Raw genomic sequence first — 72,089 nt, 5'->3', positions numbered from 1 at the left:
ATTCTTGTGCAACATCAAGGAAATTGAGAAGAACCGCTTCACGGCATACATTGTTAAAATCGCTATGTACGCAAGTTTTGTTCGTTCGGAACGTCTTAGTTACGTGTCAGTAAGTGAGTTTAGTCGAAAATTCTTGCACGACATTAAGGAAATTGAGGATATACGTTTTTCTGCGCACAAAGCTGAGATCGCTATGTACGCAGGTTTTGTTCGTTCGAAACGTCTTAGTTACGTGTCAGTTAGTGAGATTTGTCTAAAATTCTTGTGCAACATCAAGGAAATTGAGAAGAACCGCTTCACGGTATACATTGTCGAAATCGCTATGTACGCAAGTTTTGGTCGTTCGGAACGTCTTAGTTACGGGTCAGTAACTGAGTTTAGTTGAAAATTCTTACACGACATTAAGGAAATTGAGGATATAAGTTATTCTGCGCACAAAGCTGAGATCGCTATGTACGCAAGTTTTGTTCGTTCAAAACGTCTTAGTTACGTGTAAGTAAGTGAGTTTAGTCGAAAATTCTTACACGACATTAAGGAAATTGAGGATATAAGTTATTCTGCGCACAAAGCTGAGATCGCTATGTACGCAAGTTTTGTTCGTTCGGAACGTCTTAGTTACGTGTCAGTAAGCGAGTTCAGTCGAAAATTCTTGCACGACATTAAGGAAATTGAGGAAATACGTTTTTCTGAGCACAAAGCTGAGATCGCTATGTACGCAAGTTTTGTTCGTTCGGAACGTCTTAGTTACGTGTCAGTAAGTGAGATTTGTCTAAAATTCTTGTGCAACATCAAGGAAATTGAGAAGGACCGCTTCACGGTATACATTGTCGAAATCGCTATGTACGCAAGTTTTGGTCGTTTGGAACGTCTTAGTTACGTGTCAGTAAATGAGTTTATTCGAAAATTCTTGCACGACATTAAGGAAATTGAGGATATACGTTTTTCTGCGCAAAAAGCTGAGATCGCTATGTACGCAAGTTTTGTTCGTTCGGAACGTCTTAGTTACGTGTCAGTAAGCGAGTTCAGTCGAAAATTCTTGCACGACATTAAGGAAATTGAGGATATACGTTTTTCTGCGCACGAAGCTGAGATCGCTATGTACGCAAGTTTTGTTCGTTCGAAACGTCTTAGTTACGTGTCAGTAAGTGAGACTTGTCTTAAATTCTTGTGCAACATCAAAGAAATTGAGAAGAACCGCTTCACGGCATACATTGTTAAAATCGCTATGTGTGACGTCTTTGCCGCACGTCAAATTTTATTTAAATAATATATTTATTGTTAATACACCCATAGGAGGTGAAAGAAATTAGAATCCGGAGAAAATTATTCGTTCAAGGCAAAGTTCTAACTTGTAAAATAGTATTCATACTCGAGAGTCACCCCGTATATAGCCAACGCTCGAACGCGCCAGCGGGTGACGCAAAAATAACTATCATACGAATAAACCATAAGAATAACTAATAATTTATATTTGCATTGCACAATCAGACAGTCGATTCAAACGCTTTAAAAATTGTAATAAATATTATATATATATATGTATATATATATATATATAAGTATACAAAAGATCTTTTAATAAAGCATTAAATTCAATTAGAAGATACAAGCGAAAGGTGCACAATGCAAATGTAACGTTATTACGCTTTAATATAATAATTTTAAGTACACAAACATATATATATATATTCGTTTAACTTTATATTCATATAGCTTTTAAAAACTTTATATTCGCATATGCGCGTACACATATTCTACGTAGCATAAGACTTTATTATGAACCATATAGGTAGCAATAAGGAATTAGGCATATAAGAATATTCATTATAAAATATTTTATTCGCTACAGTATTATAAGAGTTTTATAAGAGCCTTATACTGTACATGGTATGCGGACTAGCCGTCGATCGATATTCTTATCCGCCCGCTCGATAAGATTAGGCCGGACAAACAAGTTGGAATGTTGCGAGGGAACGATATAGCTGTCCTTCTCGCACAGAGATCCCTACCAGCGGCTCTTCCACTTGCCATTGCTCCTGCCCATGGGTCTCCCACCAGCATCAGGAAGTCTTAGGCGAAGCATAGGAAGAATATCCCACCATCTACAAGAGGCGATCCCACTGCAGCATCTCTCCCACCAACACCTGAAGACCGGAGGAGCTCAGTGCAAGTCCGACTTCCAGCATTACTATTCGCGACAGCAAACTGTTAACACGTTACTACTTTTGAGCTCTGAATACCTTTGTCAAGCGTCAGTAATCCGGCGTTACGCGTCGTCAAACTTCTGTACAAGTCTTTAAGACTCTTAGATATACTCTGAAACGGAGTTTACCAGCCGCTAGCATAGCGACTGTAATAATAATACAATTTAACGTTGAATATAAAATAAAGTGTTATATACTACTACTTTCGACTCTACAATTATTACTACGTTCCGGCTACCTATTAATCCAACATCAGCCTACATTATTATAATTAAGAAGAACATATATAAATATTCAATCTCGAGGGATCGTCGCAGGAGGATTTTTTTTTATCAACTTCGAATATCGAGACGTGACATATTAAAAAATTTGGTGGCAGCGGTGGGATAGCAGAAGCTAACTTGTCATTTTTTTGTGTTAATAATCATATTTTATTTCAGAAAGTGAATTGTGCGCGATATAACGTTCGATTTGAGTCTCGGTTAATATTTTTTAGATTTTTCTTAAATCTTTCGTGAGTTGCAGTGTCGCTATTATTTTATTCAAGTACTAAATAACGATTCGTGTTTGATTTTAATAACGTTGCTAGAATTCAGTGATTGTTCTCGACTGCGTGTGCTTTGAATTGCATTAAAACGGCATAGTGACATTCTGACGCTGCGAGTTTAGAGCGAATATTAGTTCGCTCCTTGCTGCGAAAGGATTTTTGAACGATACCTGGTTCTGCGATAACGGCTTCGAGCTGGTCCACCCCGCTCGTCGTTATAACCGGAGTTTTCTCTTTGGTGAGGCTTCCCCGCACATTGAGAATAGCGAACGTAGCGTAGACACCAGTGTGTAGCTTATTAATTTCAGTGCCGAAACACGCAGTGGAGATAGAAATCAATTAATTACATTCGTATTTTTAATTTCCGAGTGCGTGCGCTTGTCCTTCGACGTGTGCGGAATCTGAGTGAATTAGAAGCGACGGCTCTGGGGCGGATAAACCGCTCGTTGTTGCTTTTGATTTTCTGTGCGTTCAGTAGACGTAAGGGAGTTGGTGAGGTGACCCCGCACCCTCTCGCTTTTCGTTCTCTCTTCTTGGTGAGGCGACCCCGCACATTTAGAGCTGAACGAAGGGGCGGATATTGAAATGCCTGTCAGTTAGAGATGCCAAGGACACGCCGTGCCGGTCGGAAATATCAGCTTCGACGATTAGTAGCACAATATTATCGAGCCCTCGAAAATAATTCGTTCGAATCAAACAATATTCAAAATAATTCTGTATCCGAGCCAATACTTGAAGTAAATGATTACAAATTGATTCCGATTACGGTCGAGCAATCTCCGTTACCATATTCGGAAATCCCGGAGAACGACCCGCGTCGTGAATTTTACGAAAGGACTCAAATTCAAAGCGTTAGCGCCAGCAGCGAATAAAGAAACATATATACCATTATTGTTTCATATTATACTATTTTTGTGTGTTTTATTATACCCTACCCTATAATTGCATTATCTTATTTTCAGATATTTTAAAATATTTCTATCTTGCTTTATTTTATTATATGTATTTATACATTTGCTTTTGATATATTATTACTAAAATTATTACAATCTTTTTTATTATTATTTTTTATATATTGCTTAATCTTGTATACTACAATATTCTTATTTTCTATTATTACTAAATTATACCATATTTTATAGGGTTGGAGGATTAAGCCTATTTCATACGTATATTATTTAATCCTCAAATCACCCTGTGTACTAACCTATATTCTTACAGGATTAAGGAACCATAGCATTTATATGCTATTCAAACGTATGTATTATAGCAAGTTCATATTATTAAATATTATCTTCACAATTGTTATTCAAAGAACAACATAAATTAATAAACGTTTTAAAATTACTAACGTTTTCGGAAATACACGCGAAATAGGAGACCGTCTCCGATTTTAATGAAATTCTGGCACTAGGCGTTTCGGAAGAAGATAAGATTTTGGCCGCCATCTTGTTTTTTCATATACGTGAGATTTTTGGATCGAAATTGCTCTAGATAAATTTTAAACACCCAAAATAAGGTCCATGTAAAATTTCAGATAAATCCAAGTGATCAAAAAATCCGCCATTTTCTTTTTAACGCGTAACCGTAAAGGGTCAAGAGTGAGCTCCTTCGACGCAGGAAAGCCCACTAACCATTAGTGCAGAATTTCAGTCCGATTGGAAAAAACATACGCGTTCTAGAACGAAAAGAAAAATAAAATTTTCCGCCATCTTGTTTTTAACGCGCCATCGGAGAGAGACGCGGTTGATTTCGTTTTACTCAGCTAAAAGAGGGGAATATATGAGATAATTCTCATCCCTCTAATTTCAAAATTTAACTCAAAATAAAATTTATAAACTTTTATTTTTGGACATAGAACTTTGAAATTTTATATGTACAAAATAGAGACTTCCGTGTATGTCCTCGCTGAATTATAAAAGGATTGCCCCATTGTACATCGCTATAGTTGCTGCGTCAACCAACAAAATATAATTCCCCGAGTTATGGCCCAATTTACACGATCGCACGGTACAGTAAGCGTTGACCCGGAAGTCGAAAAGAAACAAAAATATATAGAAGACCGTGAAAAACCCTCGCATTCCAAAATGTCGCTTAAAGAGCGAGAAGAAACAACCAAACGCCCCAATGAATCAAGAGACGCAAATTCATTATTCAACGTCCTTTCGCAAATACAATCAGAGCTATCGCAGTTACGAAAATTACCTGAGCAAGTTAATAACTTAGAACAAAGGGTGAGTGAAGCATCCCGCGCCGCATCCGCGTACGACGAATGCGCCGACAATTTAGTTCCCGAAGACGCACCACCCGTGACAATGCCAGCTCTGAAAATAAAAGACGTAGTCGCAAACATTCCCCCGTTTAACGGTTATAGAATTTCTATTTTCCAATTCGCTCGAGCATGTGAACGAGCACGAGACTTATTATCCCCAGTGCAAGAACCGCAATTAATGCAGTTCATTATGAACAAAATTGAAGGCGACGCGTATCAAGTAGTTGAGGGAAATATATATATGCGCGTCGTAGATCTTCTGGATAAATTAAAAACTATTTTTGCCCCAAATAAATCAGTTGCACAATATCGCGGAGAATTGGCCAACGCGTATAAATTGCCAATAAAACAAAATGACCCAGCGCCGGTCATTGAACCCATAAATGAAATCAAAGAAGAAGCAATTATCGGAATCGCGAATTTAGAAACAAAGACTTGTCAACCTAGAGTCGCCATCACCTGTACAAATTTCAAAGGATATTGCTTTTTCATGGTAGACTCAGGGTCTTCTGTAAATCTTGTGAAAATGGGAATCTTGAAAAACACTACAATAAATACACAAGATAGGCTGAAATTAAAAGGAATTTCGAGTAAACCAATTACAACATTGGGATCAGCCACTTTCAAAATTATGGGAAAAAGTGCCAAATTCTACATCGTTAAAGACGATTTTGGGATACCCGCCGACGGCATAATAGGCGCAAATTTCCTAAAGAGTAATAATGCCGTCGTCGACTATCAACATGAATGTTTAGCATTTGGAAACATTCAGGTACCATTCTACAAGAGCAAAGACATCGTGGTACCTTCACGCTCTATTGTTGACGTCACATTCAACATTACGAATCCGGAAAAAGAGGAAGGCTATATTCCACGGAATGAGCCAGTTAAAGGGTTATTCCTAGGTGAAGCGCTCGTCAAGAACTCCCGAGGGAAAGGCCATATTAAGGCTTACAACTTGACAGAGTACAATTACACCATTGAGGTATACCCGATGCCTCTTGAGGATTATTTCGTACCAAGTGACTTCAAGGAGCACCTTAAATTAAATTCTAACTCCATGAGCAATGAAGAGCTCGCCAACAATGGGAAATCTTCATCTACTAAATCCATGAGCAATGAAGAGCTCGCCAATAATGGGAAATCTTCATCTACTAAATCCAGGAGCCAAAAGGAGCTCTCCGAAAACGGGAAATCCTCAGATCTTAATACTCTTCTGGTGCCGCAACACCAGGAAGATGCTTCTACACAAGATGCAACGCCTGCATCTTCGTGCCTCAAGGATCCTATTAGCACGCCTTTAGATCTTGAGGGTTCTTCTATTTTCAGTGACACGCTTCCAGTGTCTACAAGCCTCAAGAATTCTGCCGACTCACGTACAGGGTCGACGGATCTAGAGGACCTTCTAAATCCGAGCGATACGTTCGCTATATCCCCAGACTCGAGGGTCTGTCCCGAAATTTTGAGTACATCTAACCGCGTACAACAACTTCAAGCTCTTATAAACATCGAACATTTGAACGACGAAGAAGCAGACCATGTAAGAGACATACTTGAAGAATACGTAGATTGTTTTCATCTACCCGGTGAAAGTCTTGGATGTACAACTTCTGTTAAGCATACCATCCCAACCACGGACAACTTGCCTATCTATGTGAAACAATATAGGTATCCACCGGTCCATAAAGAAGAAATTGATAAACAAGTAGCAAAATTGCTAAAAGATGAAATAATTGTGCCATCAGCATCTCCTTATAATGCCCCTTTATGGATTGTTCCGAAGAAGTCCGCGGCAGACGGACAAAGGAAATGGAGGATGGTCATCGATTTCAGGAAATTAAACGAGAAGACAGTTGGAGACGCGTATCCATTGCCTAATATTGCAGAGATATTAGACCAATTGGGCAGCGCTAAATATTTTTCTATTTTCGATCTCGCCCAAGGATTTCATCAAATACCTATGGCTGCTGAAGATCAAGGAAAGACAGCGTTTTCCACACCTTATGGCCACTACGAATATCAAAGGATGCCATTTGGATTAAGGAATGCACCAGCGACGTTCCAACGTTTGATGGACAATGTATTGACGGGCCTGCAAGGAAACGAACTCTTTGTTTACCTGGATGACATTGTCGTGTATGCAAGATCTTTAGAGGAACACAAGATAAAAATTAAAGAATTGATGCGCCGGTTAGAAAGGGCAAATTTACAGTTGCAACCGAACAAATGTCAGTTCCTGAGGCACGAAGTGGCTTATTTAGGTCACGTAATTGGAAACGACGGAGTAAGACCGGACCCGAATAAGATTAGTGCCGTAAAACATTTCCCAACCCCAAAGAATCATAAAAATATAAAACAATTTTTAGGACTAGTAGGGTATTATCGCCGATTCATTAGAGACTTTTCAAAAATTGCAAAACCATTGACAGATTTATTAAAGAAAGATAAACCTTTTATATGGACATCTTTACAAGAGGAAACTTTTAAAAAGCTAATAAACGAATTACTAAAGGAACCCGTTTTACAATATCCAGATTTTACAAAACCATTTTTATTAACTACTGACGCCAGCGGATACGCTATAGGAGGCGTATTAAGTCAAGAACAGGCAGGGAAGGACTTACCTATCTCATATATTTCCAGAACATTAAATGAGGCAGAAGGGAGATATTCCACCATAGAAAAGGAGTGCTTAGCCGTAGTCTACTGCACCACATACTTTAGGCATTACCTGTACGGTAGGAAATTCACAATCCTCACGGACCACAAGCCTTTAGTTTGGCTGCATTCAGTTAAGGATCCCAGCTCCCGATTGTGGAAATGGAGGTTGAAACTCTCAGAGTATGATTATGAAATACAATACAAAACTGGGAAAACTAACGTGGTAGCAGACGCACTCTCCAGAAATCCGCAACCTCCTGACGCTTCTTTAATTCCCTTAATGGAATTTGACGATGATTCCAACGACTCCCTGTTCTCGTATCAAACAGCGACGCAACAATCTAGACCGTCTATCACTATTCCTTCCAATAATACTAACCCCACACTTACCCTTAACCCCCAGCAACAGATATTCACAGAAAATTTAATTGAAGATGCTTTACTAACTCCACCTGCAGTAGCAAGAACTTCGTCCCAACCTTTCTTCCCGAACACCGAAAACTTAGACGAAGATCCAGAAGGACAACCACAAGAATTTTTCGATAATGAATCGAATGAATCGGAAATATCAGAAGAAGATTCGCAGGATGAAAGTGAGCTTAATATATCAGTATCTCCACAACCCCGCTCTTCAGACGAAGGAAATAATTTCAAAATTATCGAAACGCGTGATTCGCTACTTTCTCGAAGGGATAATCACATTATTTTTACCACACTCGGAGGACATCCTTACGACAAGGGCGCTAAAGATTACTTAAAAGAAAATAAACTCCCCGCGTATGAGGATCTAACATTCACAAGAGTAAAAATTACAAACCTAAGTAGCAAGAAACATTTGATAACCATCCCTATTAAACAAAACGAAAGGACGCCCATAGAACAAAATGATATTTTAAACGGAGTAAGATCCCTAAGAGACGCCATAATTGAATTAAATCTAAAAACAGTAAGCATAGCTCAAAACGACCTCTACGATACAGTCCCCTGGAATTTTATGCATAAAAATTTAAGAAGATTTCTTTCGGACCTACCAATCATTATAACTATCTGTAAATCTTTAATTCGCTGTCCCGACCCGCAAGAAAGACAAAATATCATTTACGAAAAACACGCAACTAAAATTGGAGGACATAAAGGCGTGAATAAAACTTACCATAGAATCAGGCAAAATTACTATTGGTCAACGATGAAAAAAGATATATAGGATTACATAAAAAATTGCCGAAACTGCCAAATCAAGAAATTAACCAGAGTGAAGACAAAACAGCCCATGATGATCACTGATACACCCGGAGCAGCCTTCGATAAAATATCCATGGACGTCGTAGGACCATTGCCCACGACCAGCCGAAACAACTCCTACATTTTAACTATCCAGGATCTTCTAACAAAATATTCAATTGCTACCCCTATGCAAACTGCTGACTCCCTTTCCATTGCCGACGCCTTTATAAAAGATTTCATTTGCATATACGGAGCACCGAAAGCCTTACTAACTGACCAAGCTCCAACCTTTTTCACTTCCCTAATGAAAACCATCGCTAGTTATTTTAAAATAAAACAATGTCGAACCACTGCTTACTATCCACAATCGAACGGATCCATTGAACGCTCACATCATGTCCTAACAGAGTACCTAAAAATGTACACTAACCAGAACAACGAATGGGATGAACACCTCAGACCCGCTATGTTCGCTTACAATACATCCGTGCATGAGAGTACTAATTATACACCATACGCTTTAGTTTTTGGACATCTCCCCAGAACACCCTCATCCTTTGTAACTCCTGAAGAGATAACCGAAACCCCTTATCAAGACTATCTTACTAACCTTTTTGATACAATAAAATCATCCCAAGATTTGGCAAGGCAAAATTTAGTAAAATCTAAAGAAATAAGTAAAAGATATTATGACAGAAAACTTAACGTTCAAAGATTTAAAGTCAATGATGAAGTCTATCTATTAAAAGAGCCAATGAAAGGAAAGTTAGATGACCAGTATAGCGGTCCTTATAAAATTCTTGAACTATTACCGATGAACAACGCTAGAATAGATTTCCGAGGTAAACCACGCGTTGTTCATGTCAATAAATTAAAGCTGTGCAAAAGCACATGCTATATCGATCCGGGTTGAAGGAAAACGAAAAATCAGAGCTTGTAATCGTGGCCTGGACCCCCGGATCCAGTATTATTAAGAAAAGATACAGTACTATTAAGAAATATCCACTATTACTCCTCTTCTATCTTACACATTTTGTAACACAAAACAACACAAACAACCAACACTAATTACAATTTTAAAAATTAATTATAATATTTCTATTTTAAGGCATACAGAGCGATACTATTCTCGCTGACCATCGCAACTATACTCTATGGCACCCAATCTATTATCGCATACGACTGCGGAGGAACATACTTAAATGTAACAACCGTGTCATTGCTACGATCTGGCGAATGCGACCTGAATATAGAGACGCCAGCGACAACCAATACGTACATGCAACTGTTACAACTATCCAACTACGCGCAGACACAAGTTATACAGTGTAAAATAGAGATTATGCGTACCATATATCATTGCGGCATGCACTCGCATATTTCGGCAGTTCAGAACGGCTATGCGAGTTACCTCCAAGAAACATCCCGAAATAAGTGTATGCAAATTCATAGAGAAGGTCTTTTGAGAATAGGAACCGCGGAAATAATAGATGAACTAAAGTCAAACCATACTTATTATAGAAGCGTTACTTTAGCCGGAAAGGTAAACGTCGACGGTACATGTAAAGGCATTCAATATTCAGATTATTATGGAACATGGGACGATGTAATTGTACAAGCTACTGTAAAAATATCTCTAAAAGACTCGTACGTACCCATAAAACTAAGCACGGGAAAAATAATTTTAAAATCTGGAACCGTCTGCGATTTAGGAGACGAAACATGTATAGATTCTGACGACGGATATTCTTTTTGGGAGAGTCTCCCCACCACCGCGTGTGGTTTTGAAAATTACGATATACTATACGAGGGAAACGCTGTTAAATTTCAAGGATTTCAAGATTCGCACAATACTACCATATTCTCCTTAGAGACACGAGACACCACATTTGCCCTCACACTTACCCGCAGACACACCATCTGTGGATATACACTATACGGGACTGAACATCCTAAATCAGTGCATGCCACAATCTGCACATTTCGGCCGATTTCCGAGAGTCAACGCCTATCGCCCCCCCCTTGCGTCTTGAGATCCTCAACTAGCAACCGTAACCAAGCGCGCGGCGCTCTGCCTCAGGTACGGTGCATCTATACCGCGAAGCCGTTCCGTACTCCCTTACTGCCAAATATCAATGTTTTAAACGCGATCTTTTTAGAATTTTTTAAAATAATTAATTCAAGAATAAAGTTTCAATACTCGATTATTAATTACATTTACAATATAATAATTCTAAAAATATTACGTTATTCTAATTTATATAATGACATCATATACTGGGAATATCCAACAGTCTATAACTTAAATAATATCGTTCATAAGTATTTCGTGCTTTTAATAAAAGCGTCTTTTATAAAACTTTAAATTTACAATTATTTATTAATTTATATATCGGAAAGAGTTTCCGCGCGCGACACATTTAACAAATTTAATCTATCGAATATAATTTAATAATATTTTAGAATTATTATATCGTAAATGTAATTAATAATCGAGTATTGAAACTTTGTTCTTGAATTAATTATTTAAAAAAATTCTAAAGAGATCGTGTTTAAAACATTGATATTTGGCAGTAAGGGAGTACGGAACGGCTTCGCGGTATAGATGCACCGTACCTGAGGCAGAGCGCCGCGCGCTTGGTTACGGTTGCTAGTTGAGGATCTCAAGACGCAAGGGGGGGGCGATAGGCGTTGACTCTCGGAAATCGGCCGAAATGTGCAGATCGTGGCATGCACTGTCCTAAATTATTCATTTTTGAGACACAAAAGGGAAACGTCTTTAAAACAAAATCAAAAACCGATATTACAAACCTTGACATGTTCACATATGCAAACTCAAAATTCGTTTACGTTGAAAAATACGTAAGAAGCCAAGTAACAGCATTATATCAAGACGTAATTTTACAGAAATGTGAGCTAGAGAAACAAGTGATACAGAACACACTGTCGCTTGCCTCTATTCTACCAGACGAATTTGCATATCGGCTCATGAAATCACCGGGTTACATGGCAGTAACTGCAGGAGAAGTAATTCATGTCATAAAATGTATACCTATAGACGTTATACTTAGAAAAACAAATACCTGTCACACAGAATTACCGGTCACGTTCCGGAACGCTTCATTATACATGACCCCTAAATCACGAATATTAACAAGACAAAACACACTTAGAGACTGTAACCCCTTATTACCTATCCTCTACAATATAGACGAAACATGGATACAGTTCAATCCCACACCTTCCATAGCGAATTCCCCACATCTTATAAAACCCCTGACAAAATTAACATGGAAGTATTTGGCACCGAAATCCTTGGCAACAAGCGGTATTTACACTCAAGATGATTTAGATAATTTAAGAGATCACATTATGTTCCCAGCAGAAAAGAGCGCTGTATTACACACCATTGCTAGAGGTTTTACTGGCCAAACGATACCGTCGGATGCCATCTCATTGCGAAATTTATTAGACGAAGATTCCTTAAACAAAATTTATAATAATACTTTAACAAAAATATGGGACGGTTTTACTACATTCGGCGCAGCGACCGCCGGTGTATTCGGAATATTCATCATTATAAGAATAATAAAAATTGTATTCGACACGTTAATACACGGCTATGCGATACACGCAGCTTACGGCTGCAGCTTACACTTACTCGGAGCCATTTGGAGCTCTTTCACACACTTGTTATTGTATTTGGCGAACAGACCACGACCGCAACCGGAAGTGATCCCTGAAAATCCACCGGAACACACAGATACAAACACAGTACCCAATGCGCCAGCCGAAAATACAGAACCACCCACTATACCTATTGTATATACATTCAGGGACCTACGTGCCAGATTGGACGAATAAATTTCATCATAACTCGTTACTCCGAAATTTAAACTAAGGGGGGTGGTGTGACGTCTTTGCCGCACGTCAAATTTTATTTAAATAATATATTTATTGTTAATACACCCATAGGAGGTGAAAGAAATAAGAATCCGGAAAAAATTATTCGTTCAAGGCAAAGTTCTAACTTGTAAAATAGTATTCATACTCGAGAGTCACCCCGTATATAGCCAACGCTCGAACGCGCCAGCGGGTGACGCAAAAATAACTATCATACGAATAAACCATAAGAATAACTAATAATTTATATTTGCATTGCACAATCAGACAGTCGATTCAAACGCTTTAAAAATTGTAATAAATATTATATATATATATGTATATATATATATATATAAGTATACAAAAGATCTTTTAATAAAGCATTAAATTCAATTAGAAGATACAAGCGAAAGGTGCACAATGCAAATGTAACGTTATTACGCTTTAATATAATAATTTTAAGTACACAAACATATATATATATATTCGTTTAACTTTATATTCATATAGCTTTTAAAAACTTTATATTCGCATATGCGCGTACACATATTCTACGTAGCATAAGACTTTATTATTAACCATATAGGTAGCAATAAGGAATTAGGCATATAAGAATATTCATTATAAAATATTTTATTCGCTACAGTATTATAAGAGTTTTATAAGAGCCTTATACTGTACATGGTATGCGGACTAGCCGTCGATCGATATTCTTATCCGCCCGCTCGATAAGATTAGGCCGGACAAACAAGTTGGAATGTTGCGAGGGAACGATATAGCTGTCCTTCTCGCACAGAGATCCCTACCAGCGGCTCTTCCACTTGCCATTGCTCCCGCCCATGGGTCTCCCACCAGCATCAGGAAGTCTTAGGCGAAGCATAGGAAGAATATCCCACCATCTACAAGAGGCGATCCCACTGCAGCATCTCTCCCACTAACACCTGAAGACCGGAGGAGCTCAGTGCAAGTCCGACTTCCAGCATTACTATTCGCGACGGCAAACTGTTAACACGTTACTACTTTTGAGCTCTGAATACCTTTGTCAAGCGTCAGTAATCCGGCGTTACGCGTCGTCAAACTTCTGTACAAGTCTTTAAGACTCTTAGATATACTCTGAAACGGAGTTTACCAGCCGCTAGCATAGCGACTGTAATAATAATACAATTTAACGTTGAATATAAAATAAAGTGTTATATACTACTACTTTCGACTCTACAATTATTACTACGTTCCGGCTACCTATTAATCCAACATCAGCCTACATTATTATAATTAAGAAGAACATATATAAATATTCAATCTCGAGGGATCGTCGCAGGAGGAATCCAACCCAACGACGTATATTCCTAAGTAAGTTAACGCCTTATACGGACAAGTTGTCAGTCTTCTGATCCCCGGTAGACCCGGTGAATGCAGGGTGACCGAAAAAGAAATAAAATATCTAAAAGGCGTACATATCTTATTCAATTTAATTGAGTAAATTCTAATTTACTATTATCATAAAATTTAGTATAGTCACGTTCAGAAAATAGCTTTGTATTAATAATTTAGATTTAATTTTTTTTTATCAACTTCGAATATCGAGACGTGACATATGTAAGCAAGTTTTGGTCGTTCGGAACGTCTTAGTTACGAGTCAGTAAGTGAGATTTGTCTAAAATTCTTGTGCAACATCAAAGAAACTGAGAAGAACCGCTTCACGGCTTACATTGTCGAAATCGCTATGTACGCAAGTTTTGGTCGTTCGGAACGTCTTAGTTACGTGTCAGTAAATGAGTTTAGTCGAAAATTCTTGCACGACATTAAGGAAATTGAGGATATACGTTTTTCTGCGCACAAACCTGAGATCGCTATGTACGCAAGTTTTGTTCGTTCGAAACGTCTTAGTTACGTGTCAGTTAGTGAGATTTGTCTAAAATTCTTGTGCAACATCAAAGAAATTGAGAAGAACCGCTTCACGGCATACATTGTCGAAATCGCTATGTACGCAAGTTTTGGTCGTTCGGAACGTCTTAGTTACATGTCAGTAAGTGAGTTTAGTCGAAAATTCTTGCACGACATTAAGGAAATTGAGGATTTTACGTTTTTCTGCGCACAAAGCTGAGATCGCTATGTACGCAAGTTTTGTTCGTTCGAAACGTCTTAGTTACGTGTCAGTTAGTGAGATTTGTCTAAAATTCTTGTGCAACATCAAAGAAATTGAGAAGAACCGCTTCACGGCATACATTGTTAAAATCGCTATGTACGCAAATTTTGGTCGTTCGGAATATCTTAGTTACGTGTCAGTAAGTGAGATTTGTCTAAAATTCTTGTGTAACATCAAGGAAATTGAGAAGAACTGCTTCACGGCATACATTGTTAAAATCGCTATGTACGCAAGTTTTGTTCGTTCGGAACGTCTTAGTTACGTGTCAGTAAGTGAGTTTAGTCGAAAATTCTTGCACGACATTAAGGAAATTGAGGATATACGTTTTTCTGCGCACAAAGTTGAGATCGCTATGTACGCATGTTTTGTTCGTTCGAAACGTCTTAGTTACGTGTCAGTAAGCGAGATTTGTCTAAAATTCTTGTGCAACATCAAGGAAATTGAGAAGAACCGCTTCACGGCATACATTGTTAAAATCGCTATGTACGCAAATTTTGGTCGTTCGGAATATCTTAGTTACGTGTCAGTAAGTGAGATTTGTCTAAAATTCTTGTGTAACATCAAGGAAATTGAGAAGAACTGCTTCACGGCATACATTGTTAAAATCGCTATGTACGCAAGTTTTGTTCGTTCGGAACGTCTTAGTTACGTGTCAGTAAGTGAGTTTAGTCGAAAATTCTTGCACGACATTAAGGAAATTGAGGATATACGTTTTTCTGCGCACAAAGTTGAGATCGCTATGTACGCATGTTTTGTTCGTTCGAAACGTCTTAGTTACGTGTCAGTAAGCGAGATTTGTCTAAAATTCTTGTGCAACATCAAGGAAATTGAGAAGAACCGCTTCACGGCATACATTGTTAAAATCGCTATGTACGCAAATTTTGGTCGTTCGGAATATCTTAGTTACGTGTCAGTAAGTGAGATTTGTCTAAAATTCTTGTGTAACATCAAGGAAATTGAGAAGAACTGCTTCACGGCATACATTGTTAAAATCGCTATGTACGCAAGTTTTGTTCGTTCGGAACGTCTTAGTTACGTGTCAGTAAGTGAGTTTAGTCGAAAATTCTTGCACGACATTAAGGAAATTGAGGATATAAGTTTTTATGCGCACAAAGCTGAGATCGCTATGTACGCAAGTATTGTTCGTTCGAAACGTCTTAGTTACGCGTCAGTAAGCGAGAATTGTCTAAAATTCTTGTGCAACGTCAAGGAAATTGAGAAGAACCGCTTCACGTCTTACATTATTAAAATCGCTATGTACGCAAGTTTTGTTCGTTCGGAACGCTTAGTTACGTGTCAGTAGGTGAGTTTAGTCGAAAATACTTGCACGACATTAAGGAAATTGAGGATATACGTTTTTCTGCGCACAAAGATGAGATCGCTATGTATGCAAGTTTTGTTCGTTCGAAACGTCTTAGTTACGTGTCAGTAAGTGTGATTTGTCTAAAATTCTTGTGCAACATCAAGGAAATTGATAAGAACCGCTTCACGGCATACATTGTTAAAATCGCTATGTACGCAAATTTTGGTCGTTCGGAATATCTTAGTTACGTGTCAGTAAGTGAGATTTGTCTAAAATTCTTGTGTAACATCAAGGAAATTGAGAAGAACTGCTTCACGGCATACATTGTTAAAATCGCTATGTACGCAAGTTTTGTTCGTTCGGAACGTCTTAGTTACGTGTCAGTAAGTGAGTTTAGTCGAAAATTCTTGCACGACATTAAGGAAATTGAGGATATACGTTTTTCTGCGCACAAAGTTGAGATCGCTATGTACGCATGTTTTGTTCGTTCGAAACGTCTTAGTTACGTGTCAGTAAGCGAGATTTGTCTAAAATTCTTGTGCAACATCAAGGAAATTGAGAAGAACCGCTTCACGGCATACATTGTTAAAATCGCTATGTACGCAAATTTTGGTCGTTCGGAATATCTTAGTTACGTGTCAGTAAGTGAGATTTGTCTAAAATTCTTGTGTAACATCAAGGAAATTGAGAAGAACTGCTTCACGGCATACATTGTTAAAATCGCTATGTACGCAAGTTTTGTTCGTTCGGAACGTCTTAGTTACGTGTCAGTAAGTGAGTTTAGTCGAAAATTCTTGCACGACATTAAGGAAATTGAGGATATACGTTTTTCTGCGCACAAAGTTGAGATCGCTATGTACGCATGTTTTGTTCGTTCGAAACGTCTTAGTTACGTGTCAGTAAGCGAGATTTGTCTAAAATTCTTGTGCAACATCAAGGAAATTGAGAAGAACCGCTTCACGGCATACATTGTTAAAATCGCTATGTACGCAAATTTTGGTCGTTCGGAATATCTTAGTTACGTGTCAGTAAGTGAGATTTGTCTAAAATTCTTGTGTAACATCAAGGAAATTGAGAAGAACTGCTTCACGGCATACATTGTTAAAATCGCTATGTACGCAAGTTTTGTTCGTTCGGAACGTCTTAGTTACGTGTCAGTAAGTGAGTTTAGTCGAAAATTCTTGCACGACATTAAGGAAATTGAGGATATAAGTTTTTATGCGCACAAAGCTGAGATCGCTATGTACGCAAGTATTGTTCGTTCGAAACGTCTTAGTTACGCGTCAGTAAGCGAGAATTGTCTAAAATTCTTGTGCAACGTCAAGGAAATTGAGAAGAACCGCTTCACGTCTTACATTATTAAAATCGCTATGTACGCAAGTTTTGTTCGTTCGGAACGCTTAGTTACGTGTCAGTAGGTGAGTTTAGTCGAAAATACTTGCACGACATTAAGGAAATTGAGGATATACGTTTTTCTGCGCACAAAGATGAGATCGCTATGTATGCAAGTTTTGTTCGTTCGAAACGTCTTAGTTACGTGTCAGTAAGTGTGATTTGTCTAAAATTCTTGTGCAACATCAAGGAAATTGATAAGAACCGCTTCACGGCATACATTGTTAAAATCGCTATGTACGCAAATTTTGGTCGTTCGGAACATCTTAGTTACGTGTCAGTAAGTGAGATTTGTCTAAAATTCTTGTGTAACATCAAGGAAATTGAGAAGAACTGCTTCACGGCATACATTGTTAAAATCGCTATGTACGCAAGTTTTGTTCGTTCGGAACGTCTTAGTTACGTGTCAGTAAGTGAGTTTAGTCGAAAATTCTTGCACGACATTAAGGAAATTGAGGATATACGTTTTTCTGCGTACAAAGCTGAGATCGCTATGTACGCAAGTTTTGTTCGTTCGGAACGTCTTAGTTACGTGTCAGTAAGTGAGTTTAGTCGAAAATTCTTGTACAACATTAAGGAAATTGAGGAAATACGTTTTTCTGAGCACAAAGCTGAGATCGCTATGTACGCAAGTTTTGTTCGTTCGGAACGTTTTAGTTACGTGTCAGTAAGTGAGTTTAGTCGAAAATTCTTGCACGACATTATGGAAATTGAGGATATATGTTTTTCTGCGCACAAAGCTGAGATCGCTATGTACGCAAGTTTTGTTCGTTCGAAACGTCTTAGTTACGTGTCAGTAAGCGAGATTTGTCTAAAATTCTTGTGCAACATCAAGGAAATTGAGAAGAACCGCTTCACGGCTTACATTGTTAAAATCGCTATGTACGCAAGTATTGTTCGTACGGAACGTCTTAGTTACGTGTCAGTAAGTGAGTTTAGTCGAAAATTCTTGCACGACATTAAGGAAATTGAGGATATAAGTTTTTATGCGCACAAAGCTGAGATCGCTATGTACGCAAGTATTGTTCGTTCGAAACGTCTTAGTTACGTGTCAGTAAGTGAGATTTGTCTAAAATTCTTGTGCAACATCAAGGAAATTGAGAAGAACCGCTTCACGGCATACATTGTTAAAATCGCTATGTACGCAAATTTTGGTCGTTCGGAACATCTTAGTTACGTGTCAGTAAGTGAGATTTGTCTAAAATTCTTGTGTAACATCAAGGAAATTGAGAAGAACCGCTTCACGGCATACATTGTTAAAATCGCTATGTACGCAAATTTTGGTCGTTCGGAACATCTTAGTTACGTGTCAGTAAGTGAGTTTAGTCGAAAATTCTTGCACGACATTAAAGAAATTGAGGATATACGTTTTTCTGCGCACAAAGCTGAGATCGCTATGTACGCAAGTTTTGTTCGTTCGGAACGTCTTAGTTACGTGTCAGTAAGTGAGTTTAGTCGAAAATTCTTGCACGACATTAAGGAAATTGAGGATATACGTTTTTCTGCGCACAAAGCTGAGATCGCTATGTACGCAAGTTTTGTTCGTTCGGAACGTCTTAATTACGTGTCAGTAAGTGAGATTTGTCTAAAATTCTTGTGCAACATCAAGGAAATTGAGAAGAACCGCTTCACGGCATACATTGTTAAAATCGCTATGAAAGCAAGTTTTGGTCGTTCGGAACGTCTTAGTTACGAGTCAGTAAGTGAGATTTGTCTAAAATTCTAGTGCAACATCAAGGAAATTGAGAAGAACCGCTTCACGGTATACATTGTTAAAATCGCTATGTACGCAAGTTTTGTTCGTTTGGAACGTCTTAGTTACGTGTCAGTAAGTGAGTTTAGTCGAAAATTCTTGCACGACATTAAGGAAATTGAGGATATACGTTTTTCTGCGCACAAAGCTGAGATCGCTATGTACGCAAGTTTTGTTCGTTCGGAACGTCTTAGTTACGTGTCAGTTAGTGAGATTTGTCTAAAGTTCTTGTGCAACATCAATGAAATTAAGAAGAACCGCTTCACGGCGTACATTGTTAAAATCGCTATGTACGCAGGTTTTGTTCGTTCGGAACGTCTTAGTTACGTGTCAGTAAGTGAGTTTAGTCGAAAATTCTTGCACGACATTAAGGAAATTGAGGATATACGTTTTTCTGCGCACAAAGCTGATATCAATATGTACGCAAGATTTGTTCGTTCGGAACGACTTAGTTACGTGTCAGTAAGCGAGTTCAGTCGGAAATTCTTGCACGACATTAAGGAAATTGAGGATATACGTTTTTCTGCGCACAAAGCTGAGATCGCTATGTACGCAAGTTTTGTTCGTTCGGAACGTCTTAGTTACGCGTCAGTAAGCGAGTTCAGTCGGAAATTTTTGCACGACATTAAGAAATTGAGGATATACGTTTTTCTGCGCACAAAGCTGAGATCGCTATGTACGCAAGTTTTGTTCGTTCGAAACGTCTTAGTTACGTGTCAGTTAGTGAGATTTGTCTAAAATTCTTGTGCAACATCAAGGAAATTGAGAAGAACCGCTTCACGGTATACATTGTCGAAATCGCTATGTACGCAAGTTTTGGTCGTTCGGAACGTCTTAGTTACGTGTCAGTAAGTGAGTTTAGTCGAAAATTCTTGCACGACATTAAGGAAATTGAGGATATAAGTTTTTATGCGAACAAAGCTGAGATCGCTATGTACGCAAGTATTGTTCGTTCGAAACGTCTTAGTTACGTGTCAGTAAGCGAGAATTGTCTAAAATTCTTGTGCAACATCAAGGAAATTGAGAAGAACCGCTTCACGGCTTACATTGTTAAAATCGCTATGTACGCAAATTTTGGTCGTTCGGAACATCTTAGTTACGTGTCAGTAAGTGAGATTTGTCTAAAATTCTTGTGTAACATCAAGGAAATTGAGAAGAACTGCTTCACGGCATACATTGTTAAAATCGCTATGTACGCAAGTTTTGTTCGTTCGGAACGTCTTAGTTACGTGTCAGTAAGTGAGTTTAGTCGAAAATTCTTGCACGACATTAAGGAAATAGAGGATATACGTTTTTCTGCGCACAAAGTTGAGATCGCTATGTACGCATGTTTTGTTCGTTCGAAACGTCTTAGTTACGTGTCAGTAAGTGAGTTTAGTCGAAAATTCTTGTACAACATTAAGGAAATTGAGGAAATACGTTTTTCTGAGCACAAAGCTGAGATCGCTATGTACGCAAGTTTTGTTCGTTCGGAACGTCTTAGTTACGTGTCAGTAAGTGAGTTTAGTCGAAAATTCTTGCACGACATTAAGGAAATTGAGGATATAAGTTTTTATGCGAACAAAGCTGAGATCGCTATGTACGCAAGTATTGTTCGTTCGAAACGTCTTAGTTACGTGTCAGTAAGCGAGAATTGTCTAAAATTCTTGTGCAACATCAAGGAAATTGAGAAGAACCGCTTCACGGCTTACATTGTTAAAATCGCTATGTACGCAAATTTTGGTCGTTCGGAACATCTTAGTTACGTGTCAGTAAGTGAGATTTGTCTAAAATTCTTGTGTAACATCAAGGAAATTGAGAAGAACTGCTTCACGGCATACATTGTTAAAATCGCTATGTACGCAAGTTTTGTTCGTTCGGAACGTCTTAGTTACGTGTCAGTAAGTGAGTTTAGTCGAAAATTCTTGCACGACATTAAGGAAATAGAGGATATACGTTTTTCTGCGCACAAAGTTGAGATCGCTATGTATGCATGTTTTGTTCGTTCGAAACGTCTTAGTTACGTGTCAGTAAGTGAGTTTAGTCGAAAATTCTTGTACAACATTAAGGAAATTGAGGAAATACGTTTTTCTGAGCACAAAGCTGAGATCGCTATGTACGCAAGTTTTGTTCGTTCGGGACGTCTTAGTTACGTGTCAGTAAGTGAGTTTAGTCGAAAATTCTTGCACGACATTAAGGAAATTGAGGATATACGTTTTTCTGCGCACAAAGCTGAGATCGCTATTGTCACGTCCCAGCGTTCGAAGTTAATAAAAAAAAATTATTCTTTATTCTAAGAACGTGAACATATAATACTAATAGTAGTAATAAATCTGAGTAGTGTATGTTAATTATTTTTAGGGTAATTTTCCTTTATAAATGAGATATTTTATTTTCTTTTTCGGTCACCCTGCAGTTCACCGGGTCTACCGGGGACCATAAGACTAATAACCCGTCAATGGTTGTGTAGGATCTATAAGTAATGTTTCTCTTACCCTTTATGACTATATGTGTCTGAATAATAATTAATATGCTGGATTCTCCGTGTAGCTGGTCCTCCAGATTGATCACTGATAAGCGCTCTTAATTATGGTAATGACGGCTAATTCAGGATAAATTGGTAGCCGGATGTTGAAATAATTCGTAGAGTTATGTAGAGTAAAATAGCACTTTATTTTATATTTAAGTTAAGTTAAGCAATTAATATTACTAGCGTCTGCTAACGCTAGAGAAACTCGAAGTACAAGAATGGGAGTCTTATAACTGTGAATTCGGAGCTTGTCGATGCGTACACCGGATTACTATATTGAAGAGCTAGTCGTGTTAGCTGTTCGAAGTTTGGAATAGTAATGCTGGATGTCGGACTTGCACTGAGCTCCTCCGGTCTTCGGGTGTCGGTGGGAGAGATGCTGCAGTGGGATCGCCTTTGGTAGATGGTGGGATATTCTTCCTATGCTTCGCCTAAGACTTCCCGATGTTGGAGGGAGTCCCATGGGCGGGAGCAATGGCAAGTGGTAGCGCCGCTGGTAGGGATCTCTGTGCGAGAAGGACAGCTATATCGTCCCCTCGCAACATTCCAACTTGTTTGTCCCGCTTAATCTTATCGAGCGGGCGGATAAGAATATCGATCGACGGCCAGTTCGCATACCATGCACAGTTTAAAGCTCTTATAAAACTCTTATAATACTATAGTGAATAAAATGTTTTATAATGAATATTCCTATATGCCTAATTCCTTATTGCTACCTTTATGGTTAATAATGAAGTCTTATGCTACGTAGAATATGTGTATGCGCATATGTGAATATAAAGTTTTTAAAGCTAATATGAATATAAAGTTAAAACGACTATATATATATATACTTAAAATTATTGGGTTAAAACGTAATAACGTTACATTTGCATCGTTCACTTTTCGCTTGTATCTTCTAATTGAATTTAATGCTTTATTAAAAGATCTTTTGTATACTCATATATATATATATATATAATATTTATTACAATTTTTAAAGCGTTTGAATCGTCTGTCTGATTGTACAATGCAAATATAAGGCTTTAGCTATTTCTATAGTTTATTCGTATGATAGTTATTTTTGCGTCACCCGCTGGCGCGTTCGAGCGTTGGCTATATACGGGGTGACTCTCGAGTATGAATACTATTTTACAAGTTAGAAGTTTGTCTTGAACGAATAATTTTCTCCGGATTTCTACTTCTTTCGCCCCTTATGGGTGAGTTAACAATAAATATATTGTTTAAATAAATTTTGACGTGCGGCTGAGACGTCACACCACCCCCCTTAGTTTAAATTTCGGAGTAACGAGTTATGATGAAATTTATTCGTCCAATCTGGTACGTAGATCTCTGAACGTATATACTATAGGTATAGTAGGCGGTTCCGCGTTTTCTGCTTGGGGTACCGCGTTGGGTACTGTGTTTGTGTCTGTGTGTTCCGGTGGGTTTTCGGGATTTACATTTGGTTATGGCTGTGGCCTATTGGCCAAATACAATAATAAATGTGTGAAAGAGCTCCAAATGGCTCCGAGTAAGTGTAAGCTACAGCCATAAGCTGCATGTAGCGCATAGCCATGTATCAATGTGTCAAATACAATTTTTATTATTCTTATAATTATAAATATTCCGAATACGCCAGCGGTCGCTGCGCCGAATGTGGTAAAACCGTCCCATATTTTTGTTAATGTATTATTATAAATTTTATTTAGCGCACCTTCGTCTAATAAATTTTGCAATGAAACGGTATCGGATTGTATTGTTTGACCCGTAAAGCCTCGAGCGATGGTATGCAGAACCGCGTTCTTTTCCGCGGGGAACTTAATGTGGTCTCTTAATTCGTCAAGGTCTTGTTGGGAGTAAATGCCACTGGTGGCTAGTGATTTTGGCGCAAGGTATTTCCAAGAGAGTTTTGTTAATGGTTTGATTTCGTGAGGGGAATTTATCATGGAAGGGGTAGGGTTAAATTGTAGCCAAGTTCCTTCGATGTTGTATATTATTGGGAGTAAAGGGTTACAATCTCTGAGTGTACTGTGTTTTATGACGATATGTGATTTTGGTGTCATGTATAGTGTGGCGTTTCTAAACATAATGGGCAATTCAGCATGGCACGTATTTGTTTTTCGTAGTGTAACCTCTATAGGTATACATTTAACTATGTGAATTCCCTCCCCGGCTGTGACTGCCATGTAGCCTGGAGCTTTCATCACCCGGTAAGCGAATTCATCTGGTAACCTGTTTCTCTAGTTCGCATTTTTGCATAATTATATCTTTGTATAAAGAGGTAATCTGGTTCCTCATATACTTTTCAACGTATACAAATTTTGAATTTGCGTACGTGAATAAATCTAGGTTCGTTACAGAAGTTTTTGATCTTACTTTGAAAATGTTTCCTTTCTGTGTTTCAAAAATGAACAGTTTCGGATGTTCTGTGCCATACAGTGTGTAACCGCATATCGTGTGCCTTCGTGTTAGTGTCAGTGCAAAAGTGATGTCTTGAGATTCTAGTGTGAATATTGTGGTATTTTGGTGATCTAATATGCCTTGAAATTTAGTAGAGGTGCCTTCGTATAGGACGTCATATGCTTCAAACCCGCAAGCGGTATTGGGTATTCCTTCCCAAAAGGTGTAACCATCATCCGAGTCTATACAGGATTCGTCCGATAGTTCACAAACAGTTCCGGATTTTAACATTACTTTTCCTGCGTTTAACTTTACCGGCACGTATGAGTCTTTTAGAGAAATTTTTACAGTCGCCTGGACTATCACGTCATCCCATGTGCCGTAATAGTCCGAGTATTGAATGCCTTTACAGGTTCCATCTACGTTTACTTTACCCGCGAGTGTGACGCTTCTATAATACGTGTGATTCGATTTAAGTCCGTCAATAATTTTTGCGGTTCCTATTTTTAAGAGGCCCTCTTTATGCATTTGAATGCACCTAGCGCGAGATGTTTTCTGCAAGTAGCTCGCGTAACCGTTATGAACGGCTGAGATATGCGAGTGCATTCCGCAGTGAGATATGGTTCTTAAGATTTCTATCTTACATTGAGTTATGTGAGTTTGCGCGTAGTTTGACAGTTGTAGCAGCTGTATGTATGTGTTGATTGTCGCAGGTGTCGCAATGTCGATGTCGCATTCGCCTGAACGTAGTAAAGATACAGTGGTCACATTAAGGTAGGCTCCTCCGCAATCGTAGGCTATTATGGCCTTTGTGCCAGAGAACATTGCGGTAATTAGAAGCATCGGAATGTAGTAAACCTTAAAATAGAAATATTATATTTAAATATAAAATACGAGAGTAATATGGGTTGTTTGTGTTGTTTTATGTTACAAGATGTGTCAAGTATGTGTGTATGTATTGTTAGAACAAAAATCTCTAATATTAATACGAGACTAATATGAAAATATCTTAAAATTACTGGATCCGGGGGTCCAGGCCGCGCTTACAAAATTTCTCTTTCTTGCGCTTTCTTTCAACCCGGGTCAATAAAATATGTGCCTTTGCACAACTTCAACTTGTTTATATGGACTACGCGTGATTTACCACGGAAGTCTATCCTCGCGTTATTCATTGGTAACATTTCTAAAATCTTGTATGGCCCAGTATATTGATCGTCTAATTTCCCTTTCATGGGCTCTTTTAATAGATAAACTCTATCATTAACCTTGAAATTTTGAACGTTAATTCTTTTATCATAATATACTTTACTCTTTTCTTTTGACTGCACCAAGTTTTGTTTTGCTAGGCCTTGCGAATTTCTTAAAATTTTGAAAAGGTTAGTCAGATAGTCCTGATAAGGTTGTTCAGTGGCGTCTTCTGGAATTATTGTGGAAGATGGAGTTCTAGGAAGATGTCCAAAGACTAGGGAATAGGGGGTATAGTTTGTTCCTTCATGGACTGAGGTGTTATAGGCGAACATGGCAGGTTTTATGTGCTCGTCCCATTCGCTATTTTGATTGGTGTACATTTTTAAATATTCAGTTAGTACGTGATGCGAACGTTCAATTGATCCATTTGATTGCGGATGATAAGCGGTTGTACGGCATTGTTTTATTTTAAAATAATTAGCAATTGCTTTCATTAAGGAGGTAAAGAAGGTTGGAGCTTGGTCGGTTAATAGAGCTCTTGGTGCTCCGTATATGCAAACGAAATCTTTTATAAAGGCATCAGCTATTGAGAAGGAATCCGCCGTTTCCATGGGCGTGGCTATTGAATATTTCGTTAAAAGATCCTGTATTGTTAAAATATAGGAGTTATTTCGGCTTGTCATCGGCAATGGCCCTACTACGTCCATTGATACTTTATCAAAAGCAACTCCTGGAGTGTCAGTTATCATCATAGGCTGCTTTGTCTTTACCCTTGTCAATTTTTTTACTTGGCAGTCCTTGCAATTTCTTATATATTCCTGGATATCCTTTTTCATTGTAGGCCAGTGGTAATTTTGTCTAATTCGATGATAGGTTTTATTTATACCTTTGTGTCCTCCTATCTTTGTGGCATGCTTTTCGTAAATAATATTCGTTCTTTCCGTTATGCCGGGGCATCTTACCAAAGATTTGCAGATTGTTATGGTTATTGATAAGTCGGAAAGAAATCTTTTTAGGCTCTTATAAATAAAAATCCATGGGATCATATCATACAGGTCATTTTGTGCTATACTAACAGTTTTCAAATTTAGCTCGATTATGGCATCTCTCAATGATCTTAATCCTTCTATTATGTCGTTTCGTTCCGTCTGTATTTTTTCGTTTTGCTTAATGGGAATATTTATTAAATGTTTTCCGTTATTTAGATTAGTTACTCTTACTCTTGCGAAAGTTAAATCTTTATATGTGGGAAGTTTATTCTCGGCCAAATAATCTTTCGCGCCTTTGTCATAAGGATGTCCTTCTAGCGTAGTGAAAATAATATGATTGTCTTTTCGGGATAGCAGTGAATCTCGCGTTTCGTTGATCCTAAAGTCGTTTTCCTCGCCCGAAGAGCGGGGTTGTGGAGAGGCAGGTACGTTATCTTCATTTTCGTCTTCTGTGTTGTCTACTGACATTTCTGAATCGCTTTGATTTAGTTCCTGCACTTGTTCATTTATGTTCTCAATGCTGGGGAATTGGAATTGAGATGGGATTCTTGTTGTTGCTGGGGGAGTTAGTAAAGCGTTTTCTTCTGAGGCGTTAGAAGGGAAGGTGATGGAGGGTCTAGACTGCTGGGTAGCCGTCTGATATGAAAAAAGAGATTCATTTGAATCGTCGTCGGATTTCGTCAAAGGAAGTATAGATGCGTCAGGAATAGGTGGATTTCGGGAGAGTGCGTCCGCTACTACGTTAGTCTTTCCTGTTTTATATTGTATCTCATATTCATACTCTGATAATTTTAGTCTCCATTTCCATAAGCGGGAGCTGGGATCCTTGACTGAATGTAGCCAGACTAGCGGCTTATGGTCAGTGAGTATTGTAAATTTTCTGCCGTACAGGTAATGCCTAAAGTATGTCACACAGTAGACCACGGCTAAACACTCTTTCTCTATGGTGGAGTATCTTCCTTCTGCCTCATTTAGAGTCCTGGAAATATATGAAATCGGTAAATCTTTTCCTATTTGTCCTTGGCTTAATACACCTCCTATTGCGTATCCGCTGGCATCGGTAGTTAGCAAAAATGGTTCTTTAAAATTTGGATATTGCAAGACAGGCTCTTTTAATAGTTCGTGTTTTAAGGAATTAAATGCGTTCTCTTGGGATGGGGTCCAAACGAAAGATTTATTCTTCTTTAGAAGATCTGTTAATGGTTTTGCTATCTTTGAGAAATTTTTAATAAATCGTCGATAATATCCTGTTAACCCGAGGAATTGTTTTATATTCTTATAGTTTCGGGGAATCGGAAAGTGTTCGACAGCTTCAATTTTGCTGGGATCTGGTCGTACGCCGTCGTTTCCTATAACATGCCCTAGGTAGGCAACTTCGTGCCTTAAAAATTGGCATTTTTCAGGTTGTAACTGCAGATTTGCTTTCCTTAATCTCTGCATTAATTCTCTGACTTTTGTATAATGTTCTTCTATAGATCTGGCGTAGATAACTATGTCGTCGAGGTAGACGAATAGTTCGTTTCCTTGTAGTCCGGTAAGGACGTTATCCATCAACCGTTGGAACGTTGCGGGTGCATTTTTGAGGCCAAAGGGCATCCGCTGATATTCGTAATGCCCGTAGGGCGTTGAGAAGGCTGTCTTCCCCTGATCTTCGGGAGCCATTGGAATTTGATGGAATCCTTGAGCGAGATCAAATATGGAGAAATATTTTGCACTACCCAACTGGTCCAATATTTCTACTATATTAGGCAGTGGGTATGCGTCTCCTACTGTTTTTTTGTTTAATTTACGAAAGTCTATTACCATTCTCCATTTTTTCTTTCCGTCAGCCGCAGGCTTTTTGGGTACTATCCATAGAGGAGCGTTATACGGTGATGCTGAAGGCGTTATTATTTCGTCTGCTAATAACTTAATCACTTGCCTGTCTATCTCCTCCTTGTGGACTAGCGGGTATCTATATTGCTTTACATGGATAGGAATATTATCAGTGGTTGGGATGGTGTGTTTGACTGAGGTGGTGAAGTTTAAATTTTCCCCTGGGAGATGGAAACAGTCTCCGTATTCTTTGAGTAAGGCGTTCACATGATCTGCCTCTTCTTCGTTTAAATGCTCGGTGTTGATTAAAGATTTAAGTTGTTCAGTACGATTAGAAGATGCTGAAAGCGCATCTTTTGTATATATGTGACTCTCGAGGTTTGAAGACATTGGAATTACGTCCGTGTTGTTCGAATAGCCTCTGAGGTTATAGACCTCGTGTTCTGGTAAAGCGTCTTGAGTAGTTGCAAGATTTTTATAATTGTTTGGAACGAAAGATTTCCCCAGTTGGGAGAGCTCTTCATGGCTCCTGGATTTAGTAGAAGAAGATTTCCCATTATTGGCGAACTCTTCGTTGCTCATAGTAGACTCCGTCAGGTCCCTGGAAGCGGGAGGCTGAGCAGAGGTAGTAGGATGTGAAAACTCCTCGGAGTTCAATAAGTTTGAAGGTGATGATTTCCCGTTTTCGGAGAGCTCCTTTTGGCTCATAGAGTTAGAAGATGAAGATTTCCCATTGTTGGCGAGCTCTTCATTGCTCTTGGAATTTGTATTTTCAAAATATAGAAGATCCTCAAATCCTGTTGATCCTGGAAGCGTGTCAATAGAGTGTTTGAGGCACGAAGATGCAGGCGTTGCATCTTGTGTACTAGCAAGACTTTCGTGGTCTTCGGGAACGAAAGATTTCCCATCTCTGGAGAGCTCTTCTGGGCTCATAGGATTTACAAAAATAGAAGAATTCAACGGACCTAGGTGCTCCTCGGAGTCACCTGGTATTGAATATTCAAAGAGCGGCAAAGGGCAAACTTCTACAGTGTAATCGCGCTCAGTCAAATTATAAGCTTTCATGTGCCCCTTCCCTCGGGAATTTTTGACTAAGGCTCTGCCAAGAATCAACCTCATTTCGAGGAACGTAACCCTCTTTTCTTTCCGGGTTAGTAATATTAAAAGATACCGTCACGACGGTTCGTGAAGGTACTAGCACTTTTTCCTTTTTAAAGAAAGGTACTTGAATGTCTTCAAATGCCAAACAGCTTTGATTATAGTCGATGATGGCATTATTTTGATTTAGAAATTCGGCACCTATTATGCCGTCGGCAGGTATGCCGAAGTCGTCTCGAACGACGTAGAATTTCGTTCTTTTCCCCATAATTTCAAAAGTGGCTGACCCTAATGTTTGAATTGGTTTCTTTGTAATGCCTTTTAATTTTAATTTATCTTTAGTATTTATAGGGGTGCTCTTTAAAATTCCTATTTTTACGAGGTTTACGGAGGATCCCGAGTCTACCATAAAGAAACAGTAGGCTTTGAAATTTTTACAGGTTATGACGACCTTTGGTTGGTGCGCTTCTGGACCCATCGGACCTAAGTTTGCAACTCCGATAGTGGCATTGGAATCATCTGATATTATTTTAGTTGGTTGGGTAACCAGCGCCGGGTCGTTATAATTTTTTAATAAAATTTTTGAATAACTTGAGCCTTCTTCTTTTGCGTTAGAATCTTTCAAGTTTCTGTAGTGGTCGGCTCGGTCTGCACTGTGATGGGGTGCGCGGTTGCTTGGGCCGGTTCCTTGGTCGCGCTCACCGTCGGGCGGCCTTCCGCGTTTCCCGACGCCTGTATAGCATTTCTGTATGCCAGTTTCCGGCACTCTGCTACTCTATGTCCTGGAAGTTTGCAATAATTGCAAATGCCAGGGGAATTCGGTCCTGGTTGGCCCGGTATTAGGGGTCTAATCCATGGTCGCGGAACGAAATTGTTGTTAGGGTTTTTTAATATGGACTTTGGTTGTTCTACGTCGGGAGGTCTTGGGTTATTTATATCTGCACGCGTAACGGGGAATTGCCGAGGCACAAATTGCCTCTCGCGCTGTTTTTCTATTTCTAAATTTCTCGTAATTTTTACGGCCCACTCAATAGCTTCGTCTAGGGTGCCTATATTTCGGTGTTCCATTCGCGTAATTACATTGGATGGTAACCCGTTTACAAATGCTTCTAAAACTTCTCCTTCAACTTCATTATTAAATAAACGGGGGTTATTGATGCCCTGTCGCCTGTTTCCATCTAGTATTGCTGTTCTCAAATCCTTAATTCTCCCGGCGTATTTTAAAACTGACTCGTTTGGCGATTTATATGCATTAGCTAGTTCTCCACGATACTGTGCTACGGATTTATTTGGAGCGAAAATGTTTTTCAGCTTGTCTAACAAATCCACAACGCGTGTGTATACGTTACCCTCTATAACCTGATATGCGTCCCCTTCGATTTTATTAATAATAAATTGTACGAGCTGAGGTTCTTGCGCAGACGGTAGTAAATCACGAGCACGTTCACATGCTCGGGCGAATTGAAAAATAGAAATCTTGTAACCGTTAAAAGGGGGAATGTTTGCTACTACATCTTTTATTTTCAGGGTTGGCATGATTACTGGGGGTTCCTGCTCCGGCGGGTCGGCGTATTCGTCGTACGCGGACGCGGCACGGGAGGCTTCATTTACGCGTTGTTCGAGATTGCTTACTTGTTCTGGTAACCTGCGTAATTGTGATAACTCTGTTTGGATTTTTGAAAGCACTTCGAATAATGAATTCGCGTCTATTGCCTCGTTAGAGCGTTTAGTTGTTTCTTCTCGCTCTTTAAGCGACATTTTGGAATTAGATGATTTTTCGCGGTCCTCTACGAATTTTTGCCTTTTTTCGATTTCCGGATCGACGCTTACTGTACCGTGCGATCGCGTAAATTGAGCCATAATTCGGGGAATTATATTTTGTTAGTTGACGTAGCAACTATAGCGATGTAAAATGGGGCAATCCTTCTATAATTCAGCGGGGACATTCACGGAAGTCTCTATTTTGTATATATAAAATTTCAAAATCCTACGTCCAAAAATGAAAGTTTATAAATTTTATTTTGAGTTAAATTTTGAAATTAGAGGGATGAAAATTATCTCATATATTCCCCTCTTTTAGCTGAGTAAAACGAAATCAACCGCGTATCTCTCCGATGGCGCGTTAAAAACAAGATGGCGGAAAATTTTATTTTTCTTTTTGTTCTAGAACGCGTATGCTTTTTCCAATCGGACTGAAATTCTGCACTAATAGTTAGTGGGCTTCTCTGCGTCGAAAGAGCTCACTGTTGACCCTCTACGGTTACGCGTTAAAAACAAAATGGCGGATTTTTTGGTCGCTCGGATTTATCTGAAATTTTACATGGACCTTATTTTAGGTGTTTAAAATTTATTTAGAGCAATCTCGATCCAAAAATCTCACGTATATGAAAAAACAAGATGGCGGCCAAAATCTTATCTTCTTTCAAAACGCCTAGTGCCAGAATTTCATTAAAATCGGAGACGGTCTCTTATTTCGCGTGTATTTCCGGAAACGTTAGTAATTTTAAAACGTTTATTAATTTGTTGTTCTTTGAATAACAATTGTGAAGATAATATTTAATAATATGAACTTTGTTATAATACATACGTTTGAATAGCATATAAATGCTATGGTTCCTTAATCCTGTAAGAATATAGGTTAGTACACAGGGTGGTTTGAGGATTAAATAATATACGTATGAAATAGGCTTAATCCTCCAACCCTATAAAATATGGTATAATTTAGTAATAATAGAAAATAAGAATATTGTAGTATACAAGATTAAGCAATATATAAAAGATAATAATAAAAAAGATTATAATAATTTTAGTAATAATATATCAAAAGCAAATGTATAAATACATATAATAAAATAAAGCAAGATAGAAATATTTTAAAATATCTGAAAATAAGATAATGCAATTATAGGGTAGGGTATAATAAAACACACAAAAATAGTATAATATGAAACAATAATGGTATATATGTTTCTTTATTCGCTGCTGGCGCTAACGCTTCGAATTTGAGTCTTTTCGTATAATTCGCGACGCGGGTCGTTCTCCGGGATTTCTGAATATGGTAACGGAGATTGCTCGACCGTAATCGGAATTAATTTGTAAACGTCGTTATTTACTGCGGGTATCGGCTCGGATACAGAATCAATTTGAATATTGTTTGATTCGAACGAATTATTTTCGAGGGCTCGATAATATTGTGCTACTAATCGTCGAAGCTGATATTTCCGACCGGCACGGCGTGTCCTTGGCATCTCTAACTGACAGGCATTTCAATATCCGCCCTTTCGTTCAGCTCTAAATGTGCGGGGTCGCCTCACCAAGAAGAGAGAACGAAAAGTGAGAGTGTGCGGGGTCGCCTCACTAACTCTCTTACGTCTATCGAACGCACAGAAAATCAAAAGCAACAACGAGCGGTTTATCCGCCCCAGAGCCGTCGCTTCCAATTCACTCAGATTCCGCACACGTCGAAGGACAAGCGCACGCACTTGGAATTTAAAATATATGAAGATAATTAATTTCTTTCTATCTCCACTGCGTGTTTCGGCACTGAAATTAGTAAGTTACACACTGGTGTCTACGTTACGTTCGCTATTCTCAATGTGCGGGGTCGCCTCACCAAAAAGAGAGCTCCGGTTATAACGACGAGCGGAGTGGACCAGCTCGAAGCCGTTACCGCAGAACCAGGTATTATTCAATAATTCTTTCGCAGCAAGGGGCGAACTATATTTGCTCTAACTCGCAGCGTCAGAATGTCACTATGTCGTTTAATGCATTCGAAGCACACGCAGTCGAGAACAATCACTGAATTCTAACAACGTTAATAAAATCGAACACGAATCGTTTTTCAGTACTTGGATAATATTATAGCGACACTGCAACTCACGCAAGATTTAAGAAAAATCTGAAAAATATTAACCGAGACTCAAATCGAACGTTATATCGCGCACAATTCACTTCTGAAAGAAAAATGGTTAGACACAATCAATTGACAGGTAGGCTTATGCCATCCCACCGCTGCCACCAAAAATATATGTCACGTCCCAGCGTTCGAAGTTAATAAAAAAAAATTATTCTTTATTCTAAGAACGTGAACATATAATACTAATAGTAGTAATAAATCTGAGTAGTGTATGTTAATTATTTTTAGGGTAATTTTCCTTTATAAATGAGATATTTTATTTTCTTTTTCGGTCACCCTGCAGTTCACCGGGTCTACCGGGGACCATAAGACTAATAACCCGTCAATGGTTGTGTAGGATCTATAAGTAATGTTTCTCTTACCCTTTATGACTATATGTGTCTGAATAATAATTAATATGCTGGATTCTCCGTGTAGCTGGTCCTCCAGATTGATCACTGATAAGCGCTCTTAATTATGGTAATGACGGCTAATTCAGGATAAATTGGTAGCCGGATGTTGAAATAATTCGTAGAGTTATGTAGAGTAAAATAGCACTTTATTTTATATTTAAGTTAAGTTAAGCAATTAATATTACTAGCGTCTGCTAACGCTAGAGAAACTCGAAGTACAAGAATGGGAGTCTTATAACTGTGAATTCGGAGCTTGTCGATGCGTACACCGGATTACTATATTGAAGAGCTAGTCGTGTTAGCTGTTCGAAGTTTGGAATAGTAATGCTGGATGTCGGACTTGCACTGAGCTCCTCCGGTCTTCGGGTGTCGGTGGGAGAGATGCTGCAGTGGGATCGCCTTTGGTAGATGGTGGGATATTCTTCCTATGCTTCGCCTAAGACTTCCCGATGTTGGAGGGAGTCCCATGGGCGGGAGCAATGGCAAGTGGTAGCGCCGCTGGTAGGGATCTCTGTGCGAGAAGGACAGCTATATCGTCCCCTCGCAACATTCCAACTTGTTTGTCCCGCTTAATCTTATCGAGCGGGCGGATAAGAATATCGATCGACGGCCAGTTCGCATACCATGCACAGTTTAAAGCTCTTATAAAACTCTTATAATACTATAGTGAATAAAATGTTTTATAATGAATATTCCTATATGCCTAATTCCTTATTGCTACCTTTATGGTTAATAATGAAGTCTTATGCTACGTAGAATATGTGTATGCGCATATGTGAATATAAAGTTTTTAAAGCTAATATGAATATAAAGTTAAAACGACTATATATATATATACTTAAAATTATTGGGTTAAAACGTAATAACGTTACATTTGCATCGTTCACTTTTCGCTTGTATCTTCTAATTGAATTTAATGCTTTATTAAAAGATCTTTTGTATACTCATATATATATATATATATATATATATATATATATATATATATAATATTTATTACAATTTTTAAAGCGTTTGAATCGTCTGTCTGATTGTACAATGCAAATATAAGGCTTTAGCTATTTCTATAGTTTATTCGTATGATAGTTATTTTTGCGTCACCCGCTGGCGCGTTCGAGCGTTGGCTATATACGGGGTGACTCTCGAGTATGAATACTATTTTACAAGTTAGAAGTTTGTCTTGAACGAATAATTTTCTCCGGATTTCTACTTCTTTCGCCCCTTATGGGTGAGTTAACAATAAATATATTGCTTAAATAAATTTTGACGTGCGGCTGAGACGTCACACTATGTACGCAAGTTTTGTTCGTTCGAAACGTCTTAGTTACGTGTCAGTAAGCGAGATTTGTCTAAAATTCTTGTGCAACGTCAAGGAAATTGAGAAGAATCGCTTCACGGCTTACATTGTTAAAATCGCTATGTACGCAAGTATTGTTCGTACGGAACGTCTTAGTTACGTGTCAGTAAGTGAGTTTAGTCGAAAATTCTTGCACGACATTAAGGAAATTGAGGATATAAGTTTTTATGCGCACAAAGCTGAGATCGCTATGTACGCAAGTATTGTTCGTTCGAAACGTCTTAGTTACGTGTCAGTAAGCGAGAATTGTCTAAAATTCTTGTGCAACGTCAAGGAAATTGAGAAGAACCGCTTCACGGCTTACATTATTAAAATCGCTATGTACGCAAGTTTTGTTCGTTCGGAACGTCTTAGTTACGTGTCAGTAAGCGAGTTCAGTCGGAAATTTTTGCACGACATTAAGGAAATTGAGGATATACGTTTTTCTGCGCACAAAGCTGAGATCGCTATGTACGCAAGTTTTGTTCGTTCGAAACGTCTTAGTTACGTGTCAGTAAGCGAGATTTGTCTAAAATTCTTGTGCAACATCAAGGAAATTGAGAAGAACCGCTTCACTTCTTACATTGTTAAAATCGCTATGTACGCAAGTATTGTTCGTACGGAATGTCTTAGTTACGTGTCAGTAAGTGAGTTTAGTCGAAAATTCTTGCACGACATTAAGGAAATTGAGGATATAAGTTTTTATGCGAACAAAGCTGAGATCGCTATGTACGCAAGTATTGTTCGTTCGAAACGTCTTAGTTACGTGTCAGTAAGCGAGAATTGTCTAAAATTCTTGTGCAACGTCAAGGAAATTGCGAAGAACCGCTTCACGGCTTACATTATTAAAATCGCTATGTACGCAAGTTTTGTTCGTATGGAACGTCTTAGTTACGTGTCAGTAAGTGAGTTTAGTCGAAAATTCTTGCACGACATTAAGGAAATTGAGGATATAAGTTTTTATGCGAACAAAGCTGAGATCGCTATGTACGCAAGTATTGTTCGTTCGAAACGTCTTAGTTACGTGTCAGTAAGCGAGAATTGTCTAAAATTCTTGTGCAACGTCAAGGAAATTGCGAAGAACCGCTTCACGGCTTACATTATTAAAATCGCTATGTACGCAAGTTTTGTTCGTATGGAACGTCTTAGTTACGTGTCCGTAAGTGAGTTTAGTCGAAAATTCTTGCATGACATTAAGGAAATTGAGGATATACGTTTTTCTGCACACAAAGTTGAGATCGCTATGTACGCATGTTTTGTTCGTTCGAAACGTCTTAGTTACGTGTCAGTAAGTGAGTTTAGTCGAAAATTCTTGTACAACATTAAAGAAATTGAGGAAATACGTTTTTCTGAGCACAAAGCTGAGATCGCTATGTACGCAAGTTTTGTTCGTTCGGAACGTCTTAGTTACGTGTCAGTAAGGGAGTTTAGTCGAAAATTCTTGCACGACATTAAGGAAATTGAGGATATACGTTTTTCTGCGCACAAAGCTGAGATCGCTATGTACGCAAGTTTTGTTCGTTCGAAACGTCTTAGTTACGTGTCAGTAAGCGAGATTTGTCTAAAATTATTGTGCAACATCAAGGAAATTGAGAAGAACCGCTTCACGGCTTACATTGTTAAAATCGCTATGTACGCAAGTATTGTTCGTACGGAACGTCTTAGTTACGTGTCAGTAAGTGAGTTTAGTCGAAAATTCTTGCACGACATTAAGGAAATTGAGGATATAAGTTTTTATGCGCACAAAGCTGAGATCGCTATGTACGCAAGTATTGTTCGTTCGAAACGTCTTAGTTACGTGTCAGTAAGCGAGAATTGTCTAAAATTCTTGTGCAACGTCAAGGAAATTGAGAAGAACCGCTTCACGGCTTACATTATTAAAATCGCTATGTACGCAAGTTTTGTTCGTTCGGAACGTCTTAGTTACGTGTCAGTAGGTGAGTTTAGTCGAAAATACTTGCACGACATTAAGGAAATTGAGGATATACGTTTTTCTGCGCACAAAGATGAGATCGCTATGTATGCAAGTTTTGTTCGTTCGAAACGTCTTAGTTACGTGTCAGTAAGTGTGATTTGTCTAAAATTCTTGTGCAACATCAAGGAAATTGATAAGAACCGCTTCACGGCATACATTGTTAAAATCGCTATGTACGCAAATTTTGGTCGTTCGGAACATCTTAGTTACGTGTCAGTAAGTGAGATTTGTCTAAAATTCTTGTGTAACATCAAGGAAATTGAGATGAACTGCTTCACGGCATACATTGTTAAAATCGCTATGTACGCAAGTTTTGTTCGTTCGGAACGTCTTAGTTACGTGTCAGTAAGTGAGTTTAGTCGAAAATTCTTGCACGACATTAAGGAAATTGAGGATATACGTTTTTCTGCGCACAAAGTTGAGATCGCTATGTACGCATGTTTTGTTCGTTCGAAACGTCTTAGTTACGTGTCAGTAAGTGAGTTTAGTCGAAAATTCTTGTACAACATTAAGGAAATTGAGGAAATACGTTTTTCTGAGCACAAAGCTGAGATCGCTATGTACGCAAGTTTCCTTCGTTCGGAATGTCTTAGTTACGTGTCGGCAAGTGAGATATGCAGAAAATTCTTGTGCAACAGCATGGAAATTGAGTAGAAACACTTCTCTGCACACAGAGCAGAGATCGCTATGTACGCAAGTTTCCATTGTTCGGAACGTCTTAATTACGTGTCGGCAAGTGAGATATGCAGAAAATTCTTGTACAACGTCAAGGAAATAAAGGAATCACGTTTCTCTACACACAGAGCACAGATTGCTATGAACGCAAGTTTCCTTCGTTCAAAACGTCTTAGTTACGTGTCGACATGTGAGATATGCAGAAAATTCTTGTGCAACATCAAGGAAATTGAGTAAAAACACTTCTCCGCACACAGAGCAGAGATCGTTATGTACGTAAGTTACCTTCGTTCGGAATGTCTTAGTTACGTGTCGGCAAGTGAGATATGCAGAAAATTCTTGTACAACGTCAAGGAAATGGAGTGTGACGTCTTTGCCGCACGTCAAATTTTATTTAAATAATATATTTATTGTTAATACACCCATAAGGGGTGAAAGAAGTAAAAATCCGGGAAAAATTATTCGTTCAAGGCAAAGTTCTAACTTGTAAAATAGTATTCATATTTAAGAGTCACTCCGTATGTAGCCAACGCTTGAGCGCGCCAGCGGGTGACGCAAAAATAACCATCATATGTATAAACCATAAGAATAACTAATAATTTATATTTGCATTGCACAACCAGACAGTCGATTCAAACGCTTTAAAAATTGTAATAAAGATTATATATATATATATATATATATATATATATATATAAGTATACTGAAGATCTTTTAATAAAGCATTAAATTCAAATAGAAGATACAAGCGAAAAGTGAACAATGCAAATGTAACGTTATTACGCTTTAATATAATAATTTTAAGTACACGAACATATATATATTCGTTTTAACTTTATATTCATATTAGCCTTAAAAACTTTATATCCGCATACGCGCATACACATATTCTACGTAGCATAAGACTCTATTATTAACCATATAGGTAACAATAAGGAACTAGGCATATAAGAATATTCATTATAAAATATTTTATTCACTGCAGTATTATAAGAGTTTTATAAGAGCCTTAAACTGTACATGGTATGCGGACTAGCCGTCGATCGATATTCTTATCCGCCCGCTCGATAAGATTAGGCCGGACAAATAAGTTGGAATGTTGCGAGGGTACGATATAGCTGTCCTTCTCGCACAGAGATCCCTGTCAGCGGCTCTTCCACTTGCCATTGCTCCCGCCCATGGGTCTCCCACCAGCATCAGGAAGTCTTAGGCGAAGCATAGGAAGAATATCCCACCATCTACAAGAGGCGATCCCACTGCAGCATCTCTCCCACCAACACCTGAAGACCGGAGGAGCTCAAGCCCGACATCCAGCATTACTATTCGCGACGGCAAACTGTTAACACGTTACTACTTTTGAGCTCTGAATACCTTTGTCAAGCGTCAGTAATCCGGCGTTACGCGTCGTCAAACTTCTGTACAAGTCTTTAAGACTCTTAGATACACTCTGAAACGGAGTTTACCAGCCGCTAGTATAGCGACTGTAATAATAATACAATTTAAACGTTGAATATAAAATAAAGTGTTATATACTACTATATTCGACTCTACAATTATTACTACGTTCCGGCTACCTATCCACCCAACATCAGCCTACATTATTATAATTAAGAAGAACATATATAAATATTGAATCTCGAGGGATCGTCGCAGGAGGAATCCAACCCGACGACGTATATTCCTAAGTAAGTTAACGCCTTATACGGACAAGTTGTCAGTCTTCTGGTCCCCGGTAGACCCGGTGAATGCAGGGTGACCGAAAAAGAAATAAAACATCTAAAAGGCGTAAATATCTTATTCGATTTAAACGAATAAATTCTAGTTTACTATTATCATAAAAATTTAATACAGTCACGTTCAGAAAATAGATTTGCATTAATAAATCTAGATTTAATTTTTTTTATCAACTTCGAATATCGAGACGTGACAGGAGGAATTACGTTTCTCTGAACACAGAGTTAAGATCGATATGTACGCAAGTTTCCTTCGTTCGGAACGTCTTAGTTACGTGTCGAGATATGAGATATGCAAAAAAATCTTGTGCAACATCAAGGAAATTGAGTAGAAACACTTCTCTACACACAGAGCAGAGATCGCTATGTACGCAAGTTTTCTTCGTTCGGAACGTCTTGGTTACGTGTCGACATGTGAGATATGCAGAAAAATCTTGTGCAACATCAAGGAAATTGAGTAGAAACACTTCTCTACACACAGAGCACGGATCGCTATGTACGCAAGTTTTCTTCGTTCGGAACGTCTTAGTTACATATGTTTCAGTTAGATATGTAGAAAATTCTTGTGCAATATCAAGGAAATTGAGTAGAAAAACTTCTCTGCACACAGAGCAGAGATCGCTATGTACGCAAGTTGCCTTCATTCGGAACGTCTTAGTTACGTGTCGGCAAGTGAGATATGCAGAAAATTCTTGTACAACGTCAAGGAACTTAAGGAATCACGTTTTTCTACACACAGAGCAGAGATCGCTATGTACGCAAGTTTTCTTCGTTCGGAACGTCTTAGTTACGTGTCGACATGTGAGATATGCAGAAAAATCTTGTGCAACATCAAGGAAATTGAGTAGAAACACTTCTCTGCACACAGAGCAGAGATCGCTATGTACGCAAGTTTTCTTCGTTCGGAACGTCTTAGTTACATATGTTTCAGTTAGATATGTAGAAAATTCTTGTGCAACATCAAGGAAATTGAGTAGAAACACTTCTCTGCACACAGAGCAGAGATCGCTATGTACGCAAGTTACCTTCGTTCGGAATGTCTTAGTTACGTGTCGGCAAGTGAGATATGCAAAAAATTCTTGTAGAATGTCAAGGAAATAGAGGAATCACGTTTCTCTGAACACAGAGCACAGATCGCTATGTACGCAAGTTTCCTTCGTTCGGAACGTCTTAGTTACGTGTCGGCAAGTTAGATATGCAAAAAATTCTTGTAGAATGTCAAGGAAATAGAGGAATCACGTTTCTCTGAACACAGAGTTAATATCGATATGTACGCAAGTTTTCTTCGTTCGGAACGTCTTAGTTACGTGTCGACATGTGAGATATGCAGAAAATTTTTTACAACGTCAAGGAAATAGAGGAATCACGTTTCTCCGAACACAGAGTTAAGATCGATATGTACGCAAGTTTCCTTCGTTCGGAACGTCTTAGTTACGTGTCGACATATGAGATATGCAGAAAATTCTTGTGCAACATCAAGGAAATTGAGTAGAAACACTTCTCTGCACACAGAGCAGAGATCGCTATGTACGCAAGTTTCCATTGTTCGGAACGTCTTAATTACGTGTCGGCAAGTGAGATATGCAGATAATTCTTGTACAACGTCAAGGAAATAGCGGAATCACGTTTCTCTGAATACATAGATAAGATCGATATGTACGCAAGTTTCCTTCGTTCGGAACGTCTTAGTTACGTGTCGACATGTGAGATATGCAGAAAATTCTTGTGCAAATCAAGGAAATTGAGTAGAAACACTTCTCTGGACACAGAGCTGAGATCTCTATGTACGCACGTGTCCATTGTTCGGAACGTCTTAGTTACGTGTCGACATGTGAGATATGCAGAAAATTCTTGTGTAACATCATGGAAATTGAGTAGAAACACTTCTCTGCACACAGAGCAGAGATCGCTATGTACGCTAGTTTCCATTGTTCGGAACGTCTTAATTACGTGTCGGCAAGTGAGATATGCAGAAAATTCTTGTACAACGTCAAGGAAATAAAGAAATCACGTTTCTTTACACACAGAGCACAGATCGCTATGTACGCAAGTTTCCTTCGTTCGGAACGTCTTAGTTACGTGTCGGCAAGTGAGATATGCAGAAAATTCTTGTACAACGTCAAGGAACTATAAGGAATCAAGTTTTTCTGCACACAGAGAAGAGATCGCAATGTACGCAAGTTTCCTTCGTTCGGAATGTTTTAGTTACGTGTCGGCAAGTGAGATATGCAGAAAATTCTTGTACAACGTCAAGGAAATAGCGGAATCACGTTTCTCTGAATACATAGTTAAGATCAATATGTACGCAAGTTTCCTTTGCTCGGAACGTCTTAGTTACGTGTCGACATGTGAGATATGCAGAAAGTTCTTTTACAACGTCAAGGAAATGGAGGAATCACGTTTCTCCGAACACAGAGTTAAGATCAATATGTACGCAAGTTTCCTTTGTTCGGAACGTCTTAGTTACGTGTCGACATATGAGATATGCAGAAAAATCTTGTGCAACATCAAGGAAATTGAGTAGAAACACTTCTCTGCACACAGAGCAGAGATCGCTATGTACGCAAGTTGCCTTCGTTCGGAACGTCTTAGTTACGTGTCGGCAAGTGAGATATGCAAAAAATTCTTGTAGAATGTCAAGGAAATAGAGGAATCACGTTTCTCTGAACACAGAGTTAATATCGATATGTACGCAAGTTTTCTTTGTTCGGAACGACTTAGTTACGTGTCGACATGTGAGATATGCAGAAAATTCTTGTGCAACATCAAGGATATTGAGTAGAAACACTTCTCTGCACACAGAGCAGAGATCGCTATGTACGCAAGTTTCCTTCGTTCGGAACGTCTTAGTTACGTGTCGACATGTGAGATATGCAGAAAATACTTGTGCAACATCATGGAAATTGAGTAGAAACACTTCTCTGCACACAGAGCAGAGATCGCTATGTACGCAAGTCTCCATTGTTCGGAACGTCTTAATTACGTGTCGGCAAGTGAGATATGCAGAAAATTCTTGTACAACGTCAAGGAAATAAAGGAATCACGTTTCTCTACACACAGAGCACAGATCGCTATGAACGCAAGTTTCCTTCGTTCAAAACGTCTTAGTTACGTGTCGACATGTGAGATATGCAGAAAATTCTTGTGCAACATCAAGGAAATTGAGTAAAAACACTTCTCTGCACACAGAGCAGAGATCGCTATGTACGCAAGTTTTCTTCGTTCGGAACGTCTTAGTTACATATGTTTCAGTTAGATATGTAGAAAATTCTTGTGCAACATCAAGGAAATTGAGTAGAAACACTTCTCTGCACACAGAGCAGAGATCGCTATGTACGCAAGTTACCTTCGTTCGGAATGTCTTAGTTACGTGTCGGCAAGTGAGATATGCAAAAAATTCTTGTAGAATGTCAAAGAAATAGAGGAATCACGTTTCTCTGAACACAGAGCACAGATCGCTATGTACGCAAGTTTCCTTCGTTCGGAACGTCTTAGTTACGTGTCGGCAAGTTAGATATGCAAAAAATTCTTGTAGAATGTCAAGGAAATAGAGGAATCACGTTTCTCTGAACACAGAGTTAATATCGATATGTACGCAAGTTTTCTTCGTTCGGAACGTCTTAGTTACGTGTCGACATGTGAGATATGCAGAAAATTTTTTACAACGTCAAGGAAATAGAGGAATCACGTTTCTCCGAACACAGAGTTAAGATCGATATGTACGCAAGTTTCCTTCGTTCGGAACGTCTTAGTTACGTGTCGACATATGAGATATGCAGAAAATTCTTGTGCAACATCAAGGAAATTGAGTAGAAACACTTCTCTGCACACAGAGCAGAGATCGCTATGTACGCAAGTTTCCATTGTTCGGAACGTCTTAATTACGTGTCGGCAAGTGAGATATGCAGATAATTCTTGTACAACGTCAAGGAAATAGCGGAATCACGTTTCTCTGAATACATAGATAAGATCGATATGTACGCAAGTTTCCTTCGTTCGGAACGTCTTAGTTACGTGTCGACATGTGAGATATGCAGAAAATTCTTGTGCAAATCAAGGAAATTGAGTAGAAACACTTCTCTGGACACAGAGCTGAGATCTCTATGTACGCACGTGTCCATTGTTCGGAACGTCTTAGTTACGTGTCGACATGTGAGATATGCAGAAAAATCTTGTGCAACATCAAGGAAATTGAGTAGAAACACTTCTCTGCACACAGAGCAGAGATCGCTATGTACGCAAGTTTTCTTCGTTCGGAACGTCTTAGTTACATATGTTTCAGTTAGATATGTAGAAAATTCTTGTGCAACATTAAGGAAATTGAGTAGAAACACTTCTCTGCACACAGAGCAGAGATCGCTATGTACGCAAGTTACCTTCGTTCGGCATGTCTTAGTTACGTGTCGGCAAGTGAGATATGCAAAAAATTCTTGTAGAATGTCAAGGAAATAGAGGAATCACGTTTCTCTGAACACAGAGCACAGATCGCTATGTACGCAAGTTTCCTTCGTTCGGAACGTCTTAGTTACGTGTCGGCAAGTTAGATATGCAAAAAATTCTTGTAGAATGTCAAGGAAATAGAGGAATCACGTTTCTCTGAACACAGAGTTAATATCGATATGTACGCAAGTTTTCTTCGTTCGGAACGTCTTAGTTACGTGTCGACATGTGAGATATGCAGAAAATTTTTTACAACGTCAAGGAAATAGAGGAATCACGTTTCTCCGAACACAGAGTTAAGATCGATATGTACGCAAGTTTCCTTCGTTCGGAACGTCTTAGTTACGTGTCGACATATGAGATATGCAGAAAATTCTTGTGCAACATCAAGGAAATTGAGTAGAAACACTTCTCTGCACACAGAGCAGAGATCGCTATGTACGCAAGTTTCCATTGTTCGGAACGTCTTAATTACGTGTCGGCAAGTGAGATATGCAGATAATTCTTGTACAACGTCAAGGAAATAGCGGAATCACGTTTCTCTGAATACATAGATAAGATCGATATGTACGCAAGTTTCCTTCGTTCGGAACGTCTTAGTTACGTGTCGACATGTGAGATATGCAGAAAATTCTTGTGCAAATCAAGGAAATTGAGTAGAAACACTTCTCTGGACACAGAGCTGAGATCTCTATGTACGCACGTGTCCATTGTTCGGAACGTCTTAGTTACGTGTCGACATGTGAGATATGCAGAAAATTCTTGTGCAACATCATGGAAATTGAGTAGAAACACTTCTCTGCACACAGAGCAGAGATCGCTATGTACGCTAGTTTCCATTGTTCGGAACGTCTTAATTACGTGTCGGCAAGTGAGATATGCAGAAAATTCTTGTACAACGTCAAGGAAATAAAGAAATCACGTTTCTTTACACACAGAGCACAGATCGCTATGTACGCAAGTTTCCTTCGTTCGGAACGTCTTAGTTACGTGTCGGCAAGTGAGATATGCAGAAAATTCTTGTACAACGTCAAGGAACTATAAGGAATCAAGTTTTTCTGCACACAGAGAAGAGATCGCAATGTACGCAAGTTTCCTTCGTTCGGAATGTTTTAGTTACGTGTCGGCAAGTGAGATATGCAGAAAATTCTTGTACAACGTCAAGGAAATAGCGGAATCACGTTTCTCTGAATACATAGTTAAGATCAATATGTACGCAAGTTTCCTTTGCTCGGAACGTCTTAGTTACGTGTCGACATGTGAGATATGCAGAAAGTTCTTTTACAACGTCAAGGAAATGGAGGAATCACGTTTCTCCGAACACAGAGTTAAGATCGATATGTACGCAAGTTTCCTTCGTTCGGAACGTCTTAGTTACGTGTCGACATATGAGATATGCAGAAAAATCTTGTGCAACATCAAGGAAATTGAGTAGAAACACTTCTCTGCACACAGAGCAGAGATCGCTATGTACGCAAGTTGCCTTCGTTCGGAACGTCTTAGTTACGTGTCGGCAAGTGAGATATGCAGAAAATACTTGTGCAACATCATGGAAATTGAGTAGAAACACTTCTCTGCACACAGAGCAGAGATCGCTATGTACGCAAGTCTCCATTGTTCGGAACGTCTTAATTACGTGTCGGCAAGTGAGATATGCAGAAAATTCTTGTACAACGTCAAGGAAATAAAGGAATCACGTTTCTCTACACACAGAGCACAGATCGCTATGAACGCAAGTTTCCTTCGTTCAAAACGTCTTAGTTACGTGTCGACATGTGAGATATGCAGAAAATTCTTGTGCAACATCAAGGAAATTGAGTAAAAACACTTCTCTGCACACAGAGCAGAGATCAGTAGGATAGATAGGCCGGTTTTGGATCAGTTTTGTGTGAGTGTGAGAGAGAGGGTATCGTTGGGGAGTAAGAGAGAGAGATAGTTTCGGAGCAGCTTGTGGGCGCCCGAGGGATGGAGAGCGGGCTGGGCGGGTTCGTGGGGGGGTAAGTAGGGTGAGAGGGGTAGCGCGGTCGGGGGGAAGCGGTGGGTACGAGTCGCCGAGAGCGCTCGAGAGATGGCGCTCGGGGGGTGGCGCGCCCGACTCGCGACCTCGACGCGACTCGCGCCCCTAGCGCGCGGTCCGCCGTCGCGATTTTTTAGGGGGGCGCTTCTAGCGCGCGATCCGCCGCTTCTAGCGCGCGATCCGCCGTCGCGATTCTTTAGGGGGCGCTTCTAGCGCGCGATCCGCCGTCGCGATTCTTTAGGGGGGCGCTTCTAGCGCGCGATCCGCCGCTTCTAGCGCGCGATCCGCCGTCGCGATTCTTTAGGGGGGCGCTTCTAGCGCGCGATCCGCGAGCGGGTGGCGGGCGCCCGGCGTCGAGGGGGCGGGGGATCGTCGGTGGGCGGTCGAGCGGACGGAGGGGCGTCCCTAGTCGCTTTAGCGATGGCGAATCTTCGAAGGGTGGTGAAATAAAGAGACGTCGTCGTTCTAGCGAGAGAGGAGAGGTGTTTTTATTGTTTTCTTTTACAAATTTTTTAACGTATTAATAATACGACGATACGAGTACGCGAGCGAGCGTATCACGATTCTCCGAAGAGCAGAGCCTGCAGTTCGCAATCGATTATATCGTTGCGGTCGAAGTTATCGCTCTCGCGTATCATCGCGGGAATAAGCGCCTTATCGCGAGCGCCCGCCGCGATGTCGAGGAAACGAATTAGCTTGTTGTCCACGCGCGTGGTTAAACCGCTTAAAGATGCAACGATGCGGTTGACGCAAAGTTCCAGATTTAATATATTTACGACGGTGTTCTTCGATACGGCTAGGCGAATTTTAGGCGTTTCGAGACGAAGTATTCGGAGATTGTTGAGTTTGCCGAATCGTAGCGTCAATTGTCCGATGTGTATTGGCGTCGGGCGCGCCTCGTCGCGCTCGTCGGAGCGAAAGTGCGACAGGAGCGTGGGTCGTAGATCGAGCAGTTCCTTCCACGTATCCGGCGTTAGCGAGATCTCTTTGCCGTGGCAATCTCCGAGGACGATTTCTACGAAGGAGGGTCGGCTGACGTTAACGCTAATTTCCAGATGTTTATATGCGGTTTTGGTCAATGGATAGCGTCTTCCTAAGATTCTGAGCGGTCGCGCGATCGAGACGTCCGCGTCGTGTTTTGGCGTTCGATCGCGATCTCGTCTAAAAAATAGATATGAGCGATGAGAGAAACGGTGTTAGCGAATTATTAATTCGAATAAATGTTCGATAGTTTTACCCATTGTCCATTTTAGCTTTCTTAGCGTATTCCGCGCTATCTTCGCGGTCTCGTTCGGTTAGTCTCGATCGATCGTCGAATGAGTGTTGCTGTTGCGGTTGTCCTCCCATTGTCGCGTACATCGTCGCTCGTTCTTTCTCGTTTGTTCTTTTTCGCGCGTTAGCTTCGGTGTTCTTCGTTAATAATGAAGCGCTTAATGGATGAGCGGTCTTTATATACTCGCGTAGAGATCGCTTCTTCCCCTTTCGCGCGTTTTCTCTTATATATTCTATTTTTAAAAAATAACGGTAGGGTCGCTCTAGTCGGTCTCGTCGTCGATTCTCTCTTTCTCGATCGTGTCGCTGAGACGATAGACGCGACTAAGGAGATCGCGCAATTGCCTTAGCAATCCATCCGTAGGACACTCGATGCCGAGCGCGTGTAGATCGAAAGGACCCGCCGAGGTTACGGTATTTGTAAATTCGTTGAAGGCGTAGAACTGACGTTTGGCGAAGAAATATAGATTGCCATCGATGTATCGGAAGGCCGACGTTATCGCGGACGGAATTCCGGGAAATATATCTTTTAATGGAGCGTGTCTAATGACTATCATGCGACACTCGTCGATTTCCGCGACTTTATCATCGTCGTATACAGCGTAGGTTCGTCCCGTGTGCGTATTTATCGCCGCGTTGATTTTAACGTTTCGGGGAAGTCCGATATCGTGGAGAACTCGTACAAAATTACGATTGTTTTATAATCATACGATTTAAAGATTAATAATGATAATTACTCTATAATCGATTATTTAAACGGTTAATCGATTTTTACAAGTTTTAATTTTAATTGTATTGTGTTATTATTTTTTTCTTTGTTTTATAATTATACGATTATTTTATTTTTTCTAAGATTTTCCTTGTTTTATAATTATACGATTATTTTAGTTTTAACATGTCTACAATTTCGTATAATATTATATAATATGTATAATATGTATAATATGTATAATATGTAGTTTTATTTAATAAAAATACATTTTTATCATAATACAGCTGTTTTATTTATCCAAGAATTGTGCGATTCGTCCATTCCTAACCATTTCACGTAAATCTTGTCACCCTTTCGACGCAGCACCTTTTCTACGAGATACACGTCGGGATCGCCAACGCGCGACAATTCGTGCTCGTAGAATCCTCCCGCGATCGGCTCGCCGCGCGAATCCTTTAATAGATACGTTACGGGATTAGTCCGTTGTATCTTAGTTATTCGAAAAATCTCTGTAGTCCAGTTGGGTGTGAAGCCTTTCTCGAAAATCGTTTTAAATTTACTGATGCGTACCGGATCGGCTACTTTAAATTTCGCCGGAGCCGCGATTTTTATATTGCTGTATACAGTATTTAAAAGTTTATCGGCAATTTTTGGAGTTACGTCGACAGGTCTCATATTTATAGTGCGATGTTTTCGCGTGTTATATTCTTCGACGAGTCGTGGTAACTCGTCGATCCACTTGTACGTTCCGTTTAGCGTGAAATACTTCCACATAAAATTTTTGAGCGTACGATTGAATCGTTCGACTATCGACGCTTTCATCACCGAATATGTCGAATAATGATTTACTTCGTGCTTCTTCGTAAAATTTCGCATATCGGCATTGTAAAATTCTTTTCCTTTATCGGTCTGTAGATTTTTTGGACACCTCTTAGAGTCTCGTATTATTTTAGATAACGCTCGAGTAACCTCATTTGCGCTTTTGCTCTTAAGCGGTATAGCCCATGCGTATTTGCTTAATACGTCGATAACGGTGAGTATGTAGTTGTGGCCTTTGTTGAGTCTCGCGTAAGGACGCATCTCGACCACATCCGCTTGCCATAGGTCGTCGTACCCGCGCACCGCAACGCGACGACGCGAGAAGTTTCTTCTCGCGGGAGCGTGCAATTCCTCGACTAGTTTTCGTTTTTTAACGCTCATAGTTCTTTTTTCTTTCTCTCGAGAATAACGTTGAATTGAATCTCTTTTTCGAGCGGTTCGCCGCTCCCGCTAATCTCTTTTTCGAGCGGTTCGCCGCTCCCGCTAATCTCTTTTTCGAGCGGTTCGCCGCTCTCGCTAATCTTTCTTTCGAGCGGTTCGCCGCTTCCGCTAATCTTTGCCAGTTCTTTCACTCTTCCCGATAGCTCGTCTGCGTCTCTCTTCAATCGTAACGTTGAATTTTCCAATTCTCGTATCTTCGTCTCGGATTTCACTGCGGAATTCGCCGCGATACGCGATTTTTGATTTAGTTCTTGTATTGTTTTACCTTGATTGAACATTATTTTACGATCGTTCGCGTTTCTCGTCGAGAACTCCGTCGCGTTGAGCGATATAGTTTTTTTCGCGACTTCGATTTGATCGCTTAAACCTTTGATTCGTTTATCTAAAACATCGATTCGTTTATCTAGAGCGTTAGCGCTCGTTTCTATTCTCGAAATGGAATTTTCCACAGCGTCTATTCGTTTACTCAGAACGTCATCGCGTGTTTTTATCTCGGAAACGAAACTCTCCGCGACGTCTATTCGTTTACCTAAAGCGCTATCGAGCTGAGCGAGTCTCGTGAATAGTAGAATGACGCCTTGTCCCGCTTCGTTCGCGTCTTTTCTTAATTGCGATGTGATTCCCTCGACGTAGCTTTTGCTTGTCGCATCGGCGTCCTCCTCAGGTTGAGCCAAGCGTTTTATTTTACGCTCTCTCGCGTCGTATTCAATGGAAGAGCTTAGACACAGCGCGTTATCGCGCACGTAACTTCGCAGAGACTCGATAGCCGGACGTAGTCTTCCGGTTCTCGCGTCGTAGCCTCGATTTTTTAAAGGCGAGCCAAATTTGCTCACGGACATCGCGAATTCCGCGTACGACTGCGACAGTCATCCGCGCGACAGTTCGATTTATACGATCGCTCCTGTTTCGCGAAGCTCCTCGATTATCGATAGAATCTCGTTTTCGTGAGCGTTGTTGCCGGCTCGACGCGAAGTGTCTAATAATCGCAAACGATCCACTAATTCGTTTGGATCGTCCCAATGGACGTAATCGATTTTATTGTCCGTGACACGCATAGTCGACGATACGCGATCCGCGCCTGTTTTTTTCGCGCCGCTGTTATGAATAAGCGGAGCGATAATAAATTTGTATTTATATCCTTTATTTCCTAAGACAGATTTTTTAGCGTCATGATCACGTCTATGAGCGTTCGTTGTTAACAATATACTTCTGTATGTTAATTTATCTTTTTCTGTATATATGAGACTATTAGGAATTTTCATAAAAATTAATTCATACAAACCGGGAGTACCGACATATTTAATCTCATCTATAAATATGGAATCATTCGCGTCTACGTCAAATCGCTTATCGCCGAGCATCGCACCTTTCTCGCCGATGTAAACTCCGTAAACGTGATCAATCTCGTTCGGCGCTTCTCCGCCGAGAAGAGTCCCCATATATTTTCGCCCTAACGGTCCTAGTTGACCGTACGATATTTCACGATCTTGAGCAATTCGCGAAATTTGTTTAACGGGTATTTCGGATATCGAGGGCGATTCGAGACTCTCGGATTCGAACGTTTCATATTCTTCGGTTTCGTTTCGCGCGAATGGGTCTCTTTCGACGAAAGATTCGTTTAATGGAGTAGAAACGGCGTTCAATCGTCGTCGAGCGCGTATTCGTTTCGCTTTAGGTTTTTTCCAAACGGGAGTTAGTGCTTCATCTTTCCATTTTTCCTCGACGCTCGTTGAGGGTGAAATGTCGGTTGCATCTTGTTTTATCATTTCGCGCTTAATTTCATTTCGCTCTATCTCGTCTCGCTCAGCGCGATCAGCGATGCGTCGTAGCGGTTCGACGATCGGTTTGAAATGACTCTCTATCGCGATCTCGCTTTCCATTTTTCCAGTTTTTAATGCTCTGTGTTTTTTACGAATCGATGCGCGCGTTTTAGCTATCTCTTTTGCTGTTTTTTCACGTTCGCCGATATCCGTCGAGGCCATTGCAACTTCTTCTAACTCGCGAGAGAGCGATTGACGCGTTCGACGTATTCGCGATAACTGATCGTTCTACGGTACAATGAAATCATTAAATCCTCGTCTGTATCTACCAGCGCGGAGCGCGCTATCTTTGTCGATTACTAAGAAACCATATTTATATCGCCAACACGCGCGACATAGCGCGTGAAAATTCTCGTACGACATATCCGTGTTCACGTGATCGTTGTATGCGTGACGTAAATTAGTACCATCTTGTTTAAAAAGAATTAACAGATTAGCGTTATCTCGAATCAAATGCTTCGGTATTTTAGCATACGTCTGGCACAAATAGAAGCAATCGACGTTCGAGTATCGACCCATAGCGAAATATTCTCTGATAGTATTTTGTTTGTCGCACGCTACATCATCGAATACGAATATCGAATTCGGGAGAGCTTCGCTGGGTGAAATAACGTCAAAGTTATTAGAAAATGTGAAATAACCTATATCTTCCATCGGTTTTAATAAATTTTCTAAATATTGATATTTAGGCTGCTGCAATGACTTTGAGTAAACATAAACGTTCTCGAAGCGTACACCATGCGGACTCTCCAACAAACTTATTAATGCGTTTGTTTTGCCGCAACTAGAAGGCCCGCAAATAACGCAACGAATAGCGCTCGGTAATAGACGACCGTGTCTACGCGTTTCTTTCGACGGTCGCGTTTTATTATCGAGGTTCGTCACCTTTATCGCGATCGGTTGCCGCACGAAACGCATTCCTCTTGCTGCGCGCGTGCGCGATACACTCGCGTAAGGCAGGGCGAGACTTTTTAATTTATATACGAATAGATTGCCATCAATCGCGCAGTAGCGAATTGCGCGCGGTGAATCGAAATGTTTATCTTACTAATAGATGGCGACGATATTCTCGATTTCACCACCGATCAATTGCGGTATATTCCGAAAATAATTTTACTAAAGCATTTCGGTCGCTACGTAGAACGATTGTGGGAGAAACTGCCTGAATATATAAAAGTGGATCCGGAGGTGCGGCGCTACCGTCGATGTCTAGAGCATTATAATCGCCCTTGGCAACGAACACACATCGACGGTCCGGCGCCGCTTGTTAAAGATTGCGGCGAATGCAATTCGCGAAACAGCAGTACGGTGTGAGTCATGGCGCTGGCTTGTTGAATAGAGCGATAAACGCACTCCCTTTCGAACTACATATACCTGGATATCAATTTTGCGGGCCGGGTACTCGTCTTGCGAAACGACTCGCGCGAGGCGATCGAGGTGTCAATCCTCTGGACGCGGCCTGCCGCGAGCACGATATCGCGTACTCGCGGAGCGGCGAGCTCGCTGATCGACACGTCGCTGACCACGCGCTTGCCAAAAAAGCGCGCGAACGTGTCGCGGCTAAAGACTCGACTCTCGGCGAGAGAGCCGCCGCGGCGGCTGTATGGATGGCTATGAAATCGAAGACAAAACTTGGAATGGGTACAACGAAAATCAAAAGAAAAAAGAACAAAAGAAGAATAATCGCTACGAGAAAAAGAACGCTTCCGATAGCGAAACGCGGCGGCTTTTTACCCCTGCTACCGTTATTAGGAGCTCTCGGTTCTTTGGCCGGAGGAGCGGCGGGAATCGCGAAAGCGGTGAACGATCGCAAAGCAGCGCGACGACAACTGGAAGAGTTGCAGCGTCATGATCGCGCGATGGAAGGTCGCGGTTTATATCTCGCGCCGTACAAACGTGGAAGTGGCGTATCCTCAACGAGAAGAAGAGCTAAAAAAAAACTTCGCGTAAACAAACGCTAAAGATTCTCCCATCCGTCGGAGCAACAACAAACGAACAATTAAATCGCGCGGCGATACTCTCGCGCGTACCTCATTTTAGAGGTGTGTTTATGCGCAACGCGCTTCCGTCGCAAGCGCGCCGCGATGAGAGCGGCATTGTGAATTTAGACGACGCATCCGGACCGGGTACTCATTGGGTAGCGTACGCGAAAAAAGGGGACGACGCAATTTACTACGACGGTTTCGGCGATCTTCGTCCTCCACGCGAACTCGCGCGTTATCTCGGGCGCGACGCGAACATTCGATACAATCGTCGCTCCGAGCAGACGCGCGATCAGAATATTTGCGGACAATTGAGTCTTCGATTTCTCCGAGAAGTCGATTGGAGGAATCGTCGACTATAATATCAACCGTTATTCGTCAATCGAACGCAGTTCGATCGCTCTCACCGATCATGTCGCTAACTCTCACTCTTTCCGGACGAAGCAGTATTCTCGCGGCGAGTTATTTTCCGCCTCTCGATTTAAACGACGACGATTACGAATTAGGTTTAACCAATTTTGAAACTTATAATACGATACCGAATATAAATTCTACGAATAATAAATTTTACTTCGATAATAATGACGAGATTATCGCAATTCCAATAGGATCTTACGAATTAAGCGCTATAAACGCGTATCTAAGAGCAGCGATTCGTCATAAACGACGAGCGAGAGAGGAGGAACGAGAACGCGAAAATGAAAAACCGGAAACGAACGATGATGATTACATATATGATGTTGATGACGATTATTTCGAAGACGATGAGAATGGCGATAAAAGTGAAAATTCTATAACGCTTCGCGGTAACGATAACACTATGAGAAGCGAAATTAAATGCGCATATCGAGTAAATTTTACAAAACCCGATAATATCGGTTCGCTCCTGGGTTTCTCGTCTCGTGTATTACAACCGAATAAATGGTACGCATCCGATAAGCCAATAAATATTATGGCCATTAACCTTATTCGAATAGAGTGCAACGTTACAACAGGAGCGTATCATAACGACAAATCCGCGCATACTATACACGAATTCGCGCCTAACGTTCCACCCGGATATAAAGTGTCGGAAATTCCAATGCAGATCATTTACCTTCCGATCATCGCACGGACCATTACCGATATAAACGTGCGTGTTGTGGACCAAAACGGAAAATTGATCGATTTTCGCGGCGAAGAAATTACGATTCGTCTACACGTGCGACGAAAACGGTAGAGAAGCGCGCGATGCTCGTAGTGAATGGATCGAATGCGAGAAACGCACCTATTATCGCTATCGCGTCACCTCTAAACGCGGAAAAGAGAAGAAAAAAGGAAGGAAGACTAACCGCTGCCAACGAGACTTTTCTGCGCTCTTTGGGTTTTGTCGTGCCGAAAACCGCTTCTTCGTAAAAAGCGGAATGTGCGACATTCTAAGTATCAGTGGGGAGCCAATCTTCGACGATCGCATCGTCAAGATCGAAACTCACACGTACAACCCTTACGCCAATACTACGTTCGGAAATAGCGATGAGATACGAATTCCTATACAACAGCAAGATTTGTATACGTTACCTTGCGACAGTTTTATCTACATTGAGGGCAGACTCGAGTCAAAGGAAACATCGAGCGCGCAAGAGGAAATCGCATCGATAACGAGATTAGTAAACAATTGCGCGGCGTTTATGTTCGAGGAAATTCGCTACGAGCTCGATGGCGTAGAGATCGATCGAAACAGAAACGTTGGAATAACGAGTACGATTAAAAATTACGCGTCGCTGACAGTCGAAAGAAGTAAAATATTAAAAAACGCTGGATGGGACTTATTAGCAACAACTCATTCGTCAATCGGTGATTTTAATTTTTGCGTACCTCTTAACGTACTATTAGGTTTTTGCGAAGATTACAAGCGCGTTGTGATCAACGCGCGACACGAGCTTATTTTAATACGAGCGCGCAACGATAACAATTGCGTCATATCGCGCGAAACGCAAGAACCTAAAATCGTTTTGTTAAAAATACAATGGCGAATGCCTCATATAGTATTGAATGATGTTAATAAATTAAGGTTATTGCGCACGTTAGATAGTGGACGATATTTGAGCGTCGCTTTTCGCTCATGGGATCTTTACGAGTTTCCGCTTCTACAGAACACGACCAAACACTCGTGGGCCGTCAAAGCGGCAACACAACTCGAGAAACCGCGATACGTTATCTTCGCGCTACAATCTGGAAAGAAGAACGTTCTGTCCGAGGAGCCTTCTTTATTCGATAATTGTAAACTAACTAATGTCAAACTGTATCTTAATTCCGATTTTTATCCTTACGATGACATGAATTTAGATTTCGATAAACATAAAATCGCCGTATTATACGATATGTATTCGAAATTTCGAAAAACGTACTACGGATGCGAAAACGACGAAACGCTCTTAAATTTAGATAAATTTTTAATTCACGGCCCACTCGTAGTCATCGACTGTTCTCGACAGAATGAGTCAATTAAAAGCGCCACTGTGGACGTTCGCATAGAGTTCGACTGCAAGGAAAACATCCCCTCTAATACCACAGCTTACTGTCTTATTATTCACGATCGAGTGGTAGAATACAATCCGCTCACTAATGTCGTGCGCAGAATCGTGTAAGCGCAACGATACTCGAAAAAATATGGAGACAGAATAAAACGCTTAGAAAAATCTAGAAAGAAACACTTCGAGTATCGCTAACAACGACGATGGACACACCGATTTTTGTCGATCTTCAAGGTTTCGTAGTTAACGAAAAATTCGTCGTGAAAGAAGTAGCCGTATTAAGAAATGGTGTAGAATTGACGCATCACATCTTTCGCTCGCCGATGTCGTGGGATTTGCTCACGAGAGCGGAAAAATCGCGAGCGTGTTGGTTGATATCGAATCATCATCAGCTAAAGTGGAATGATGGACACACAAATTATGGGTCGATGAAAAAACTCGTTCGAGATGCCATATGTCGAGGATCTAACCCTGATTCGACGGTGCAGATCTATGTCAAAGGTCACGAGAAGAAGAAGTGGTTAATCGAGATCTTAGGAAACGTCGCCGACGATCGCGATATAGCCGTTTCTGTCGAGACTATCGACGCCGATTACGAAGACATCGAACGTCTGGAGACTCTGAACGCTTCGCGGGCCTTTCATTGCGGATACCACGCGAAAAATTGCGCGTTAGAAAACGCGTGTAAATTGCACGATTGGTGGTTCGAGCGACGCGACCGTTTGCGCAATATGAGCGATTGATTTTATATTATATAAATTTAAGTTATATAAATTTAAGTTATAATGTATTAAATTAATTATATATTTTAAATTATAATCTATAAATTTAATCACGAATATGTTATATATTGTTGCAAAATATACGTTATACGAACGAACCGCGTTTTTTCTTTATCGCGGTCGCATCCTTTATCGCGGTCGCATCCTTTATCGCGGTCGCGTAACAAATTTAATTATAATAACTGTCCATAGATATTATTTTATCGCGATCGCATAATAAACTTAATTATAGAATATTTTAAATTTTATATATAATTATAATGTATTGAATTAATTATTAAGTATTTCATTCTATATTTAAACTACATTTTTATATATCAAATCTCAAAAATTAAATCTAATAAAACCTTAATTTATAATTATCCATAGATTATCGCGGTTGCATAATAAACTTAAAGTAAAGAGATTTTAAATCTATTTAAATATACTTAATGCGGACACAGATGATTACGAGACAACATTTCGCTTAATATATAACATTTATTCATAAAAATTATCTTACAAATGCGCTTTATTAACGCTTAAAATTATTCCGCGTCGAACGGTTGCGATTCGGGCTCATAGTTCGCCCATCGTACATTAGTCTGCGATTTACTCTCGTTAACCGTCGCTGGTTCGGCCTCGTTCTCCATTGATCGTAATTCGAGTTCGCCGATCGATCGCGATTCGGGCTCCCCATCGATCCGTGATGCGACGACTCGCCTAATTTCGGGAACGGCGAAATCGCTCTCGCCGCGTCGACGAGCGTCGCGCAATGCGCTGTGAACGCTTTGCGCTTGTGCGAGCATAGTTCTCGTTTTATTTATTAACTCATAGAGCGATTCTCGCGCTGTTTTTACACAGCTTTCTATTTCTTGTCTAAAATACAAAAGTAAAAATTAATAAAATTTATTATAATTTTTATAACTTATTATAATTTATTATAATTTATTATAATTTCAATTAGATACTTACATTAAACGCGCGATATCTACGTCTTCGTTTAACTGGAAAGCGAGTCTAAACGAATCCGGACTATTATCGATAACACCTTGCGCTTCCACACGCAAATCCGTAGCGAGATCTCCCAGAACATAGGATTTTATCGCGATTAAGTCCCCGTTTACGTTAATATAATCAGCCGCGTTAATGATCTGTTCGATTCGTTCCATATCGAACAGATCACGACCGATTTTAATTCTCGTCACTTCGCGTTCCGTCGTTTCGAGCTTCGTTATCTCGCGAACGAGAATACTTTAACGCTTCTCGCGTTTTATAAAGATCGACGCGCGGGATGTTGCGGTACAATTTATCGATCGCGCCGCGTCTTCCTTCCGCGACCGTTTCGTCGTCGGAAAGGAGATATCTCTACTCGCTCATCGAGTGTCCTTTTTAGAGGACAGATGAACGATAAAAATAGAAATAATAAAAAACATCCGTTAGATAATGCGCATTCCGAATACTCTGCGAACAATAAGATCATCATCGCCGGAAAAAAGTATCTAGGGATATCTAAAAAGGTATCTCTAATTTATCGTTACCGGAAAGAGATATCTCTAATTACCGGAAAGAGATATCTCTAATCGCTCATCGAGTGTCCTTTTTAGGAGACAAACGTAAAAAACATCCGTTAGATAACGCGCATCGTTGAAAGAGATATTTTTAATCGCTCATCGAATGTCCTTCTTAGAGGACAAACGAATAATAAAATGGAAATAACAGAAAACATCCGTTAGATAACGCGTATCGTTGGAAGGGATATCTTTAATCGCTCATCGAATGTCCTTCTTAGAGGACAAACGAACAATAAAATAGAAAAAACAAAAGAGGAACTCGAGCGCGTCCGCTAGATAACGCGTATTCCAAACGCTCGACGTCGAAAGAAACGCATTTCCCTCTCCCTCTCCCCACCCACCCGCATTATTCGTCGCCGATAAAAATAGACGTCTCTCGGAACGCGCGAATCAATCGCGCTCGGTGTCTCTCAACAGTTTATCGCGTCTTCTCCGCTTCGCGCGATGACTAACACGAGGACGGTTCTCACTCTAGCGACAATACTCGTCGCTACGACGGTCGCCGCGCCCTTCGACTCAGAAAAAATCGAAGCGCTTCGTTTTCTGCGCGTATACGGTTTTCTAAAAGACGATGGAGAATCGCTGTCGTCCGATAACGCGACGTCTCTGCGTCGCGCGCTGTCGCTGTTTCAAGAATATTATCAATTATCGGGAAACGGCGCGTTAAACGCCGTTACGCTTCACCTTATGCGTAAACCGCGATGCGGTCTCGCAGATATTCCCGATCGCGCGTATAGCCCGATCGCGCGAAAATGGCCGAAGACGCGTCTCGCGTGGAATTTTCAGATGGCTAGCGAGGAAATCTCGCGAACGGCCGAAACGGCGTTCGCGCTATGGGCGGCGAACTCATCGCTAACTTTCGCACGCGACCCGTTACACCCCGATATATTAATATCGTATCGAACGGGCGCGCACACTTACGCGAATCGTCGAAACGTCGGTATTTGCCCGGCAGCTTTCGACGGTCCGGGAGGAGCCCTAGCTCACGCGTTTTTTCCCTCTGGAACAACCGATTTCACATCGGAGATACACGTCGACGATTCCGAACCGTGGCACGTGTATCTAAACAAAAATCCTCCCGACACGCATCACCTGCTACAAACGCTAACGCACGAGATCGGCCACGCATTGGGTTTACAGCATAGTATGCGCAATGACTCTATAATGTTCCCATATATACCCGACATCGAGAATCAATTTCCAGTTAAGCTGAGCATAGAAGACATTCTCGCTATACAAAATCTGTACGGATCTCACGACGACGGAAATTATCCAACGGCGACTCCCGCGACCACCGCGACGCCCGCGACGACGAGCGTCGCGCCGACCGATCCAGCGCGAGCGGATCTCTGCGCATTGCGACGCGTGGACGCCGCGCTAATAATGAATCATCGATTATATATAGCTAATCGCCGCAACATATGGTCGGTCGACATAACCGAGAAACGTTACGGTAGACCCATGACGCTCACGGATTACGCGACGTTTCTACCGGCGAATTTCACGCGTCTATCCGCCGCGTATAGAAGACCCTCGGGCGATCTCGCTCTATTCGCGAACGATTCGATCTACCTCGCGGAATATCCCAGTCTTAAACTAAAATCGGGTTGGCCGAGATATCTCCACGATATCGGACTTCCCCGAAACGTTAAAATCAACGCGGCGATAAATACGCACACGGGACGAACCTACGCTGTATACGACGATGATAAAGTCGCGGAAATCGACGAGTGTCGCATGATAGTCATTAGACACGCTCCATTAAAAGATATATTTCCCGGAATTCCGTCCGCGATAACGTCGGCCTTCCGATACATCGATGGCAATCTATATTTCTTCGCCAAACGTCAGTTCTACGCCTTCAACGAATTTACAAATACCGTAACCTCGGCGGGTCCTTTCGATCTACACGCGCTCGGCATCGAGTGTCCTACGGATGGATTGCTAAGGCAATTGCGCGATCTCCTTAGTCGCGTCTATCGTCTCAGCGACACGATCGAGAAAGAGAGAATCGACGACGAGACCGACTAGAGCGACCCTACCGTTATTTTTTAAAAATAGAATATATAAGAGAAAACGCGCGAAAGGGGAAGAAGCGATCTCTACGCGAGTATATAAAGACCGCTCATCCATTAAGCGCTTCATTATTAACGAAGAACACCGAAGCTAACGCGCGAAAAAGAACAAACGAGAAAGAACGAGCGACGATGTACGCGACAATGGGAGGACAACCGCAACAGCAACACTCATTCGACGATCGATCGAGACTAACCGAACGAGACCGCGAAGATAGCGCGGAATACGCTAAGAAAGCTAAAATGGACAATGGGTAAAACTATCGAACATTTATTCGAATTAATAATTCGCTAACACCGTTTCTCTCATCGCTCATATCTATTTTTTAGACGAGATCGCGATCGAACGCCAAAACACGACGCGGACGTCTCGATCGCGCGACCGCTCAGAATCTTAGGAAGACGCTATCCATTGACCAAAACCGCATATAAACATCTGGAAATTAGCGTTAACGTCAGCCGACCCTCCTTCGTAGAAATCGTCCTCGGAGATTGCCACGGCAAAGAGATCTCGCTAACGCCGGATACGTGGAAGGAACTGCTCGATCTACGACCCACGCTCCTGTCGCACTTTCGCTCCGACGAGCGCGACGAGGCGCGCCCGACGCCAATACACATCGGACAATTGACGCTACGATTCGGCAAACTCAACAATCTCCGAATACTTCGTCTCGAAACGCCTAAAATTCGCCTAGCCGTATCGAAGAACACCGTCGTAAATATATTAAATCTGGAACTTTGCGTCAACCGCATCGTTGCATCTTTAAGCGGTTTAACCACGCGCGTGGACAACAAGCTAATTCGTTTCCTCGACATCGCGGCGGGCGCTCGCGATAAGGCGCTTATTCCCGCGATGATACGCGAGAGCGATAACTTCGACCGCAACGATATAATCGATTGCGAACTGCAGGCTCTGCTCTTCGGAGAATCGTGATACGCTCGCTCGCGTACTCGTATCGTCGTATTATTAATACGTTAAAAAATTTGTAAAAGAAAACAATAAAAACACCTCTCCTCTCTCGCTAGAACGACGACGTCTCTTTATTTCACCACCCTTCGAAGATTCGCCATCGCTAAAGCGACTAGGGACGCCCCTCCGTCCGCTCGACCGCCCACCGACGATCCCCCGCCCCCTCGACGCCGGGCGCCCGCCGCCCGCTCGCGGATCGCGCGCTAGAAGCGCCCCCCTAAAGAATCGCGACGGCGGATCGCGCGCTAGAAGCGGCGGATCGCGCGCTAGAAGCGCCCCCCTAAAGAATCGCGACGGCGGATCGCGCGCTAGAAGCGGCGGATCGCGCGCTAGAAGCGCCCCCCTAAAGAATCGCGACGGCGGATCGCGCGCTAGAAGCGACCCCTAAAGAATCGCGACGGCGGATCGCGCGCTAGAAGCGGCGGATCGCGCGCTAGAAGCGCCCCCCTAAAGAATCGCGACGGCGGACCGCGCGCTAGGGGCGCGAGTCGCGTCGAGGTCGCGAGTCGGGCGCGCCACCCCCCGAGCGCCATCTCTCGAGCGCTCTCGGCGACTCGTACCCACCGCTTCCCCCCGACCGCGCTTCCCCTCTCACCCTACTTACCACCCCACGAACCCGCCCAGCCCGCTCTCCATCCCTCGGGCGCCCACAAGCTGCTCCGAAACTATCTCTCTCACTTACTCCCCAACGATACCCTCTCTCTCACACTCACACAAAACTGATCCAAAACCGGCCTATCTATCCTACTGAGATCGCTATGTACGCAAGTTTTCTTCGTTCGGAACGTCTTAGTTACATATGTTTCAGTTAGATATGTAGAAAATTCTTGTGCAACATCAAGGAAATTGAGTAGAAACACTTCTCTGCACACAGAGCAGAGATCGCTATGTACGCAAGTTACCTTCGTTCGGAATGTCTTAGTTACGTGTCGGCAAGTGAGATATGCAAAAAATTCTTGTAGAATGTCAAGGAAATAGAGGAATCACGTTTCTCTGAACACAGAGCACAGATCGATATGTACGCAAGTTTCCTTCGTTCGGAACGTCTTAGTTACGTGTCGACATGTGAGATATGCAGAAAATTCTTGTGCAAATCAAGGAAATTGAGTAGAAACACTTCTCTGGACACAGAGCTGAGATCTCTATGTACGCACGTGTCCATTGTTCGGAACGTCTTAGTTACGTGTCGACATGTGAGATATGCAGAAAATTCTTGTGCAACATCATGGAAATTGAGTAGAAACACTTCTCTGCACACAGAGCAGAGATCGCTATGTACGCAAGTTTCCTTCGTTCGGAACGTCTTAGTTACGTGTCGACATGTGAGATATGCAGAAAATTCTTGTGCAAATCAAGGAAATTGAGTAGAAACACTTCTCTGGACACAGAGCTGAGATCTCTATGTACGCACGTGTCCATTGTTCGGAACGTCTTAGTTACGTGTCGACATGTGAGATATGCAGAAAATTCTTGTGCAACATCATGGAAATTGAGTAGAAACACTTCTCTGCACACAGAGCAGAGATCGCTATGTACGCTAGTTTCCATTGTTCGGAACGTCTTAATTACGTGTCGGCAAGTGAGATATGCAGAAAATTCTTGTACAACGTCAAGGAAATAAAGAAATCACGTTTCTTTACACACAGAGCACAGATCGCTATGTACGCAAGTTTCCTTCGTTCGGAACGTCTTAGTTACGTGTCGGCAAGTGAGATATGCAGAAAATTCTTGTACAACGTCAAGGAACTATAAGGAATCAAGTTTTTCTGCACACAGAGAAGAGATCGCAATGTACGCAAGTTTCCTTCGTTCGGAATGTTTTAGTTACGTGTCGGCAAGTGAGATATGCAGAAAATTCTTGTACAACGTCAAGGAAATAGCGGAATCACGTTTCTCTGAATACATAGTTAAGATCAATATGTACGCAAGTTTCCTTTGCTCGGAACGTCTTAGTTACGTGTCGACATGTGAGATATGCAGAAAGTTCTTTTACAACGTCAAGGAAATGGAGGAATCACGTTTCTCCGAACACAGAGTTAAGATCGATATGTACGCAAGTTTCCTTCGTTCGGAACGTCTTAGTTACGTGTCGACATATGAGATATGCAGAAAAATCTTGTGCAACATCAAGGAAATTGAGTAGAATCACTTCTCTGCACACAGAGCAGAGATCGCTATGTACGCAAGTTGCCTTCGTTCGGAACGTCTTAGTTACGTGTCGGCAAGTGAGATATGCAAAAAATTCTTGTAGAATGTCAAGGAAATAGAGGAATCACGTTTCTCTGAACACAGAGTTAATATCGATATGTACGCAAGTTTTCTTTGTTCGGAACGACTTAGTTACGTGTCGACATGTGAGATATGCAGAAAATTCTTGTGCAACATCAAGGAGATTGAGTAGAAACACTTCTCTGCACACAGAGCAGAGATCGCAATGTACGCAAGTTTCCTTCGTTCGGAACGTCTTAGTTACGTGTCGACATGTGAGATATGCAGAAAATACTTGTGCAACATCATGGAAATTGAGTAGAAACACTTCTCTGCACACAGAGCAGAGATCGCTATGTACGCAAGTCTCCATTGTTCGGAACGTCTTAAATACGTGTCGGCAAGTGAGATATGCAGAAAATTCTTGTACAACGTCAAGGAAATAGAGGAATCACGTATCTCCGAACACAGAGTTAAGATCGATATGTACGCAAGTTTCCTTCGTTCGGAACGTCTTAGTTACGTGTCGACATATGAGATATGCAGAAAATTCTTGTGCAACATCAAGGAAATTGAGTAGAAACACTTCTTTGCACACAGAGCAGAGATCGCTATGTACGCAAGTTTCCATTGTTCGGAACGTCTTAATTACGTGTCGGCAAGTGAGATATGCAGATAATTCTTGTACAACGTCAAGGAAATAGCGGAATCACGTTTCTCTGAATACATAGATAAGATCGATATGTACGCAAGTTTCCTTCGTTCGGAACGTCTTAGTTACGTGTCGAGATATGAGATATGCAAAAAAATCTTGTGCAACATCAAGGAAATTGAGTAGAAACACTTCTCTACACACAGAACAGAGATCGCTATGTACGCAAGTTTTCTTCGTTCGGAACGTCTTGGTTACGTGTCGACATGTGAGATATGCAGAAAAATCTTGTGCAACATCAAGGAAATTGAGTAGAAACACTTCTCTACACACAGAGCAGAGATCGCTATGTACGCAAGTTTTCTTCGTTCGGAACGTCTTAGTTACATATGTTTCAGTTAGATATGTAGAAAATTCTTGTGCAACATCAAGGAAATTGAGTAGAAACACTTCTCTGCACACAGAGCAGAGATCGCTATGTACGCAAGTTGCCTTCATTCGGAACGTCTTAGTTACGTGTCGGCAAGTGAGATATGCAGAAAATTCTTGTACAACGTCAAGGAACTTAAGGAATCACGTTCTTCTACACACAGAGCAGAGATCGCTATGTACGCAAGTTTTGTTCGTTCGGAACGTCTTAGTTACGTGTCGATATGTGAGATATGCAGAAAAATCTTGTGCAACATCAAGGAAATTGAGTAGAAACACTTCTCTGCACACAGAGCAGAGATCGCTATGTACGCAAGTTACCTTCGTTCGGAACGTCTTAGTTACGTGTCGGCAAGTGAGATATGCAAAAAATTCTTGTAGAATGTCAAGGAAATAGAGGAATCACGTTTCTCTGAACACAGAGTTAATATCGATATGTACGCAAGTTTTCTTCGTTCGGAACGTCTTAGTTACGTGTCGACATGTGAGATATGCAGAAAATTTTTTACAACGTCAAGGAAATAGAGGAATCACGTTTCTCCGAACACAGAGTTAAGATCGATATGTACGCAAGTTTCCTTCGTTCGGAACGTCTTAGTTACGTGTCGACATATGAGATATGCAGAAAATTCTTGTGCAACATCAAGGAAATTGAGTAGAAACACTTCTCTGCACACAGAGCAGAGATCGCTATGTACACAAGTTTCCATTGTTCGGAACGTCTTAATTACGTGTCGGCAAGTGAGATATGCAGAAAATTCTTGTATAATGTCAAGGAAATAGAGGAATAACGTTTTTCTGCACACAGAGAAGAGATCGCAATGTACGCAAGTTTCCTTCGTTCTGAATGTCTTAGTTACGTGTCGGCAAGTGAGATATGCAGATAATTCTTGTACAACGTCAAGGAAATAGCGGAATCACGTTTCTCTGAATACATAGATAAGATCGATATGTACGCAAGTTTCCTTCGTTCGGAACGTCTTAGTTACGTGTCGACATGTGAGATATGCAGAAAATTCTTGTGCAAATCAAGGAAATTGAGTAGAAACACTTCTCTGGACACAGAGCTGAGATCTCTATGTACGCACGTGTCCATTGTTCGGAACGTCTTAATTACGTGTCGACATGTGAGATATGCAGAAAATTCTTGTGCAACATCATGGAAATTGAGTAGAAACACTTCTCTGCACACAGAGCAGAGATCGCTATGTACGCAAGTTTCCATTGTTCGGAACGTCTTAATTACGTGTCGGCAAGTGAGATATGCAGAAAATTCTTGTACAACGTCAAGGAAATAAAGAAATCACGTTTCTTTACACACAGAGCACAGATCGCTATGTACGCAAGTTTCCTTCGTTCGGAACGTCTTAGTTACGTGTCGGCAAGTTAGATATGCAAAAAATTCTTGTAGAATGTCAAGGAAATAGAGGAATCACGTTTCTCTGAACACAGAGTTAATATCGATATGTACGCAAGTTTTCTTCGTTCGGAACGTCTTAGTTACGTGTCGACATGTGAGATATGCAGAAAATTTTTTACAACGTCAAGGAAATAGAGGAATCACGTTTCTCCGAACACAGAGTTAAGATCGATATGTACGCAAGTTTCCTTCGTTCGGAACGTCTTAGTTACGTGTCGACATGTGAGATATGCAGAAAATTCTTGTGCAAATCAAGGAAATTGAGTAGAAACACTTCTCTGGACACAGAGCTGAGATCTCTATGTACGCACGTGTCCATTGTTCGGAACGTCTTAGTTACGTGTCGACATGTGAGATATGCAGAAAATTCTTGTGCAACATCATGGAAATTGAGTAGAAACACTTCTCTGCACACAGAGCAGAGATCGCTATGTACGCTAGTTTCCATTGTTCGGAACGTCTTAATTACGTGTCGGCAAGTGAGATATGCAGAAAATTCTTGTACAACGTCAAGGAAATAAAGAAATCACGTTTCTTTACACACAGAGCACAGATCGCTATGTACGCAAGTTTCCTTCGTTCGGAACGTCTTAGTTACGTGTCGGCAAGTGAGATATGCAGAAAATTCTTGTACAACGTCAAGGAACTATAAGGAATCAAGTTTTTCTGCACACAGAGAAGAGATCGCAATGTACGCAAGTTTCCTTCGTTCGGAATGTTTTAGTTACGTGTCGGCAAGTGAGATATGCAGAAAATTCTTGTACAACGTCAAGGAAATAGCGGAATCACGTTTCTCTGAATACATAGTTAAGATCAATATGTACGCAAGTTTCCTTCTCTCGGAACGTCTTAGTTACGTGTCGACATGTGAGATATGCAGAAAGTTCTTTTACAACGTCAAGGAAATGGAGGAATCACGTTTCTCCGAACACAGAGTTAAGATCGATATGTACGCAAGTTTCCTTCGTTCGGAACGTCTTAGTTACGTGTCGACATATGAGATATGCAGAAAAATCTTGTGCAACATCAAGGAAATTGAGTAGAAACACTTCTCTGCACACAGAGCAGAGATCGCTATGTACGCAAGTTGCCTTCGTTCGGAACGTCTTGGTTACGTGTCGGCATGTGAGATATGCAGAAAATTCTTGTGCAACATCAAGGAGATTGAGTAGAAACTCTTCTCTGCACACAGAGCAGAGATCGCTATGTACGCAAGTTTCCATTGTTCGGAACGTCTCAATTACGTGTCGGCAAGTGAGATATGCAGAAAAATCTTGTGCAACATCAAGGAAATTGAGTAGAAACACTTCTCTACACACAGAGCAGAGATCGCTATGTACGCAAGTTTTCTTCGTTCGGAACGTCTCAATTACGTGTCGGCAAGTGAGATATGCAGAAAAATCTTGTGCAACATCAAGGAAATTGAGTAGAAACACTTCTGTACACACAGAGCAGAGATCGCTATGTACGCAAGTTTTCTTCGTTCGGAACATCTTAGTTACATATGTTTCAGTTAGATATGTTGAAAATTCTTGTGCAACATCAAGGAAATTGAGTAGAAACACTTCTCTGCACACAGAGCAGAGATCGCTATGTACGCAAGTTGCCTTCATTCGGAACGTCTTAATTACGTGTCGGCAAGTGAGATATGCAGAAAATTCTTGTACAACGTCAAGGAACTTAAGGAATCACGTTTTTCTACACACAGAGCAGAGATCGCTATGTACGCATGTTTTCTTCGTTCGGAACGTCTTAGTTACGTGACGACATGTGAGATATGCAGAAAAATATTGTGCAACATCAAGGAAATTGAGTAGAAACACTTCTCTGCACACAGAGCAGAGATCGCTATGTACGCAAGTTTTCTTCGTTCGGAACATCTTAGTTACATATGTTTCAGTTAGATATGTTGAAAATTCTTGTGCAACATCAAGGAAATTGAGTAGAAACACTTCTCTGCACACAGAGCAGAGATCGCTATGTACGCAAGTTGCCTTCATTCGGAACGTCTTAATTACGTGTCGGCAAGTGAGATATGCAGAAAATTCTTGTACAACGTCAAGGAACTTAAGGAATCACGTTTTTCTACACACAGAGCAGAGATCGCTATGTACGCATGTTTTCTTCGTTCGGAACGTCTTAGTTACGTGACGACATGTGAGATATGCAGAAAAATATTGTGCAACATCAAGGAAATTGAGTAGAAACACTTCTCTGCACACAGAGCAGAGATCGCTATGTACGCAAGTTTTCTTCGTTCGGAACGTCATAGTTACATATGTTTCAGTTAGATATGTAGAAAATTCTTGTGCAACATCAAGGAAATTGAGTAGAAACACTTCTCTGCACACAGAGCAGAGATCGCTATGTACGCAAGTTACCTTCGTTCGGAATGTCTTAGTTACGTGTCGGCAAGTGAGATATGCAGAAAATTCTAGTACAACGTCAAGGAAATGGAGGAATTACGTTTCTCTGAACACAGAGTTAAGATCGATATGTACGCAAGTTTCCTTCGTTCGGAACGTCTTAGTTACGTGTCGAGATATGAGATATGCAAAAAAATCTTGTGCAACATCAAGGAAATTGAGTAGAAACACTTCTCTACACACAGAGCAGAGATCGCTATGTACGCAAGTTTTCTTCGTTCGGAACGTCTTAGTTACATATGTTTCAGTTAGATATGTAGAAAATTCTTGTGCAACATCAAGGAAATTGAGTAGAAATACTTCTCTGCACACAGAGCAGAGATCGCTATGTACGCAAGTTGCCTTCATTCGGAACGTCTTAGTTACGTGTCGGCAAGTGAGATATGCAGAAAATTCTTGTACAACGTCAAGGAACTTAAGGAATCACGTTTTTCTACACACAGAGCAGAGATCGCTATGTACGCAAGTTTTCTTCGTTCGGAACGTCTTAGTTACGTGTCGACATGTGAGATATGCAGAAAATTTTTTACAACGTCAAGGAAATAGAGGAATCACGTTTCTCTGAACACAGAGTTAATATCGATATGTACGCAAGTTTTCTTCGTTCGGAACGTCTTAGTTACGTGTCGACATGTGAGATATGCAGAAAATTTTTTACAACGTCAAGGAAATAGAGGAATCACGTTTCTCCGAACACAGAGTTAAGATCGATATGTACGCAAGTTTCCTTCGTTCGGAACGTCTTAGTTACGTGTCGACATATGAGATATGCAGAAAATTCTTGTGCAACATCAAGGAAATTGAGTAGAAACACTTCTCTGCACACAGAGCAGAGATCGCTATGTACGCAAGTTTCCATTGTTCGGAACGTCTTAATTACGTGTCGGCAAGTGAGATATGCAGAAAATTCTTGTATAATGTCAAGGAAATAGAGGAATAACGTTTTTCTGCACACAGAGAAGAGATCGCAATGTACGCAAGTTTCCTTCGTTCTGAATGTCTTAGTTACGTGTCGGCAAGTGAGATATGCAGATAATTCTTGTACAACGTCAAGGAAATAGCGGAATCACGTTTCTCTGAATACATAGATAAGATCGATGTGTACGCAAGTTTCCTTCGTTCGGAACGTCTTAGTTACGTGTCGACATGTGAGATATGCAGAAAATTCTTGTGCAAATCAAGGAAATTGAGTAGAAACACTTCTCTGGACACAGAGCTGAGATCTCTATGTACGCACGTGTCCATTGTTCGGAACGTCTTAATTACGTGTCGACATGTGAGATATGCAGAAAATTCTTGTGCAACATCATGGAAATTGAGTAGAAACACTTCTCTGCACACAGAGCAGAGATCGCTATGTACGCAAGTTTCCATTGTTCGGAACGTCTTAATTACGTGTCGGCAAGTGAGATATGCAGAAAATTCTTGTACAACGTCAAGGAAATAAAGAAATCACGTTTCTTTACACACAGAGCACAGATCGCTATGTACGCAAGTTTCCTTCGTTCGGAACGTCTTAGTTACGTGTCGGCAAGTTAGATATGCAAAAAATTCTTGTAGAATGTCAAGGAAATAGAGGAATCACGTTTCTCTGAACACAGAGTTAATATCGATATGTACGCAAGTTTTCTTCGTTCGGAACGTCTTAGTTACGTGTCGACATGTGAGATATGCAGAAAATTTTTTACAACGTCAAGGAAATAGAGGAATCACGTTTCTCCGAACACAGAGTTAAGATCGATATGTACGCAAGTTTCCTTCGTTCGGAACGTCTTAGTTACGTGTCGGCAAGTGAGATATGCAGAAAATTCTTGTACAACGTCAAGGAACTTAAGGAATCACGTTTTTCTACACACAGAGCAGAGATCGCTATGTACGCAAGTTTTCTTCGTTCGGAACGTCTTAGTTACGTGTCGACATGTGAGATATGCAGAAAAATCTTGTGCAACATCAAGGAAATTGAGTAGAAACACTTCTCTGCACACAGAGCAGAGATCGCTATGTACGCAAGTTTTCTTCGTTCGGAACGTCTTAGTTACATATGTTTCAGTTAGATATGTAGAAAATTCTTGTGCAACATCAAGGAAATTGAGTAGAAACACTTCTCTGCACACAGAGCAGAGATCGCTATGTACGCAAGTTACCTTCGTTCGGAACGTCTTAGTTACGTGTCGGCAAGTGAGATATGCAAAAAATTCTTGTAGAATGTCAAGGAAATAGAAGAATCACGTTTCTCTGAACACAAAGTTAATATCGATATGTACGCAAGTTTTCTTCGTTCGGAACGTCTTAGTTACGTGTCGACATGTGAGATATGCAGAAAATTTTTTACAACGTCAAAGAAATAGAGGAATCACGTTACTCCGAACACAGAGTTAAGATCGATATGTACGCAAGTTTCCTTCGTTCGGAACGTCTTAGTTACGTGTCGACATATGAGATATGCAGAAAATTCTTGTGCAACATCAAGGAAATTGAGTAGAAACACTTCTCTGCACACAGAGCAGAGATCGCTATGTACACAAGTTTCCATTGTTCGGAACGTCTTAATTACGTGTCGGCAAGTGAGATATGCAGAAAATTCTTGTATAATGTCAAGGAAATAGAGGAATAACGTTTTTCTGCACACAGAGAAGAGATCGCAATGTACGCAAGTTTCCTTCGTTCTGAATGTCTTAGTTACGTGTCGGCAAGTGAGATATGCAGATAATTCTTGTACAACGTCAAGGAAATAGCGGAATCACGTTTCTCTGAATACATAGATAAGATCGATATGTACGCAAGTTTCCTTCGTTCGGAACGTCTTAGTTACGTGTCGACATGTGAGATATGCAGAAAATTCTTGTGCAAATCAAGGAAATTGAGTAGAAACACTTCTCTGGACACAGAGCTGAGATCTCTATGTACGCACGTGTCCATTGTTCGGAACGTCTTAATTACGTGTCGACATGTGAGATATGCAGAAAATTCTTGTGCAACATCATGGAAATTGAGTAGAAACACTTCTCTGCACACAGAGCAGAGATCGCTATGTACGCAAGTTTCCATTGTTCGGAACGTCTTAATTACGTGTCGGCAAGTGAGATATGCAGAAAATTCTTGTACAACGTCAAGGAAATAAAGAAATCACGTTTCTTTACACACAGAGCACAGATCGCTATGTACGCAAGTTTCCTTCGGTCGGAACGTCTTAGTTACGTGTCGGCAAGTTAGATATGCAAAAAATTCTTGTAGAATGTCAAGGAAATAGAGGAATCACGTTTCTCTGAACACAGAGTTAATATCGATATGTACGCAAGTTTTCTTCGTTCGGAACGTCTTAGTTACGTGTCGACATGTGAGATATGCAGAAAATTTTTTACAACGTCAAGGAAATAGAGGAATCACGTTTCTCCGAACACAGAGTTAAGATCGATATGTACGCAAGTTTCCTTCGTTCGGAACGTCTTAGTTACGTGTCGGCAAGTGAGATATGCAGAAAATTCTTGTACAACGTCAAGGAACTTAAGGAATCACGTTTTTCTACACACAGAGCAGAGATCGCTATGTACGCAAGTTTTCTTCGTTCGGAACGTCTTAGTTACGTGTCGACATGTGAGATATGCAGAAAAATCTTGTGCAACATCAAGGAAATTGAGTAGAAACACTTCTCTGCACACAGAGCAGAGATCGCTATGTACGCAAGTTTTCTTCGTTCGGAACGTCTTAGTTACATATGTTTCAGTTAGATATGTAGAAAATTCTTGTGCAACATCAAGGAAATTGAGTAGAAACACTTCTCTGCACACAGAGCAGAGATCGCTATGTACGCAAGTTACCTTCGTTCGGAACGTCTTAGTTACGTGTCGGCAAGTGAGATATGCAAAAAATTCTTGTAGAATGTCAAGGAAATAGAAGAATCACGTTTCTCTGAACACAAAGTTAATATCGATATGTACGCAAGTTTTCTTCGTTCGGAACGTCTTAGTTACGTGTCGACATGTGAGATATGCAGAAAATTTTTTACAACGTCAAAGAAATAGAGGAATCACGTTACTCCGAACACAGAGTTAAGATCGATATGTACGCAAGTTTCCTTCGTTCGGAACGTCTTAGTTACGTGTCGACATATGAGATATGCAGAAAATTCTTGTGCAACATCAAGGAAATAGAGGAATCACGTT

General features: G+C 40.6%; 4 protein-coding genes across 4 annotated transcripts; 2 read left to right on the top strand and 2 right to left on the bottom strand.

Annotated features, from left to right (window-relative positions):
- Positions 1-46,327: 46,327 nt before the first annotated feature.
- LOC138933391 (uncharacterized) lies at positions 46,328-47,765 on the bottom strand. Its single transcript, XM_070296055.1, has 2 exons — positions 47,090-47,765; positions 46,328-47,013 (listed from the first exon to the last, which is right to left on the bottom strand). Exons 1-2 carry the CDS (start codon positions 47,209-47,211, stop codon positions 46,410-46,412), a joined length of 726 nt encoding a protein of 241 aa, XP_070152156.1. The 5' UTR covers positions 47,212-47,765; the 3' UTR covers positions 46,328-46,409.
- Positions 47,766-48,806: 1,041 nt separating this feature from the next.
- On the bottom strand, positions 48,807-49,935 carry LOC138933315 (tropomyosin-like). Its single transcript, XM_070295925.1, has 2 exons — positions 49,131-49,935; positions 48,807-48,823 (listed from the first exon to the last, which is right to left on the bottom strand). Exons 1-2 carry the CDS (start codon positions 49,933-49,935, stop codon positions 48,807-48,809), a joined length of 822 nt encoding a protein of 273 aa, XP_070152026.1.
- Positions 49,936-58,190: 8,255 nt separating this feature from the next.
- Positions 58,191-59,777, top strand: LOC138933312 (stromelysin-2-like). Its single transcript, XM_070295921.1, has 2 exons — positions 58,191-59,545; positions 59,717-59,777. Exons 1-2 carry the CDS (start codon positions 58,191-58,193, stop codon positions 59,775-59,777), a joined length of 1,416 nt encoding a protein of 471 aa, XP_070152022.1.
- Positions 59,118-60,837, top strand: LOC138933204 (uncharacterized). Its single transcript, XM_070295769.1, has 2 exons — positions 59,118-60,075; positions 60,152-60,837. Exons 1-2 carry the CDS (start codon positions 59,954-59,956, stop codon positions 60,753-60,755), a joined length of 726 nt encoding a protein of 241 aa, XP_070151870.1. The 5' UTR covers positions 59,118-59,953; the 3' UTR covers positions 60,756-60,837.
- Positions 60,838-72,089: the final 11,252 nt, after the last annotated feature.

Source organism: Polyergus mexicanus, unplaced genomic scaffold (genome assembly GCF_030449975.1).
Source record: "Polyergus mexicanus isolate NDT 795.1 unplaced genomic scaffold, iyPolMexi1.0 SCAF_5, whole genome shotgun sequence".
Taxonomy (NCBI): Eukaryota; Metazoa; Arthropoda; class Insecta; order Hymenoptera; family Formicidae; genus Polyergus; species Polyergus mexicanus.
The sequence above is the reverse complement of the archived record's forward strand: the minus strand, read 5'-3'. Positions and strand labels throughout refer to the sequence as shown.

What these genes read in the sequence shown, in the direction of transcription:
- LOC138933204 (XM_070295769.1), top strand. Translation starts at nt 59,954, where the DNA reads ATGTACGCGACAATGGGAGGACAACCGCAACAGCAACACTCATTCGAC. An exon ending in AAAGCTAAAATGGACAATGG is followed by an intron (nt 60,076 to 60,151) that starts GTAAAACTATCG and finishes TCTATTTTTTAG; the next exon opens with ACGAGATCGCGATCGAACGC.
- LOC138933391 (XM_070296055.1), bottom strand. Translation starts at nt 47,211, where the DNA reads ATGTACGCGACAATGGGAGGACAACCGCAACAGCAACACTCATTCGAC. An exon ending in AAAGCTAAAATGGACAATGG is followed by an intron (nt 47,014 to 47,089) that starts GTAAAACTATCG and finishes TCTATTTTTTAG; the next exon opens with ACGAGATCGCGATCGAACGC.
- LOC138933315 (XM_070295925.1), bottom strand. Translation starts at nt 49,935, where the DNA reads ATGTCCGTGAGCAAATTTGGCTCGCCTTTAAAAAATCGAGGCTACGAC.
- LOC138933312 (XM_070295921.1), top strand. Translation starts at nt 58,191, where the DNA reads ATGACTAACACGAGGACGGTTCTCACTCTAGCGACAATACTCGTCGCT. An exon ending in GGAATTCCGTCCGCGATAAC is followed by an intron (nt 59,546 to 59,716) that starts GTCGGCCTTCCG and finishes CGATCTCCTTAG; the next exon opens with TCGCGTCTATCGTCTCAGCG.